The sequence below is a fragment of the Lytechinus variegatus genome, chromosome 8, assembly GCF_018143015.1.
Source record: "Lytechinus variegatus isolate NC3 chromosome 8, Lvar_3.0, whole genome shotgun sequence".
NCBI classification, from domain to species: Eukaryota; Metazoa; Echinodermata; class Echinoidea; order Temnopleuroida; family Toxopneustidae; genus Lytechinus; species Lytechinus variegatus.
The window spans coordinates 19,480,658-19,544,525 of NC_054747.1; the positions used below are offsets into that span (position 1 = coordinate 19,480,658).

Below are 63,868 nucleotides of genomic sequence, written 5' to 3' on the forward strand. Positions count from 1 at the left end.
ATCTCGTGATTCGAGCAAGTACTCATATTCACCACCACAAGTGGTGTGCTACAAGGACCAAATATTCGAAGCTAACAAGCTTTTATTTGTACTGGGTGTGACATCTTGTGCTGATCACTTGGCAATCAAGGAGAATGCTAGCGTGGACTATACTCGCAAGAAATGCAAAGACTCTACCAAGTCAAGGAGAGAGCAAGACTTGGATGAAGCATTCAAGCATTCAAACAGTGGGACCCATGTAGAACTGACTCATCATTGCACAACATGAGTGGGGTATCTGCTCCGGTGGTAACTGCTCATGAAAAAAGTCAATATCAACCAAGCAAGGTCATCAAGGTTACACATAATCTACGTGGAATTTTAGAGGAAAATATCACAAGTTTCCTTTATTATTTATAACATGCCGGATGCTTATTTGCATAACATGTACATTCCACTTCAGATATAGATCCACAGAGGGGAGACCTTAGAAGGACCTTTCAAAGACCAAAAATTGGCAAGGTCTTAATTTATACAGCAGTCTCCAATATCACTGAAATTTGTCATCTCTGTTGTGGAATGACTCAGAAAGACCCCTCAAAGAACTCTGAAAGACACTTGTCCTATAGAGATCTTTCAATGGTCTTTCAGAGATGTTTATGCTTTAAGTGATCTTTCAAAATTCTTTCCATAGACTTTGCCTGATCTTTCACTGATCTTTCATTTATCTTTCGATGATATTTCAATGATCTCTCATGAGACAGTAATCTCCGTAAAAAGCTTGAGAGACTGCCGAAAGATCATAGAAAGACTAATAAGAACTTTGAAAGTTCATTGAAAGACCATTGGAAAATCATCAAAAAAATAATTTTACTGAAAGACCACTGAAAGACTGTTTTGGCGTTTCAAAAGTTTTGGGACTCACGAGGAACATAAAGACCATTGAAAGATCTATCATGAAACGTGAAAGACATCGGAGATCTTTGAAAGTTCATTGAAAGACCCTTGAAAGATCAAGCAAGTTTTATCGTCTTATAGCAGTCTTTCAGAGGTCTTGTTCTCTGTTGAATGGGGGTTTAACTGTTTGTGTGAGAAAAATCAAAATTTCTGGGGGTTTTTTCATACAGGGATGCTCATAATTATATATGCAAATGATGTAGATTTATTTACAATTTTTTTATTTGAAGAATTATTGAATTTGTAAAGATTACCATGAGCTTCCGTTCAATTTATATTGTTTTCCGCACTTGATTTCCAAATTTGTGATTATTTTCCTCATTTGCAAATTATTATGGCTAATTTGCATAAAATGCAAATTTTGTGAATTTCATATGATTGTCTATTTAATGACTTTTAATATGGTATTAGTTTCCTGTAAGGCATTTCCATATTCCAATTTCAAAAGATAATCTACTTGCAATGTTTGAGGAATATGTCACCAGTGTGTTTTCTTGAATATTTATTACATGTTAGATACTTATTTGCATAATACGCAAATGACACTACATACACTGAGCTTAATATTAATGTTTTCAACGTCCTTAGTGATAGCAGCATAGTAATTTCAACATTATTCAAATTTTCAAGCAGTCAATGAGAGAAAAATCACAATATCTTGACATTTTTTTTCCATATATGGATGCTTATTTGCATATTATGCAAATGAGGTAGATTTGTTTGCATTTTTGATTAAAAACATTGATTAAAGTTATTTATCATAAATTTCCGCTCAAATAAATTTGTTTTGTAATTTTTGGACTATTTTCCTTATTTTTCTAACTTTTTATGGCTACTTTGCATAATATGCAAATTTCATAAATTTCCACACCTTGGATTTTTGGGGACTTTTAATATGTTGTTCAGGGGACCTTCCTGGAAAGCACTGCAGTGGAATTTCAAGTGTTGCAATTAGTGGTGGGTCAAACCCTATATTGACTGGACTATGATCAGGTACTGAGGATTAATGCCTTACCAAATCATAATATGGAAGCAGGAGACCGTCAAAAACACGGATATACGTCGTGTCGTAATTCAATTTACTACACGACGTAAATAATTACGTAGTGTAGTAATTCGAATTACTACACGACGTAAATAATTACGTAGTGTAGTAATTCGAATTACTACACGACGCAATTCCGAATTACTGCCCAACGATTTAATGTCATGACGTTAAATGAATTAGTGTCGCTACATCAAATAATTAAGGTCGTGTAGTAATTCGAATTACTACACGACGTAAATAATTACGTAGTGTAGTAATTCCAATTACTACACTACCTAAAGAATTACGTCGTGTAGCAAATAATTACTACACGACGTAATTCCGAATTACTGCTCAACGATTTAACGTCATGACGTTAAATCAACCAATGAGACCGTTCGTTATATGAGCGCAATGCGAAGAGCTGAGACTACAGAGTATTGTACAGGAACGTACCGGCAGGAAGTTAGTTGGATGTCCTGACTAATCTCTTGGTGCCGCCAGTGGATAGAGTAAAAAAAAACAAGGAGAGAGAGATTACATAATAGGAGAGAGAGAAGCGAAAGGGGGAGATTGGAAAGAAAAGAAGGGGGAACGGGAGAGAAAGAGAAGGGAAGTTAGTTGGATGTTCGATATTCAAACTGTGAAGTTGGTTTGATATTCAGGTTCGATATGCAAACGCCTGTGAAGCTGGACCATTTTTTTGGGTGTGAAATCGCCATTTTGTTTCCGCTCAAGCGCGATCGCATCAATTGTATAGGTGTATACCCATCGTGTTCATGATTACAAAAAGTGCTTAGAACGTCCAGATATCATCCCCGGATATCAAAGCTCTTCGGCTCGTGAGATATCATTTTCATGGACCAATTAATTATGCAAACTGCTAGTCCTTAACAGGTCCCTTTTCAAGTCACTGATTAGAGACTACATTTAAAATAAAATTTAGCTTGCGCCCCACGCTCTGTTTTTTAAAAAAATGTGTGTCACCCTCCCCCTGGCCCCAAAATGTTACTTTGTCTCCTCCTAGGTTAAAAACCTTGGTGCCGTCACATGCCACGGACCCGATCCGCATAGCACTGCCCCCCAAAAAAAGTTCTACAACCGAGAATAGGAAATGATAATAGGAAAGAAAGATGAATGATACGTCATTTTATGCATACCATGTCAAAATCAATCTCAAAGTTAAAGTTTTTTTCTCTCGCTGGCTCGAGACTTATTATTAAGCAAATTTTTGCTGCATGCGCCATTGTGTGCCCCCTCTTTTTGTTCTTATAACGCACTGAGCTTGGGGCTTCGCCCTATTGCTCGGGGCACAATCATAAAACATCCTGTTCATACATTGATATGACCCCTCCGTTCTCCCTTCTCTTTCTCTCCCGTTCCCCCTCCTTTTCTTTCCAATCTCCCCCTTTCGCTTCTCTCTCTCCTATTATATATTCTCTCTTTCCTTGTTTTTTTTTACTCTATCCACTGGCGGCACCAAGAGATTAGTCAGGACATCCAACTAACTTCCTGCCGGTACGTTCCTGTACAATACTCTGTAGTCTCAGCTCTTCGCATTGCGCTCATATAACAAACGGTCTCATTGGTTGATTTAACGTCATGACGTTAAATCGTTGAGCAGTAATTCGGAATTACGTCGTGTAGTAATTATTTGCTACACGACGTAATTCTTTAGGTAGTGTAGTAATTGGAATTACTACACTACGTAATTATTTACGTCGTGTAGTAATTCGAATTACTACACGACCTTAATTATTTGATGTAGCGACACTAATTCATTTTACGTCATGACATTAAATCGTTGGGCAGTAATTCGGAATTGCGTCGTGTAGTAATTCGAATTACTACACTACGTAATTATTTACGTCGCGTAGTAATTCGAATTACTACACTACGTATTTATTTACGTCGTGTAGTAAATTGAATTACGACACGACGTATATACGTGTTTTTGACGGTCTCCTGCTTCCATAACCAAAGGGCACTAGCGCACCAAGTGGGAATCGAACCCGGGTCACCGGAATACGAATCCACCGCTCCACCGAATGAGCTGTCACGCCTCCTTGGTTGGTTTTCCTGCAACAAGAAATTTGCCCCCATCATGCTGCCATAAATCCAAATTAGGTGAATTGGTACCCGGCACCTGTAGGGTGAATTCCTTATGTACAAAGCAGGTTTAAAAGCTGGAACTAGTCGGTGTGACATATAGACATGTAAAAATAATATAATAGTGCCATTTCTATAGTAGCTCTAGCTGTTATTAATTTTATCATACTTATTATTGCTCTTTCTATTTAATCATTCTTATTTTCCTTCATTGGTATAAACATATATCAATATTGACCTGCAGTACCGACTGAGGTGGTCAGTGTAACAAAAGATCATGAATAATACTTTATCATAGCATCTTAAAAAAATAAGAGTAGTGTATCAAAACTTAAGTCTACTTTGAAGACAGATCTCATGACATAGATAGTAGGAAAAGAGTGATAAGCATTCAGGGGAAGACAGAGAGAGAAAGAGAGAGAGAGAGTTGTGTGTGCATTGGAGGGGGGGGGAGAGGGGAGATGTGTGAGGGTACACATAAAAAACTGCGGTGTTAACCGGTGTACATAGCGGACCGCATCAGTTATTTTACACCGGTGTTAAATTGGTGGTGTTAGTTTTACACCTATAGTTGTTACTACAAACCCTTTTGTTATTACATTTACACTCTTTGGTGTGATGTTTAATCTCTAGGGTGTCATTTTAACACCTCAGGGTGTGGTCCTCTATTAACACCAATTGGTGTCAGTTTTAACACCACAGTTTTTACAGTATAAGTTTGTGTTTTTGTGAGAGAGAGAAATCCGGGTGGTATGGCAAAATAGAATTAATAATTGACCTGGTTTTTTAGAGAAAAAAAGTCGCGAAAGACGTAAAGGAGAGTGAAACAAACGAAATCTAGATATTATCAGTCATGAAATAAAAAGTATACAGGGAAATTACTTTCTTCAAGACACAAACATCTATGACTACATTGCACATGAAAATCATTTAAATACATATTTTGATAGGACAATAATTGCAACAATTTCAAAGTTCCATTCATATATATATATATTCAAATATACAATCATATATGCAGTATATATATTTATAATATATTACGTACATAAAAAATTGAAGATTTAATAAAAAAATGTAAGGACGGAGAGAGAGAGGAGAGCGAGGGAGTAACAACTACATTTGCGGTTTTTCATTTTTCGATCGAACTTTTTAGCATGCTCCTGACCCCTGTAAAAGAATCTGAATCAGAATATTCTTGAGCCATTTTCTAAAGCATCACGATTACGCAAGGGCATGGGTCGTCGCCACGTGGAACATGTTTTTTACGATATCAATATCATAATCTAGTTTTCAAATATATTTTTAATTTCTGGTATGATTTATCTTTTTTAAACAAACACTAAACCTGCATTATCATGCGAATCGACAGATGTCATGGAATAAAGGTTCATCGTTCATTCTACGACAAATTTAGTCCAATAGACGTGATAATTAGATGCGTCTCTGCTGGATATGAAATATAATTTTGAAAACAAAGGCTATGTTCAAATGAAGAGTTTAGTTGCAAAAGGGGTTAGGTCCACTTTGGACCATTCCGAGAAAATACATGTTTTTTATTCCAGTTATAGCAATATTATGAGAAACTAAGTTGCCATGATGTACTACCCTATCATATGAACATAAAATTGGGTATAAAAGAAATATACCTGTCTTCATGTTTTTCTATATATTTTTGAAAAAAATATCATTGTGGACCTAACGGGCCCTTTTGCAAACAAACTGAAATAGATCTCTTTTTATCAAAAAAATGATTTTCTTTGCCACTTTCATTTACATTTTCATTTGAATTTCATTTTTTTCTGGTATCATGAGTGACTAAAAAATTAGAGGTTTAGAGACAGGAAACAATAAAATTTATGAAATATGGACCTAACCCCTTTTGACAAATGAGTTTTTATTAGAAGAGTTTAGTTGCAAAAGGGGTTAAGTCCACTCCAATTTTTTTTTATTCTCTCATATTGCAATATCCTTATGCAAAACTGAATTTTCATGATACCCTACCATGAGAGCATAAAATTTGGTATAAAAAATCTACCTGTCTTCATATTTTTAAAGATATTATTTTCCAAAACAATCTGTGTGGTCCTAAACCGTTTGCAACTAAACTGAAATAGACCTAACCCCTTTTGAAAAAAAGTGGTTTTTCTTTGCCATTTTAGTTCACTTTTTAATAGGAATATCAACTTTTCTTTGGTATCATCTTATAGAGCTACTAAAAATCTTTACATTGAGACATAAAAATCAAATTTGATGAAAAATGGACCTAACCCCTTTTGCAAGTGAGCTCTCCAAATATAGAGTATATTACAAATGAATTCAATCAAGAAATATTTGGTTGAAATAAATAAACAAGAAAGTTCTGAAATTTAGTTTCCTTTTCAACCAACCCAAACGACTCTCCGCAATATCTTGGCCGAAAGTATCGAGACCTTTGAATAACCTTTTAATAATTTAAACTCAAATGAAACTAGATTACATAATCTCCAACTATTGTGGAGGAAGGATGATTAGAACACGAAACATATGTAACATAACGAATATGTACTACTCCTTTTATGGTTTCATCTGTATAATGAGAAAAGTGCCATGACTGACGATGCAGATATCAATATACATGATATAGAAAGTTTAACGTAGATCTGACAGTTATATGACAAAAGCACACTATTTCTCTGGTTGAAAATTCTGAGCAGTCACTCCACACAGTGTATGGTATTGAGCTGCCACAGCGGTTGTGATCCCATTCAACTTCTCGTTCGCCGTCTTCGGCCGATTTGAGCGCTCGTGTTTTACGAGAAATTGACGGGATTGTGCAGGGGTCAAGAAACTTACAGCTTGCAGCTTCGTGTTATTTTAAGTGTTGCAGCACGTAAGCATATTGTAAGAGCTCTCTGTTTACCAGTATGCACAATTACTTTATTATTCACTGGGGGCGTTGTGGTCTCGTGGTTTAGACTCTCGTCTTGCAATCAGATGGACGTAGGTTCGAATCCCAGCCTTGATGTTTTCTCCTATACCAATATTGTGCTTCCCTAAACCAAGGCTAGGTGAATGGGTAGGCCTATTCGGCACGATTAATTCCTTGAGAGTACCAAGCGCCTGTAGGAACTAGAGCTAAAGGCGGGGGTAATATACAGTGCGTCCCAGAAAAAACGAAACCGAGAGTAAGCGATGATTTATCATAACTTAATTACAAATACAATAGACAAATGACCTACCAATGGAAAGCTTATAATCCCGGGGGGGGGGGCACTCGACCAAAAAAGTGGTGGGGGTGTGCCGCGGGCGAGACAAAAAACGGGGGCCTCGGAGCGGGCTAATTGTAAAAAGGAGGGTCCTCGGAACGGGCTTCGGAACTACAAATGTTTGTGAAAACGGGGGTCCTTGGAACGAGTCGCCTGCATGTGAGTGCGCATATGCATCCCCATGGAACGGGCATACGTGCATACAGCTAGCCCGGCGGCACGGGCGCCGGGTGCGCTAGCACATAGGCAATGGTCGGACATCGCTCAGCGGCCGCTTTTCACCAAAATTGCGGCTCATTGTAGCAGATCAATGCGACCGGAACGGCGTAACGGAAAATATGCGAAGCTTTGGAGCGGATTTCTTTCTTCGCTTTTCACGATAAGAAGAAAATGCTATGCCTTGGAGCGGCTTTCTCTGTTCTTTTTCTCAATAAGACAAAAATGCTATGCCTTGGAACGGAAATTTGAGTGTAAAAATGGGGGTCCCCTCCGCGGCACATACCCACTATGCATTATATACTGAGTGCCCCCCCCCCCGGGCTTATAATCTCCTCTTTCATCTAATATTACTTTTTGGTATCCCTTTTTCAAATTGTTTTTGTTCACTCATGCGTGAATGAGAAATAATCTAAGAAAATTTAGATGAAAAATGAGATTCTAAGCTTTACATTGGTTGGTTATTTTGTCTATTGCATTTGTAATTAAGTTATGATAATTAATCGATAAATCTCGGTTCCGTTTTCTGTGGGACGCACTGTAGTGCGTCATTGCATAGGGTACTCTTGATAATTGGGGCCTCAAAAATGCTATATACAATCAGGAGTTTCTTGTTTAGACCCTGTGCTTTGCATTTTGAATGGTCGGATGTGCCCTAGGAGTGAGTCGCAAGCGACACGTCGCTCACCGGGGGGGGGGGGGGGGAGGGGGGTATATTCTTCAATGCCGCATAGGCTTACGAACGATAACCATCTTGTTTTTTTTTAATAATTTTCTTATGTTTGCGTTTCTTAAATAGAGCAATTCCTTTAAGAAATTGCTAAAGAGAGATGGTCTGAGATACAAAAATCAAATTTTAGATAGAAAAACTTCTTCATGTTAATGTTTCTATTAACGACATATCTTTTTTTTATTTACCCCTCACCGTAAACAAGCGCATGGGGTTTGCCAAGTTTTTTTAACCACTTCTTTGAATCATTGTCAATCCATTGTTGTTTTAGTATTCTTTTTTATTCACGTTTATGATGTGAAATACATGTAAGAAGAGAACACACAGTGTAAGCTGATGAGCTGCAAATTCTCGATCGCCGTCTTCTGTGGATTCGAGCTCTCGTGCTTCACGGAGTGAGACAGGATTTAGCGGTCGAGAAATTTAAAGTTTGCAGCTTCGTGTTATCTTTCTTCAGTGAGAAACATGTAAGCATATTGCAAGAGCTCTGTATTAATATCAAATAATTACTTTATGATTTGCTGTAGGCGTTGTGGTCTCATGGTTGCGACTCTCGTCTTCCATTCAGGAAAACGTGGGATCGAATCTCAGCCATGGTAGTGATTTTTTTATCATTATTTTAACTGATTGCTAAAAAAGCATGAATGCTTGTAAGCAAGCAAGTAACCAGAGGACCGACGGCTTAAGGTCCTCTCCGAAGCCCCTGGTACTGAGGATTAATGCCTTACCAAAGGGCACTAGCTCACCAAGTGGGAATCGAACCCGGGTCACCGGAATACGAATCCACCGCTCCACCGAATGAGCTATCACGCCTCCTTGGTTGGTTTTCCTACAACAATAAATGTATCCCCATCATGCTGCCATAAATCCACATTAGGTGAATGGGTACCCGGCACCTCTAGGGTGAATTCCTTATGCACAAAGCAGGTTTAAAAGCTGGAACTAGTCGGTGTGACATATAGACATGTAAAAATAATATAATAGTTACATTTCTATAGTAGCTCTAGCTGTTATTATTATTATTATTATCATACTTATTATTGATATTTCTATTTAATCATTCTTATTTTCCTTCATTGGTATAAACATATATCAATATTGACCTGCAGTACCGGCTGAGGTGGTAAGTGTAAAAAAAATCATGAATAATACTTTATCATAGCATCTAAAAATAAGAGTAGTGTATCAAAACTTAAGTCTACTTTCAAGATACATCTCATGACATAGATAGTAGGAAAAGAGTGATAAGCATTCAGGGGAAGACAGAGAGAGAGAAAGAGAGGGAGAGAGGGAGAGTTGTGTGTGCATTGGAGGGGGAGAGAGGGGAGATGTGTGAGGGTATACAGCAAAAACTGTGGTGTTAACCGGTGTACATAGAGGACCGCACCAGTTATTTTACACCGATGTTAAATTGGTGGTGTTAGTTTTACACCTATAGGTGTTATTACAACACCTTTTCTTATTACATTTACACTATTTGGTGTCATGTTCAATCTCTTGGGTGTCATTTTAACACCTCAGGATGTGATCCTCTATTAACACCAATTGGTGTCAGTTTTAACACCACAGTTTTAACAGTGTACGTTTGTGTTTTTGTGAGAGAGAGAGGTAGAGAAATCTGGGTGGTATGGCAAAATAGAATTAAAAATTGACCTGGGTCTTTAGAGAAAAAAAAGTGGCGAAGGACGTAAAGGAGAGTGAAACAAACGAAATCTAGATATTATCAGTCATGAAATAAAAAGTATACAGGGAAATTACTATCTTCAAGACACAAACATCTATGACTACATTCAACATGAAAATCATTTAAATGCATATTTTGATCGGACAATAATTGCAACAATTTCAAAGTTCCATTCATATATATATATTTATATATACAATCATATATACAGTATATATATTTATAATATATTACATAATAATAAAGATTGAAGATTGAATAAAAAATATAAAGACGGAGAGAGAGAGAGGAGAACGAGGGATTAATTTCATTTGTCGCTGCTAAACAACTACATTTGCGGTTTTTCATTTTTCAATCGAACTTTTTAGCATGCTCCTGACCCCTGTAAAAGAATCTGAATCAGAATATTCTTGAGCCATTTTCTAAAGCATCACGATTACGCAAGGGCATGGGTCGTTGCCACGTGGAACATGTTTTTAACGATATCAATATCATAATCTAGTTTTCAAATATATTTTTAATTTCTGGTATGATTTATCTTTTTTAAACAAACACTAAACCTGCATTATCATGCGAATCGACAGATGTCATGGAATAAAGGTTCATCGTTCATTCTACGACAAATTTAGTCCAATAGACGTGATAATTAGATGCGTCTCTGCTGGATATGAAATATAATTTTGAAAACAAAGGCTATGTTCAAATGAAGAGTTTAGTTGCAAAAGGGGTTAGGTCCCCTTTAGACCATTCCGAGAAAAAACATGATTTTTATTCCACTTATTGCAATATTCTTATGAGAAACTAAGTTGCCATGATGTATTACCCTACCATATGAACATAAAATTTGGTATAAAATAAATATACCTGTCTTCATTTTTTCTATATATTTTTGAAAAAAATATCATTGTGGACCTAACGGGCCCTTTTGCAAACAAACTGAAATAGATCCTAACTCTTTTGATCAAAAAATTGATTTTTCTTTGCCACTTTCATTCACATTTTCATTTGAATTTCATTTTTTTTCTGTTATCATCAGAGTGACTAAAATTTGTTATTCTCTCATATTGCAATATTCTTATGCGAAACTGAATACCTTACCATGAGAACATAAAATTTGGTATAAAAAATCTACCTGTCTTCATTTTTTTAAAAGATATTCTTTTCCAAAAACAATCTGTGTGAACCTAAACCCTTTTGCAACTAAACTGAAATAGACCTACATGTAACCCCTTTTGAAAAAAAGTGATTTTTCTTTGCCATTTTAGTTCACTTTTTAATAGGAATTTCAACTTTCTTTGGTATCATGTTATAGAGCTACTGAAAATATATACATTGAGACATAAAAATCAAATTTGATAAAAAATGGACCTAACCCCTTTTGCAAGTGAGCTCTTCAAATATAGAGTATATTACAAATGAATTCAAGCAAGAAATATTTGGTCGAAATAAATAAACAAGAAAGTTCTGAAATTTAGTTTCCTTTTCAACCAACCCAAACGACTCTCCGCAATATCTTGGCCGAAAGTATCGAGACCTTTGAATAACCTTTTAGTAATTTAAACTCAAATGAAACTAGATTACATAATCTCCAACTATTGTGGAGAAAGGGTGATTAGAACAGAAAAAATAGGTGTGCAGTGAGAACATTAGAATGTGTACTATTCATATTATGGTTTCATCTGCATATGAGAATAGTGCCATGACTGACGATGCAGATATATAGATGATATAGAAAGTTTAACATAGATCTGACAGTTATACGATAGAAGCACACTCTTTCTCTGGTTGAAAATTCTGAGCAGTCACTGCACACAGTGTATGGTATTGAGCTGCCACAGCGGTTGTGATCCCATTCAACTTCTCGTTCGCCGTCTTCGACGGATTTGAGCTCTCGTGTTTTACGAGAAATTGACGGGATTGTGCAGGGGTCAAGAAACTTACAGCTTGCAGCTTCGTGTTATTTTAAGTGTTGCAGCACGTAAGCATATTGCAAGAGCTCTCTGTTTACCAGTATGCACAATTACTTTATTATTCACTGGGGGCGTTGTGGTCTCGTGGTTTAGACTCTCGTCTTGCAATCAGATGGACGTAGGTTCGAATCCCAGCCTTGATGTTTTCTCCTATACCAATATTGTGCTTCCCTAAACCAAGGCTAGGTGAATGGGTAGGCCTACTCGGCACGATTAATTCCTTGAGAGCACCAAGCGCCTGTAGGAACTAGAGCTAAAGGCGGGGGTAATATACAGTGCGTCCCAGAAAAAACAAAACCTAGATTAAGCGATGATTTATCATAATTTAATCACAAATACAATAATCAAATGACCTACCGATGGAAAGCTTAGAATCTCCTCTTTCATCTAATATTACTTAGATTATTCCTCATTCACACATGAATGAGCAAAAACAATTTGAAGGAAGGATACCAAAAACTCATTTGGAGGGGGTATCTGAATTTCAAAAAGAATATCACACTTTTAAAAAGTTCAATATCTGCTCTTTTATGTGATATCTTAATCACAGAAATGGTCAAAAAATGAAAAAGTTATGTTCCTTTGAAACAATGCTTGTATTTCCATAATTTCATTAAATAAACGTGCTTTCACCGGTTTCCCACAGAAGCTATCTCATGGTTAACAAATAATGCATGGCTGATCGTCAACAGAACGGAGTGTCGAGTGAGTTTGAACGCTAGCCTGTAAAACCTCTTCATTTTATGAAACTATTGAAATTCAAGCCTTATTTCAAATAACCATAACTTTGCAACTTCTTGACCATTTTCTGTAATTGGGGTGTCAAATTAAAGAGCAGATATTTGACTTTTTAAAAGTGTGGTTTTCTTTTTGAAACCAAGATACAGCCCGCCAAATGACTTTTTGGTATCCCCTTTTCAAATTGTTTTTGCTCACTCATGCATGAATGAGAAATAATCTAAGTAAATGCAGATGAAAAGGGAGTTTCTAAGCTTTACATTGGTTGGTCATTTGTCTATTGTATTTGTGGTTGAGTTTTGATAAATCATCGATAAATCTCGGTTTCGTTTTTTAAATGGGACGCAATGTAGTGCGTCATTGCATAGGGTACTCTTGATAATTGGGGCCTCAAAATTGCTATATACAGATATAAGATAAATCATGACTTTCTTGTTTAGGCCCTATGCTTTGCATTTTGAATGGTCGGGTGTGCCCTAGGAGTGAGTCGCAAGCGCCACGTCGCTCACCTGGGGGGGGGGGGATATATTCTTAAATGCTGCATAGGCCTACGAACGATGACCATCATCTTTTTTCTCGGAATTTTCTTACGTTTGCGTTTCTTGAATAAAGCCATTCCTTCAAGACATTCCAAAAAAAAGATGATTTAAGAAACAAAAATCAAATTTTAGATAGAAAAACTTCTTCATGTTAATGTTTCTATTAACGACATATCTTTTTATTTTTTTTATTAACCCCTCACCGTAAACAAGCGCATGTGGTTTGCCGGGTTTATTTAAGTACTTCTTTGAGTCATGGTCAATCCATTGTTGTTTAAGTATTTTTATTAACGTTTATGATGTGAAATACATGTAAGAAGAGAACACACAGTGTATGCTAATGAGCTGCGAATTCTCGATCGCCGCCTTCTGCGAATAGACCAGTTCGTAATTACTTCATGGGCAATTTTGGTCAAATGACGTTTCATTTCTTTCATCATGTTCATCATGATAGGCAGATTTCAAAGCAAGATATTACGTAGGCTTGCCTTACATAGCAGGATGAAGAAATTGAATAGACCAGGGGCTCGTTGCATAAAACTTTTTACCTGAGAAAACTCAGGTTGTTTTTACCGGAGTTTTTGCCCTGTGTTAAAGTCAATTGCAGAAATCAGACTAACCTTAGTTTCCAGTTTTTAGCAGAGTTTTCTAAGGTAAAAAGTTTTATGCAACAGGCCCCAGGTGACTAGAATAGCACACCAATGAACACTTAATGGAGGTATTTGTTGCATTCCTACTTTGAATGCATATCTTACATGTAGCATGTTGCACAATGTACTTCACAAACTGTGAAATACCAGCCGTTCGTGGAAATGAAAATGAAAACGACAATTCAAAAGAATGTATGAATAATCAAGACATCAAAGTTGGTGCTTATCTCATTAGATTTTAAAGCACCTTGTCACTTTAATACAAATGACCTTCTTCTGATCATGCGTAGAATATTTTGATCATGCGCAGAAAGGAACTACGAACTGGCTTATTCGAGCTCTCGTGCTTCACGGGGTGAGACAGGATTTAGGGGTCAAGAAATTTAAAGTTTGCAGCTTCGTGTTATCTTTATTCAGTGAGAAACATGTAAGCATATTGCAAGAGCTCTCTATTAATATCAAATAATTACTCTATGATTTGCTGGAGGCGTTATGGTCTCATGGTTGCGATTCTCGTCTTCCATTCAGGGAAACGTGGGATCGAATCTCAGCCATGGTGGTGATTTTTTTATTATTTATTTTTACGTGATTGCTAAGAAAGCATGAATGCTTGTAAGCTAGCAAGTAATCAGAGGACCGACTGCTTAAGGTCCTCTCCAAAGGACTTGGTACTGAGGATTAATGCCTTACCAAAGGGCACTAGCGCACCGACTGGTAATCGAACCCGGGTCGCCGGAATACGAATCCATTGCTCCACCGAATGAGCTATCACGCCTCCTTGGTTGGCTTTCCTACAACAAGAAATTTACCCCCATTATGCTGCCCATTATGAAAGATTTCTGCCTAAATGAGACAGAAAATCGTGTACAACTCTTGAACGCACACACAGGTCACGGAGTGACCCTGAGTGCAAACAGCTGACTGTGTTACAACTTAGGGGTGATACATTTTCACAATAGGGGTGATCAAACTCACTGGAGGGACTTTAATTCACTTATAACAAAGAAATGTGTACTACAGTACTCCTGTTGAAAGCTCTGATGAAAATTATATGAGTTTTACATCAATTTCAACGGGAGGACAAGATTATTGTATATATCAAGTGCATTATGCATAAATCATACTACCATTGCGACCCCTGCCCGGCCGATGGTTCAGGCATGATGATCCTGAGTGACGTCATCGATAGAAACCTCAAATGCCAGGAGAGCCTATTCGATAACTAACTTCATCTAAAAAACACGTATTGAAGATAACATCCAATATAAAAATGGCTTTCATTTTCATGAAATATACACTCCATTCTTCAATAAATCTTTCACCCCGTCGTTAACTGCCCATTTATTCTCGAGCAATTAGGGAATGATTACAGAGTGTCTCAAAGTTTGTGTGAAAAAATGTGCATTTTCCATAGAATTTCTGCCAAAAAGCAATGCATAAGGGAAAGATTAGCCTTAAAACATGAATAGATGAGTTAATCAAATGAAATTAATCATAAAAATCAGTGAAATATAGTTTCTCCTGTACTCATTACTGAATACCCCGACTTGATACGATTAATTTTTCCCCCTCTCCATCAACTTTTAAGAAAAAGGGTGCATATTTTCATAAAAATATCATCTGTTATATCGACAGACGCCCGTGCGTACGAGCAGGAGGAAGCCAAACAAGCCAAATGTCTCGTATTTTTCATGATGGAAATCCAAATTAGGTGAATGGGTACCCGGCACCTGTAGGGTGAATTCTTTATGTACAAAGCACGTTTAAAAGCTGGAACTAATCGGTGTGACATATAGAAATGTAAAAATACATATAATAGTGACATTTCTATAGTAGCTCTGGCTGTTATTATTATTATCATACTTATTATTGCTATTTCTATTTAATCATTCTTATTTTCCTTCATTGACCTGCAGTTCCGACTGAGGTGGTCAGTGTAACAAAAGATCATGAATCATACTTTATCATAGCATCTAAAAGAATAAGAGTAGTGTATCAAAACTTAAGTCTACTTTCAAGATACATCTCATGACATAGATAGTATGAAAAGAGTGATAAGCATTCAGGGAAAGACACAGAGAGAGAAAGAGAGAGAAAGTTGTGTGTGCATTGGAGGGGGAGAGAGGGGAGATGTGTGAGGGTACACATCAAAAACTGTGGTGATAACCGGTGTACATAGAGGACCGCATCAGTTATATTACACCGGTGTTAAATTTGTGGTGTTAGTTTTACACCTATAGGTGTTATTACAAACCCTTTTGTTATTACATTTACACTCTTTGGTGTTATGTTTGATCTCTAGGGTGTCATTTTCACACCTCAGGGTGTGGTCCTCTACACTCTAAAAAATGAAGTGCTAATTCAGCTCTTAAAGAGCGTGTATAGTGCCTGCACTTCGGAGTGCTGATTTGTCTAGTTCAAAATTGAACAAGGGAAATTAGCACTCCGAAGTGCAGTCACTATACATGCTCTTTAAGAGCTGAATTAGCACTTCATTTCTTAGAGTGTATTAACACCAATTGGTGTCAGTTTTAACACCACAGTTTTTACAGTGTACGTTTGTGTTTTTGTGAGAGAGGGAGAGAGAGAGAAATCCGGGTGGTATGGCAAAATAGAATTAAAAATTGACCTGGTTTTTTAGAGAAAAAAAGTGGCGAAGGACGTAAAGGAGAGTGAAAAAAACAAAATCTAGATATTGTCAGTCATGAAATAAAAAGTATATAGGGAAATTACTATCTTCAAGACACAAACATCTATGACTACATTCCACACGAAAATCATTTAAATACATATTTTGATAGGACAATAATTGCAACAATTTCAAAGTTCCATTCATATATATAAATTCAAATATACAATCATATATACAGTATATATTTATAATATATTAAGTACATGAAAGAAATTGAAGATTTAATAAGAAAGTATAAAGACGGAGAGAGAGAGGAGAGCGAGGGAGTAACAACTACATTTGCGGTTTTCCCCCGGGGGGGGGGCACTTCCATTCACGAGTGGATACCATGCGCGACCATGGGGTCTCGAAAAGCACCCTAAACACGTAATTTCCATTTTCTGAAAATGCACCCCTTAACAAGTATTGGCGTGTGAAAACCTACCCTTAACAAGTATTGGAAACAAAACGATACTCTTGGCAAATATTCCCTGAAATGAACCCCTAAACAAGTACAGGAATGTTTTATTGTTACGGGTCCTTCGCCGTCGTCGGCTTTACCTTATTTGGTTTAGTACGACCCCAACTTCTACACCTCGCTCAAATCGGACTCTAAACACGAAGTTTTTGGGCAAAAAGGACATCCTTTATAAAACATTTTAATTTTGTTTTTTCATCCCCACATATTCGACCCTAAACACGTAATTTTCCTAGCAATATAGATACCCTTTTTTCATTATTTATGTGTTTTTGACACCCTTATCACGTTACGTACGTAACGTGCCCTATCGTGAAAAAGACATCCTTTTTACGTGTTTTTTTGGTCGCGCATGGTATCCACTCTCCAATGTAAGTGCCCCCCCCGGGTTTTCCATTTTTCGATCGAACTTTTTAGCATGCTCCTGACCCCTGTAAAAGAATCTGAATCAGAATATTCTTGAGCCATTTTCTAAAGCATCACGATTACGCAAGGGCATGGGTCGTCGCCACGTGGAACATGTTTTTTACCATATCAATATCATAATCTAGTTTTCAAATATATTTTCAATTTCTGGTATGATTTATCTTTTTTAAACAAACACTAAACCTGCAATATCATGCGAATCGACAGATGTCATGGAATAAAGGTTCATCGTTCATTCTACAACAAATTTAGTCCAATAGACGTGATAATTAGATGCGTCTCTGCTGGATATGAAATATAATTTTGAAAACAAAGGCTATGTTCAAATGAAGAGTTTAGTTGCAAAATGAGTTAGGTCCCCTTTGGACCATTCGGAGAAAAACCGTGCTTTTTAATCCACTTATTGCAATATTCTTATGAGAAACTAAGTTGCCATGATGTACTCCCCTATCATATGAACATAAAATTGGGTATACAAGAAATCTACCTGTCTTCAATCTATATATTTTTGAAACAAATTATATCTGTGGACCTAACCCCTTTTGCAAACAAACTGAAATAAATTGCAGCTTCGTGTTATCTTTCTTCAGTGAGAAACATGTAAGCATATTGCAGGAGCTCTCTATTAATATAAAATAATTACTTTATGATTTGCTGGAGGCGTTGTGGTCTCATGATTGCGACTCTCGTCTTCCATTCAGGAAACGTGGGATCGAATCTCAGCCATGGTGGTGATATTTCTATTGTTTTTTTTTACCTGAGAGAGAGAGAGAGTTGTGTGTGTATTGGAGGGGGAGGGGAGATGTGTGCGGGTACACAGCAAAAATTGTGGTGTTAACCGATGAACTTAGAGGACCGCACCAGTTATTTTACACCGGTGTTAAATTTGTGGTGTTAGTTTTACACCTATAGGTGTTATTACACCTTTTGCTATTACATTTACACTCTTCGGTGTTATGTTTAATCTCTAGGGTGTCATTTTAACACCTCAGGGTGTGGTCCTCTATCAACACCAATTGGTGTCAGTTTTAACACCACAGTTTTTACAGTGTACGTTTGTGTTTCTGTGTGTGAGAGAGAGAGAGAAATCCGGGTGGTATGGCAAAATAGAATTAAAAATTGACTTGGGCTTTTAGAGAAAAAAATGTGGCGAAGGACGTTGAGGAAAGTGAAATAAACGGAATCTAAATATTATCGGTCATGAATTAAAAAGTATACAGGGAATTCACTATCTTCAAGACACAAAAACATCTATGACTACATTTCACATGAAAATCATTTCAATACATATTTTGATAGGACAATAATTGCAACAATTTCAAAGTTCCATTCATATATACATTTATATATACAATCATATATACAGTACATATATTTATTATATATTACATACATAAAAAGATTGAAGATTGAATAAAAAATTTAAAGACGGAGAGAGAGAGGGGAGAGCGAGGGAGTAATTTCATTTGTCGCTGCCAAGCAACTACATTTCCGGTTTTTCATTTTTCGATCGAACTTTTTAGCACGCTCCTGACCCATGTAAAAGAATCTGAATCAGAATATTCTTGAGCCATTTTCTAAAGCATCACGATTACGCAAGGGCATGGATCGTTACCACGTGGAACATGTTTTTAACGATATCAATATCATAATCTAATTTTCAAATATATTTTTCATTTCTGATATGATTTATCTTTTTTTAAACAAACACTAAACCTGCATTATCATGGGAATCGACATATGTCATGGAATAGAGGTTCATCGTTTATTCTACGACAAATTTAGTCCAATAGACGTGATAACTAGATGCCTCCTTGCTTGAGATGAATTATAATTTTCAAAATAAAGGCTACATACAGATATACAGTATGTATATTACAAATGAAATTCATTTTCCTTTTCAACCACCCCAAAACGCCTGTCCAACAATTCTTGACCGAAAGTATTAAGACCTCCAAATCATTTGATTTCAAATTGGAACCAGATAATTGTACTTCAACGAATTTGGAGAAGGGGGTAATTGTGTAGTAAGAATACTTTTTTTGTACGACTCCTATTATGATTTGATTTGTTGGTATATGTGAAAAGTGTCATGACTGATAATGCAGAGATTAATGAGAAACTTAAACGTAGATCTGACAGTTATATGACAAAAACTCACTATTTCTGTGGTTGAAAAGAAAATGACTATAGAAATAAAGGGAGTTGTTTTGTATTTTCAACATAATTATGATATAAATATGAATGAATAATAACATCAAAAGATATTGTGTTTTAATTTAAGCTTTCATTAGATTGAGATATTATATAATATAAAAGGTCGTGCTTTTGATAAGGGCATAAAGGGTAAATAAAAAAGACTTGCGTGTGTTATATAACAATATAACACGTCGTAAAATGCACAAGTATCTGTAATAGAATTAATACACCTTTTTGAATTGCAGAGGTTACGTGGTATTGCAATAAAAGTTATCGTTTTTGTATGCACTTAACAAGTTAGGAGAAATGCAAAAAATATAATAAAAGGTTATTGGTCTTGCTGCACTTCAGGGGCTTTTAGGGTTAAGAAACCTTGACTGTATTTAAGAAAATCATGCTTGTCCTGCATGTTGGCCGTACCTGGTATAAAAACAAAGGAAATTACTTTTATTTGCTTTAACTTAGTTGTGAAATATTAACTGTTAAAAAGGATAAAAAGTTCTATGCACTTTTCAGTTTGTGACGCAAAGACCATAGATAATAAACCTTGCCTGGGGTGCAGTTTGGATATTTACATAACCAAAAGAAATAATGATCGAAATAAAAGTTCTTGCTTACGAGTATAATTTCCATCACGAGGCTTCTCAAACTTTGACCCCACTGACGCGTCACGCGATTCTTGAGAAAGTAACATCTGTTGCTCCTGGAAGACTTAAATACAGTTCATCCAGCCTAGCTCATCACCAGATCTGATCAGTGCTCAACTAGATCATCACTCTGAAGACCTCCAGAAGCTCTCTTCCAGATCAACTCTGCTTTGAAGCCAAGAACCTTGTGAGTATGAAGCTTTCTATCATTCAGAATAAGGGTATCTTTATTTTTTGGGGCTGTTTAAAGAATATCAATAATGTTTTTTTTCGTGTCCGTCATCTAGATGCACCGACAATGTGGCACGATATTTACTCCTACGACAATTGCTCCGGGTGTAGTCTCTTCTAGGATTTAGGGTTAGGGTTGCAATAGGGTTTTGTGTAAGGGTTTAATAGGCTTGGGGTATGGTATGATGTTAAGCCCAGGGTTGAAGTTGGTCATTCGATTAGTGAGTGGAATTTACAGCAGAGCAATATTGTCGCCGGAGCAAACGTCATGGGACAGCGGATGAATGTAGAGGTGCTGTGGCTCATTGGATAAGTCACAGCACTAATGTCCTTTGGCAAGGCGTTTATCTACGTTTGCCACTCTCAACCCAGGTGTAGCAAATGGAAGGAATTCCTTGAATGCTCATTGCACCCGATCAGGGTAGCCGTGCTAAAGCAGGGGTAATAGTATGCAGCGCTTAGAAACATTTGTATTAAGCGCTGCATACTATTACCCCTGCTTTAGCACGGCTACCCTGATCGGGTGCAATGAGCAGGGTAGCCGTGCTAAAGCAGGGGTAATAGTATGCAGCGCTTAATACAAATGTTTCTAAGCGCTGCATACTATTACCCCTGCTTTAGCACGGCTACCCTGATTGGGTAGCCGTGCTAAAGTAGGGGTAATAGTATGCAGCGCTTAGAAACATTTGTATTAAGCGCTATAAGAATGTTGCATATTGAAAAAGAAAAACGATACCAATGAATGTTAAAACTAAGGAAGATTATTATCATTATTATTTTGCTAGATTTTGGCATATTGCATGGCCTTCACGGTATTGATTTTGGGCTACTCCTGAAGTTTTGGGCATTAGAAAATATGACACATGGCTTGTGGAATGCCACGATCGTAATTGATGCTAACATCGCATACCCCCTCTTACATCCACAACTATATTAGAATGTCCTCTATAACATCAGTTTTACGTTTTCTCCACTGGTCGCCTGCTAACAAAAGAGTTGAATATAATCTCATGTTACTCCTCCATAGAGCCTTTCATGAAATGTCGCTTCAATATATTTAAGATACCCTACATTGTACATCCCTACAATCTAACTGGTACCTCAAGATCCGGAAGTGACAATTTGCTTCTAATTCCTCTAACCCGACTTTGTTTTGGGGAATAGATCCCTTTGACATGCTGCGGCCAAGATGTGGAATCAACTTCCTCAGTCAAAATTCATCTTAAAACATATGTGTTCATCGTTTAAGGCATTCGACAACTACATCCATTTTATTAGAAATACAATTTGTCTATATACATGGAAAACACAATCTTAATCTTGTTTTGACATCACTCACTGGTCTGACTAGTTTCCTATGGCTGTATGGGGGCTGGTACTCCTGTGAGTACTGAGCTGGCCAGGCTTGCCCCTTAAATTGTGGCTGAACGGAGCAGCAAGCCCGATTAGGATGTAGGTAGAAATTCCAGTGGGTGATGCTCAATTGTACTTCTTCCTTTTTTTGTAAATAATGTCGTCTTTTGTATTTGTGGTAACTTTATGATCTCTTTATTGCCTTCGTTTAAATTTACATTTGTAGTATATGTGTATATAATATATCCAAATGAACTGTCGCTCTGCAAGCGCCAAGAGCGTATTTAGACGAAATGTGCGCTCAACAAGACATCTTCATTATTATGTTGTTTTCATGTTTTATTTCCGTCTGCCTCTTTATGTGTGAAGTCTTTTGGGGGACTACCAATGGAAGAGTTCTGTACTGCAGCGGGCTTTATGTGCAGTCCTATCAGCATATTTTCCATGTAATGATTTGTATAAAACAGAAATGGAAGAATTGGGAAAGCTGTTGTATAATCCTGTGGCAACGACTTTTTTTAAGGTTTAAGTAAACCTCAATTTGGACCCATATGCCCATATTTGATTACATTTTTAAAAAAAATTGTTGAACGAAAATAAATAAATCTAAATCTAATAAATCTATTCTAAGTTAGACCACGGTCTAATTCTACTAAAATTATGGGGAGTCAACAATTCCAAAGTTCTGTCTCTATTGCATATATTTTTCTCTGCTCACTTTGGCTTCCTTTGGCTTTCATGATGAAGAAAAATAATTCAGTTATCATTCCCAAACAATTATGAACGATTCGGGTGTCATGGGAGTTAATATATTGAATGTGTACTGTGCTAGAGAGATTTGTATCCCAATTGGCTCTCCACGGTTAAACCACAACTTTAAACCATGGTTTGATTGTTCAGAATATGGGCAACAGACATCTTGGATTTCAATAGATTAATTCATTATGAATTATACAAGGTTGGATGTCCACACATAGATAAACCGCGTTCTTTTTTTTTTAATTATCTAAAAAAGAAACTTTCTGCAGCAACGAGCATAGAATAAATGGAAGTCAATTGCATTTTTCGGTGATCTTGATTATATTACTTTGGGATCTAAAGAACAATTGTTTGCAATGTGCCTTTGTTATTGTTCTGTGGTGCATCAGTATGATTATCTATCCGATTGTAACTTTTAACGGTGTATATAATAATGTAGATATTATTTTGACTGTAATCCTTTATGTTTGGATTTAAAATTAATAAAATATACTTGAAAATTGGTTCACTACTCGTTTTATGAGTAGGCACTATTTTTTGTTATTGTTCAACCTGGTAGAATGCATGGAAAAAACCCGAAGAACTTAACATTTAAAAAAATATTTTATTTCATATACAATTCATCTAACGTGTGAATATGTTTTTGATCCAGAACACTTCATTATTTTAGGAAACTTATTTCAAAACAAAATCATACAAATCCTAAGCTACGGGCTTATTGCACTTCTTCTAATGCCAATTCGTCTAATTGCCAGCTCTTCTATCATTTTGGTCTACCACCAGTTCGTCCACTCATCACATGGTCTACTTTCATTTAGTCTAATGTCATTCCGTCTAATGACCAGTTGGTCCAATAACCACTTATTCCATATACCGTTTGGTCTAATTGGACTTAAGTGTTAACTGTGCAAAATGAATGCAAATACAAATTGTACAGTTATAATTATACCAGATGGTGGGTTGTACTCGCAGGGGAAGTAGAAGAAAAGGAAAGAAAAAAAAGCCCCCACACATCCAAGAAGTTGAAAAAGAACACTTTCCCAGTAAAATTATGAGCTTCAAATCTGGTTCCAAAAGTCCGCGTATTGGGATGTCCTTTTAAATGGTATCTTTAGGACTATTCATGGCTCATTATATAGCCAGAAAGTCCATTTCCCTTTAAGAAGAATGTCATTGGTCATGTGATTGGATTAGTTTTCTGAGAATCATTCGAATTACCATCTCATCTATGATTAAAAAAATATGAATTAGCGATTCTCTGTTCACTGGATAAAATATACTCAAATTAGTTTTTGCTTCAGCCACGTTGCATGTTTTCTTAGCTTCCATTGTTATTACCAATTTCACATATCATTCAGAAACTATTATTTCATCCATTCTCTATAATTTTATGTTAATGTCTAATTTTTATATTTTTATTTCCTTCAGCTACGATGCATATTTTCGTTGCCCTCATGTTTGTGGCTGCTGCCACGGCAGAACTCGCCCCACTTCTCGAGAACTCTGAACCTATCCCGGGAAAGTACATCATCAAACTCCGCGTAAGTATAATATTTCCGCGGCCAATCGATTGCAACTCTAAAAATCATGCACAACTTCATTTTCAACCAATCAACAGCGCGCATTTGGGAGTTGCGATTGATTTTTTGACTTGTGTTTAAACGCAACTCTTTCTGCGACGGACCCCTGGGCCCTGTCTTACAAAGAGTTACGAATGGTCCGATCAATCATAACTCTATGGAAATCCATCAGTGTCATAATTTTTTTCTACGAAAAATATGCACAATGTCCTTTGTATGCAAAGAGAAGCACAGTGAATTTTCAAGAAAACAATGAATGCACGGATATACTTCATAGCTAGAAAATACTTTGAACAAACATGCATTATAAATATTTACATCGCTGGCCGTCCATAGTTGCGGTTGATCGGATCAATCGTAACACCTTGTAAGACGGGACCCAGAATCAGTACCATACATAAGCCCGAAAACGCTTTACAAGAAGTCCTACGATTAAACGCATTTGTGGCCAACGTTATGATTTTATAGTTTGCCTTTAATCAAACGTAAACTTTTCTCCTACCATTTTGTTCCCCTTAAGAAAAAAAAATCATTCCACTTTGACAAGTCGTCGGTTATCATAAAAAAAAATCATGCATAGCGTAACCTTAATTCACCAATACCTTGTTATAACATATTTTGTTTATCGAAATGAATGACTTAATGACAGGATGACACCAATCTTGATGAAATCGCTTCTACCGTTCGTCTCTCTGGTGGGAAAATAGGCCAACTTTTCCGACGCGTCCTGAATGGCTTTGCTGCTGATCTTTCAGATGATGTCCTCGATATCGTAAGTACCTTCTCCTTTTCCGTATCCATTCCTTTTCAATTCCTCCTAATTTACCCAGAAATAAAATTCTTCTGGAGATGACTGTATCCCCCAGATAATTTTCTCCCATGCAGTGGAATAGCAGTGGGAGTTGTAGAAGGTAAATCGCCAATTGGTCTTCAGCCAACTCGTCCACTCACCACACGGTCTACTTTAATTTAGTTTAATACCATTCCGTCCATCAAAATTTCGTCTATGGTCACTTGTTATCATAACCGGTTGGTCTAATATCCATTTAAGTTTCATTCATTTTGCACAATAGTCTAATTAGGCCAAACGTTATACGGACTAAAACTGGTTATTAGACAAATTAGCAGTTAGACCATGTGGATAGTGGACGAATTGATGTTAGCCGGAATGATAGTAGACGAGTTGGCAATTGGACTAACTGGCATTAGACGAATTGGAGGTAAATATTTTAGGGTAGGGCGACCAGTTGGCGCTACTTCGGGTAATGCGCCTAATTTTTGACCATTACTTATCGCTTTTGAAGATTAAACTAAACACTGTATAAGAATGTAGGACCTCAAATCAAGAATGGCAACATATCAGCTTTTATTTAGGACAAGGGAATGGGGAATGAAAGGAAGAATGCTACTCTCCAGTTGGGATGGACAGTCTACTGAAGTTTTATGAGAAGGGGGGGGGGGGGGGTTAAATGCTGCCAGTAGAACAGACTTGGAACTGACGCATGGTAGTTTTGAAGCTGCATAGCGAGAGCCAATTTTATGACACGACCCATGCGAAAAGAGAATGTGTATAGTATCGTAAATAAATCCGATCACCTCATTTCTTGAGGTAGATTGAGTTATTGAATATTTAATCTTAGTTTCCGTCGCTGTTTTTGAACGAAATCTCTTGAACTACACAACATTTACCCCGTCTTTCCTACAGGTCCGTAGACTTCCCGCCATTGAGTACATTGAACAGGATGGCGTCTACCGTAGTCAGGTTACATGGGGTCTAGACCGTATCGACCAAAGGAGTCTCCCTCTTGACAATAGCTATAGTCCACGTGGTAAGAATTTTCTTTCTCTTATTCTGAACATCTTGTTGTTAATTTTCTTTACAAAGTTTTGATATTACGTCTGTCTGTGCTATTATAATAGTGCAACACCCCTTTCCTCTGCCCATTTGTCTACCTTTAGTGTTGATTAAGATGAATGTCTCACATCCTGTTGCATATCATGTTGTGTTATCTATGTATATTTTGTATGTGAATTTCGTATATCCCGATTGCAAAATACCGATTGATAATGCCGATAACAATAAAGACCCTCTCCTTAGGACTGCACAAATATTAACAACACAAATAGAAAAAATAAAAATGATTCACAATATAGTCACTTTTTACTCTTTGCTTGTTTCCCTCTAGTCTTGAAAAAAAAAAACAAGTAGAAATATAGTTCACCTGTTTCTAACAAAAACATAATTTGGTAGTAAACCAGTTCAGAGTTACATGTACATAATTGACAAGTTTGTTCATTATCATTAAGGGTATCGATACACTTCAAAGCAAGACAATGAACCGATTGTTATCTATTCACATTATATACAAATATGTGTTTTAAGTAAAGTAGCAAATATGATACTGAAGATACCTCTTAGAAAATAGAGAAAACGGGAGAATATAAAAAACCCTGGAAAAAAGGGGAAAGGATTATAAAGAAAAGCAAAATACATCTTATCGACACATCGCCTTCCTCCCCGCACATCAGGTTACCCTTATACCAATTTTGGTCATGATCACGACAACGAAGGCTGTGATTACATTGACGCCGACGATGAATGTATTAAATACGATTTCTCTCTTAATCACAGGCACTGGAAGTGGATATACTGTGTGGGTAATCGATACCGGCGTTCACGATTCACACAGTAACTTTGGTGGTCGTGCACAGCAATTAGTCAACTACGCAAATGGTGGAAACGTAAGTACCACAGCCGTATAATAATAGGGAATTTCAGCTAAGAGACCGACGGAGGTTTCAAGAACAGACTCAATGTATTGAAAATGCCAAATAACAAAGAACAGCTGTGAGGTCTTTGTCGAAATTAGGTGAATCGATAAGAAATATCACAAACACAGTGAGTGAACTGCAAGCTGGCAACATAATTTCGAACCCCAAAATTGCGTACGTAAACTTAGACGGACGCTTGGTACGGAATATATCAGGAGCCGCAGAAGCGGGGGAGGGGGCTTCAGCCCCTCTTCTTTCCCAAACCATGTACAAAAACGTAAAAATTACTATATTATTGTGATTTTTTGCATGGTCAGCCCCCCACTTTTGCCTCACTCCTCTTTGAGAACCATTCCGCGGTCCCTGATATTCGTGCACAAGTTTTGAGTTCGAAATCGAATCACAATGAAATCGTGCACAAGTTTTGAGTTCGAAAGCAGAATGATTTTCTGCATTAATTGTACGCTGGAAATAAACATTGTTTTTCAATTCTGCACAACTTTTGAGTTCGGTTGTGCTCGATATCCGAATTGATTCTTGCAATGATTTGTGCTCGAAATAAATCACTTAACAATTCTTGACATCAAGAAATTAATGTTTGATACCAAGAAAATCAAGAAATCGAATTGTTGATCTCAGAAATTCTATTTCTTGATATCAAGATTTCGATCTCGTGATATCAAGATTATAAAATGGAACCCTTGAAATAAGATAGCTTGTGCGAAAACAGAAAAATCAAAGAAACAGATAAGCGAAAATTTGAGAAAAAATGAGTGAATAATAAAAAAGTTATGAGCATTTAAAGTTTAGATCTTTATTGTAATGTAAATCAAATCTCCCATTGGCAATGCGACAAAGATGTGTAATGTCACATGTGAACAACTTTCCCATTACTTTTCTAAAAATTTCTCTTAAAAAGCCTCTTTTTATCACATCTATCAGTAGATCACATGTTCTTTCAATAGAACATGATAGGATGGCTCGTGATACACATTTTCAAAGAATACATTATGCTTAAAGAGTTTCAGTGGCGTACCGTGGGTACGAATTAGGGGGGGGGGGGCACCAGCAAAAATTTTGAGTCACTTAGTAAGCGCTCAGTTGCCAGGTAAACTGACCTAATAATGAGTTTGCAATAAGCGGACCCAAGATGTCATTCCCATACAATCCTTTTCCTTATTATATTGAAAAATATATTTCGTATTTTCATGCATGGTGTGTAACAAATGATTCTTTGTTTTCTTATTTTACAGGAAGATTGTAACGGGCATGGAACCCACTGCGCTGGAACAGTTGGTTCCAATACCTATGGTGTAGCGACGGGGGTACAAATCAAGGGAGTCAAAGTCCTTGGCTGTTGGGGATCGGGCAGCACTTCCGGTATTGTCTCAGGTAAAGTATCCTAAATTACATGCAACATATTGATGTGAGAGTAATAAATTACTACAATACACTAAAACTTTCCTTGAAGGACAAGTCCACCCCAATAAAAAGTTGATTTGAAAAAAGGAGAAAAATCGAACAAGCAAACAATGAAAATTCATCAAAATCGGATGTGAAACAAGAAAATTATGACATTTTAATGTTTCGCTTAATTTCACAAAACAGTTATATGCACATACTGGTTTGTTTGCAAATTGGCAGACTGATGACGTCACTCACTCACTATGGAGTCATTCCATGCCAATTCACGCAATGAATGTGCAGTTTTGCACCCGACCATCTCAGAATTCGTTGTAATTTGGTATACATAAAATTCACCATGATCCAAGCACAAAACAAAAAAAAAATAGTCCAATCGGTCCGTCGATTCTCGCGCTACGGCCCGCCCTTTTCTTCTTGTTTTGACAAAAATGGGCGTGACCTTCAACTTTTAATGGCCACTGCCTTGTTACGTGTTGACCAATTTTCATGAAACTGGTATCATTTGATAGGAATTTCAGAGAGGAATCCAAAACATGCATCGAATAATGTATTGGAGCAATTTATAAGGTCATGACCTTTGACCTTAACTTTGACCTTGAGTTTGACCCCCGGACAAACAATTTTTTAACTTGATTTTCGTGTATGTTAATTATTGGTATGATATTGTTAAAATATGTTAAAATCAATGATGATATTTTATTTCTTCACCTTTAAAAACTCTTCCAAAGATACCATGAAATTTAACTCTAGTCCCACACACTGATATTCATGTTAGTAAAGTGTTTACCAGTTACATGATTTCTTCCAATCTTAAGTTACAGTATGCAAGCACATGAAAAGAAATTAAGCTTAATCAGTTCACAAATAAAAGATTAAACCTTTATGCTCATGAATAGGTATCTGTTTAGGCATTTTATGATTCAGCAATATATATCATATACATATACATGTATATATTTTGATGATAAAAGTGTAGACTTTACTACCATGAATATAAATGATATATATTGCCGAACATCAAAATGAATATATATTGATGAACATCAAAATGTCTAAACAGATACCTATTCATGAGCGTAAAGGTTTATTCTTTTGTTTGTGAACTGATTAAGCTTAATTTCTTTTCATGTGCTTGCATACTGTAATTCCTAATACAACATATTTCCTACGATCAACCTAGGTTTGGAATATGTTGCTGCCAACAAACAGGGAGACAAAAACGTTGCCTCAATGTCACTTGGAGGAGGAATCTCTTTAACTCTTGACAATGCTGTCAAGAGTCTTATTTCTGATGGGGTTCCAACCGCCGTGGCTGCTGGTAATTCTAATGAGGATGCCTGCAGCACTTCCCCTGCTCGTGCTTCTACGGTAAGTTCAACAAGTCCAAGATCCAAGAGCGAACAGGGGATACAAGCGTACACAGTAAAATCGCTTCTTAACTTCATAAAAACGCTATTTATATCAACCTTGCAGTAGTGAACAATTTGAACACCCATTCATTATTGTGAAATAAGTTTTGAAAATTTAACATTATTGTTTGTTTTCTGTATTCTGTTTATATAATTATTGTAAGGTAAAGGTTGATACAGTAAACAGTGTTGTATAAACAGTTTAAACAGCCTTTTTACCGTGTATCCTCTATATCCTTGCGTGAAATCCACACTGATCGTATTTTATGCACAGCAATACATGGTATGAAATCGTTCGGAAGGCGTTCATAAAGGTATTTGTGACTATAGCTTTACGTGTATCCTCGCGTGGAAGTCAGAACCCCTTTTTTGCGCGTTGGAACGGTCATGGTAGCAAACAAATAAAAAAAACAACAATCGAACAGATAACAACACCCACAACAAGGCCATTGCAACTATTACTGTGATCTTATCAATATGTATGCGTTTAAAAAAAGGGTCTGCATTGCTAATGGACCACTCTTGTTTTGAAAAGTTTGAAAGATGACACTCCACCACTCTTACCATTGTGGATCAAGCAAGCTAATCCAGACTGCAGTACAGAGCCCTATGCAAAATTAACAAATGAGTCAGATTTATTCTAACAATCTCGTGTCAGAATTCACCTCCCTTTTAAATCTCGTGAATTGTGAGACCTTTTTACTCAAGGAATTTACCCACTCTATCCTCTAAAGAAATAAAATATAATTGCACTCATTGGGAAGAAAAAAATGTTACTCCTTTATATGGTCACTTATTTTGAATGAAATATTTTGATAAATAAGTGAATTTTAGGCCAAAAAAGATGCATAAAAATGGAATTAACTCGATCTGTTTTCTCCTGCAAGTTGTGCAAAAACTTTCATTTTGAGCCCAAATGATATCTACCGTGTGAGTAAAAAAAAAAATTGATACTTCATGAATGCGCAATCAGAGGGGTCGATCCTGGGGCAGGGGGGCGATCGATGAAAATATCGGTTGGGGGGCAAACATATCATTTTGCCCCCCAATAATTCCGCATGCATGAGCAAAAACAAAATAAGATTGTAATGTTACACATAAATCAACAAGCGAGATTTAGGTACACAACTCGTTCTTTATTTAAAATCGTGCTCAAAATGTCCACTTTTCAGATTGGAATATAAAAAATTTCAGCTCGCGCTTCGCGCTCGCATCATTTCTATAGTAAAAACCCAGACTTTTCATGATCAAATAGGTGAATAGAATGTCCTGTTTTCAGTTCATAACCTCAAAAGAACTCCCGCTTCGATTTGCAATAATCTTTTGTTGGATATATATATTGTCCTTTATTAAAAACGATTAAACTGTCACTTTTTCAGATCGAAATATCAAAATTGTCAGCTCGCGCTTTGCGCTTGCATCTATTGTTGTTTTTAGATACCTATCTTAATCATTGGTAACAAAAATGCTTATAATGTCAAGCTTTCAGATCAGAATAAAAAGAAATTTCAGCTCTCTCTAGGGACTCGCATTATTTGTGTATGTATCCTCCTCATGAGTTACTACAAACAGTCCTAAACAGGTACCTTTTCCGGTTTTCAGGCCAGTATACAAAAAAATTATCAGCTCGCGTTTTGCGCTTGCATTAATTTGTTGATTAATTTGTTGGTGAGATATGTGTCCCTTTCTCATGATTCATATACATATATATATATATACAGGCCTATGTGTGTGGGTTTGTTTATTTTATGTGATCAAACACATGGCCTGAAAGAATAATTCGTCATATAATGATACCAAAATTATTAAATGTGATACGTATATATTTACATGTAGAACGGCAATGACCGCATTAAAAGAGGTGTTTGGCCCGCACCAAGCTCAATAAATATGCGAAACATTTCTAGTCATATTATCTCTGGTATTAATGAAGCTACCTTTTGAGGACCAGCCGACTGGCTGTGCTTCTAAATGTGATAATTTGCAAAAATTATTGATCTGCATACGAATACATATATTTTTTTTGTGAATTCCAAATTTCAGGCAATTACAGTTGGAGCTACAGACAACTCCGACACACGATCCTCATTTTCCAACTACGGTAGCTGCTTAGACATTTTTGCTCCAGGTACTGATATCACCTCTACATGGATTGACTCTAATTATGCTACCAATACCATCAGTGGAACTTCGATGGCCTGCCCACATGTTGCCGGTAAGTCTCACGCATTTGCGGCGGAAGCATATATTTTTTTTTTTGGGGGGGGGGCGGAAAAAATATTGCCACCCGCTGCTGAAAGCTGATTTTCAAATTTTTGTTGAGGGGTAGTTCCCAATAAAGTCTGAAACTTTCAGTACATGTTTTTTTTTTTCTTACAAACAAGATTAAATATCTAATAAGGCCTAAATGAATGAGGCGAGCGCGAATTTTGGGATATTTTTTACCTGAAAACTGGACAGTTTAGCACGCTTTTGAGCGAAGTATACGAGTGCAAATTGCGAGATAACATTTTATGTGAAGATTTAAACCTTCAAGCGGGACAATTCTTATCAATTTTGGTATTAAAATATATAATTAAAGCGAGCGCAGAGTGCAAGCTGTTTTTTTCAGTTTAGGACCTAAAACGGAACATTCCATACACTTTTTGTTATCATGAAAACGATGAGTATCTTCCTTAATTCTTTTAATATGTTCAATCTGTAACACGTTTTCAAGTTAAGAACAGTCTGCGTTACCATGGACCTATCCCCATGGCGTTACCTAACCAATTAACATGAGCTCGGAGTTAGCGCTGAAATATCTGATATACTTATCCGATTGAGCACATTTTAAGCACCTTTTCACAATTTAGACCATGAAACACAACATTCTGTTTACTTTTGGTAATCATAAACATGATATCTTTATGAAATCGTGGTGGTTTAGAATCACCACCGATATTTAAAAAAAAAAATTAGATTCGAATAATACAATGTATATATTTGACCTAAACCTCCTTCATTTTGATGCGAAAAAATTGCCTATCAATTCTTTCTCTGAACAAAATCGCATAGCAAGCGAGTGTAAAATGTTTATATTAAAACCTTTCATATTTCCCCATTCTAAATAGGTTTTAATATTTCTAATTTCATTTTATTTGTTATTCTTTTTATCTTTATTATTTTTCCTTTTCTCTTTTTTTCTTCGTACCCTTCTTCCTTTTTTTCTTTTTTTATCTATTTTTTTCTTTCTTTCTTCCTTCCTTCCTTTCTTTTTCCTTTCTTTCTATCTTTCCATTTAAGGGGGGGGGGCCACCGTCCCCTCCACCTGATATCTAGGGGGAGGACAAGTCCCCCATCCCCTCCGCTTCCGCCGCCTACACAGCAAAAACGCTGTTTAAGAATTTATACAACGCAGTTTACTGCATGAATTTTGTTTAACCGTTTAAACAATCATGTTTAATTCATTGAATATTAGATATTGAAAATTAAACTTTATTGCTTAAGATTTAAACACTTGTTTAAACTGTTTAAACAACTACTGTAAGGTTCATGTAGTAAACAGCGTTGTATAATTTTGTTTTCACTGTGTGTGATCTCACGTATTTACCTTACGCGCTGACGTCCACGCGCCACCATCTTGGCATTAATCAGCTGGTTTGTCTCTGACAACTCACTTTACGCGTATTCCTATTATGCTCTATCAAATTATGACGTCACGTTCAGAAAGTATTTTTCCAATACGAAGGATAATGTCCACCTACGCTCTAATGATCGTGTGAATAATTAATGCCGTTTTCAGTAACTCATGATTTTTTGGTCCGTACCCCATTCTAAATAGGTTTAATGATAAGCGTGTCTCAAACTTGGTATTCACTCCATAGTGATTAATTCTGGACGCCACTCCCGTAACTGCCGAGGGGAGTCAAAAGCAAAATAAAGACATTTTTTAATAGATTTATTTGACTGATAATCATGGGCGGCGGAGCAGAGGATTATCTTTTGTGTGTGTGTGGGATGGGCGCAACAAAAGATATCCCCCCATGAACAAAGAAAAATCATCTGCTCCGCCGCCCGTGCTGAAAAAATTGAAGCCTCCTTAATAATATAAAACGACAGAGCCCCTGATGTGGTCGTGATCGGTCCTCTGCTTAAAATTCTTTAAAAAATAGCAAAATGTCTATAATGATGATGAAATAACACTAAATGATCATTTTCTTAATTCATTTCGTTTTATTTTATTTCGACACGGTACGCGTACTGATATCAGCCAAAGGCTGTTCTCCAGAACGTGCGTGTATAATAAAACACATTACATGTATATACAATTAAGAAATAATACAAAAGAAAAGCAATTCAATGTACAAGTAAAACATCGATATTACATAATAAAGAGAAAGTATTGAATAAAAAAATGATAATAACGATGATGATGATGAAAAGAATAATGATAATAATAGTTATAAATATAACATTGATAAAAATAATGTAAGTGTGAGCAGTAATCTCTTTGTCGGTACATACAATATATAGCCTTCTATGTTCGCTCAGTAAGAAAACATAGTTCTATCTGGATGACCCCTCGTGAATTCTTATATTGTTTGTCACTGAAAATCTAAAGGTGCCATTGCCCTTTTTGGATCGGATACTTCTTCCATGATAAGTGATGCTTCTTCTTCTAAGATCAGTGATGTAGGAAGTGGTAGTCCAAACAAACTTCTCTACGTCGGTTAGATGACAGGTGAGTGAGTATAACTAATTTTACATATGTCCTAATAAATAATCTTAACAGGTAATTGGTCTGAAGGCCGCCGCACACCTTACGAGTGTTCGCGATCCGATTTTGGAACATACCGCATTTTGCTCATTTTCCGAAGATGTGAATGAAACAAATCATTTTATTTGAGGTTAAAATTAATTGAAAGAATACTAATATAACCATTTTGAAAGTTTACAAGCCTTTATTTTGGAGGAAAGGCCAAATCAGTTTCAAATCGTAGCCAGTCGTACGACTGCTATGACGTCATTACGACTAGATCTTAAATTCGCTTTTATTCTAAAAAGGATGATTTGAATATAGGTATTCGTATGATGATTTAGAACATTACACAGTAAGATATTCCATGTCTCAATATTAGCATCAAATTCTACTACATTTTATCCGGAAATCGGGTCGCAGACCAGTCGTAAGGTGTGCGGTGGCTTTAAACCCCGTCACCCCTTTATTCAATTCAAATAAACTTTTGTTTTCTTCCAATTCACAAATTTCTACATTTTTTCGTGAGCACAAATTAAGACGAATATCATTTTGTTATGAAAAATATAAATATGTACATGTTAGGTTTCAGGCGCATACACTAAAACCATGGAGCTATATAGCTCTATGCTAAAAGCTAAAGCTTGCGGCGGGATACGCCTGTAGATTGAGGCGAGTGCGCAAACCACGCCCTGATAGGCGGGACTTAAATGAAACGCATTGGTATGGGAATGGAGTTTGTATTTGATAACAATACACGTATGCCCAATGATCAATCGCCTCTATCAAATTTTTAAAGGACAAGTCCATCCCAACAAAAACTTGATTTGAATAAAAAGAGAAAAATTCAACAAGCATGACACTGAAAATTTCATCTAAATCGGATGAAAAATAAGGAAGTTATGGCATTTTAAAATTTCACTTATTTTCAACAAAATAGTTATATGAACGAGCCAGTTACATCCAAATGAGAGAGTTGATGACATCACCCACTCACTATTTCTTTTGTATTTTATTATATAAAATATGAATTATTTTTATTTCTCGTCATTGTCATGAGAAATGAAGTTTCATTCCTCCCTGAACACGTGGAATTCCATTATTTTAAAATTTTCCGCTTCAGAGGTCCTAATCATCAAATTCGTAAAAATTGAAATATTGTATAATTCAAACAATAAAAAACAAAAGAAATAGTGAGTGAGTGACGTCATTAAGCTTGTCGCATCCAATGTCACTCGCGAATCATAGTTCATAGTTCCAATCACCCCCTCTGGCGGCCCTACACGTTTGTTCACCGTTCCTTTCAGATCCATGGGGACTATTCATGCAAAGGATACTAAGAAGAAATCAAATTACTAGGCAAAGGACTTCTTTCTGGCTACTCACGGGCCCATAGCACCTGATAGGATAGTGGCAAAATACACTGTCAAGGGACTGGGCGGGGGTGGGAATTTCTTTGCTGAAATTGGTTAACTGCAATGGTTTTCACATTAAAATTGGTTAGGACTTCCCATTTTAAACCTGGGGGGGGGGGGGGTGGGTTCAAAAAGATTTTAAGTATTACGAAAGTCGCACTTAAACGCCGACGCGTACATGATATACAACGTGCAATCTCATTGATAAATACGCAGTAGTGCATGGCCTCACGACACGGTCTGACCACTGCAGTGAAGCAATTCATGCCATGCGCAGCTCGGTATTTAAGTGCTACTCTAGTCATACTTAAATCTTTGTGAAACATCCCTGGGTGGAGAGTTGCCAATTAAAATTGATTTCATCAATAATGTTGTTATTTTCCCTTGTAAATTTCGAACCAGGAATCCTCTTATTATTCTTATTTTGATTCACGTTTTAGCCGACACGTATAAGTAGGCCTATGAAAAAATGCTTGTCTTACTACAGTTCTCACTTAAGAGATTTAGGCCTTTTTACAAGCAATCTCCTTCTTAAAGAGTTATTAACTATATGTAATACTTTTTTTATTTTCAGAGTACGGCCGGTTCCAAGCGGAATGAAGATTTGTGGAACATGAAATTTAACAAAATAGTTAGATTTGTTTTAAAATAACCATCTGAATGTTTGATTATTTCAGAAGTTAATCAATTACACGACACATATAACATAAATGACTTCACAAAATGCTCTTTCCCGCAATAGGTAAAACTTTATCTAGATATCAAATGTAAACGTTGGGGAAACTGGTGTGTGTTGTTTAACATATTTTAAGATTCTTTTTTTCTTTCTTGACGTGCAATATGTCCTAGTCAGTCATTGTTTTCTTTTTAAAAGATATCCTAACACTGCACCGAAAATATGAGATTGGCCATGATGAAAATATTAAAATTATGCCATCTCGAAAATCCGAATTTCCATATTGTCTGTTTGCATCAATAGAACGAGAATTGTAAAAATATTTTCTCCGTGGTATAGTAATAACATCATCTTCATTAGACAGTCAATTAGTTTGTATTCATTTATCATCAACAGCACATATGGTCTCCTCTAAGAAGAGACATTCAATGAACTAAATGACTTTTTGGAGAATATTCACGACTCATTACGCCTTTCACATGTTCTCCTCATCAACCACACCAAGTTAGCCCCCAATAATTGCCGAGAATTAGATTGTCAATACTATCACCTGAAAAATGTTATCGAATTATTAACAATTAAAACCTAAATCGTTCTGCATTATTTCTTGTAGCGTCTGTTTTTTTTTGAGAGAGAGTAAGTAGCAAGCGTTATTATGTAATGGATTTATGGGTATGGGTGACACCACGTTAAAGGTCAAGTCCACCTAAAAAATGTTGATTTGAATCAATAGAGAAAAATCAGACATGCATAATGCTGACAATTTCATCATAATTGGATGTAAAATAAGAAAGTTATGACATTTTAAAATTTCGCTTATTTTTCACAAAAAAATTATATGCGCTATTTAGTCATATGCAAATGAGACAATCGATGATGTCTGTCACTCACTATTCCTTTTTTTTAATTCAATTTGTACAGATTTGAGATAAGGACTAACTTGACTGATCCGTAAAATGTTCAACAATAGTAATTCCATATGCGTACAGATAAATGAAACTTTTTTTCACGGGGCAATGGGAAGAAAATTGAAATATTTAATATTTCATAAAATAAAATACACAAGAAATAGTGAGTGAGTGATGTCAACAGTTCCCTCATTTGCATACCAACCAAGATGTGAAGAAATGAATGATGGCTCATAATGAGGAAGAGATGAATGGGAAGTGGGGGAGGGGAGGGGGAGGTTAGACTGATATTGAAAGCGAGTCTGACGATGGTAGAAAAGGAGTGGTGATGAAGAGAAATATTGATAACGGACAATTTACATATATATATATATATATATATATATATATATATATATATATACAAAATATATTACTCGATTCTATTCTTGACCATCATCTACTCTTCACACACACATCCACTCACACACATATAAATATATCATATATATACATTTATGAGAGGGTGAGTGTGTGTGTGTGTGTGTGTGAAGAGTAGATGAAGGTCAAAAATAGAACAGAGTAATACACTGTGTTGCGAAAGCCCTGGCCCTCTTCAGTTATATTTGCTAAATAAAAGGAATAAAGCAAACTATAGAATAAGCAAAAGAACTAATATAATGGAAAATAACAACAAATATGACCCTAATCAGTTTTAAAAGGCATCAACAAAGGCATACCTATACTTTTGAATATCATCAATGATCCCCAACATGGACCTAACGACCCCTGAAAATCCCCAGCTCAAAGGTACAGTGCACGCAAATGTTGCATCTGCCCATTCATTGGGGAAACTGATCATTTTACAAGCATTATCACGGGGTAAAGATTTTCTATTGCTTAACTCAATCACTGTCTAACTTTGTGATATTGCTGATAACTTAAAAGAAATTCAAAGTGCAATATGTTGGAAAAACCACAGCCACCTACATGTATGCACAAGGATGAGCAACACCAAATCTGATATAGAAAGTTCAACGCCAACGGAAGAAAGGAAATCCCCATTGCATCCCACTTAAATAAGGAGGCCACTCCCTCGAACATTATGCAAGTCATTGGCATTAAATTAATCCAAATTAACGATGCTATAGCCTATAGTTGTGCTAAGAAGGGAATCATTCTGGATTCTTAAGATGAAAACCCTAAGCCCAACGGTATTAAAGTAGACGAATAAAGAACGACAGATGCTTTTTTTCCTTCACTTCTATTTTTTTCTCTCTCTATCCTTCTTACACAGTAAAATATACAACGCCGTTTACTATCTGAACCTTACAGTAATTGTTTAAACAGTTTAAACAAGTGTTTAAATCTTAAGCAACAAAGTTTAATTTTCAATGTCTAATTTTCAATAAATTAAGCATGATTTTTTAAACGTTTAAACAAATATTGTAATGTTCAGATAGTAAATATCGTTGTATAAAATCTTAAACAACGTTTTTTACTGTGTACTTCTTCCCTTTCTTCCTTCTTCTTTTTCTTTTATTTTTGAGCCTTCTTTCCATCGATGTCTGTCTCAATTTTTCTGGTCTGGACCTTTATTTTTTTAATATACATATTTCATTTCTTCTTAATGTTCTCCTCTTATCTTCTTCGTCCTCTTCTTATTATTTTTCATCCCTTTTTTTCCAACGATATCTGTTTTTCATTTTTTCTTGTCTTGACCTTTATTTCGTGTATACTTGAATATACATGTACATACTACTTTTTGCTTTTTGCCGTCTTTGAAGCTCACAAATGTTACTTCAAATTTGCAGAGAGTTAGACCGTAGTACGTCTCCGTTAAACCTGACTTCAGAATACGGGCCAAAATGTACTACGTCAAGCCTTTCTCTTCTACCTTGCATTGTTCATCAATTCTGCTCAAATGCATTTTTTTTACTTCGATTTTCTTATACGCCCTCTTTCCTCGCTTTATTAGGTGATCTGTCAATCGACAGATCAACTATTAATTTCGTAAGAATTTTCTTTATTTATTTATTGCTTATTTTTTATTTTTCCACCCTTTTCTTGTTACCATAAAATCTCGAAATCTACATCATCAATTATCTTCAAAATATAATCAGATATGGGGACTCATCATGTGATGTGTATAAAGCAAGTTCAAGGTCAAAAGGTCATCATGACGTCATCTAGACGCCATTTTGTAAAATCACATTATCAATCATATCTTCATTATCAATTATCAAAAATTAACAATATTTACATCACATTAACTTCAGGTCAAGGGTCAACTGTCCATGTCATCAAAGGTCATGTAAAGGTCACGACGTGTGCGTATGCGTGCGTCAAAATTTTAAAAAGCTCAAAATCACTTTTTGACCAAAGTAGAGTATGAATCAGGTCATTTTAAGCATTTCAAAAATTTGCCCGCGCGCACGGTTCCGCGCGCGTTTCCGCGCGTAACAGCACTATACAACATAGGATCACCATTTTTTTCATATTAATGCATCCGTAATATAATTCTGAGTAATTTGATACCTTGATCAACTTTCTACGACAAGTAATAACGTAATTAGCCTCCATCAAAGTTTACAGCACGCGCGCACTAACTATAGGCAATATATGTGCAAAATCATGCCTATACAAAATTCATTATAGCTCTTCAGGTAGTCCGTTGACCCCCAATTTTTTTTTCATATTCGAATTGAGTATGGATGGGGAATATGATTTCATGTCACATTTGACCCGAAATTATATCATAACGTCATGAAAATGACGTCTGAACTCAAAATTTCCATTTTGCTTATTATGATCATCATAATCATGCCAATTTGACTCTAACTCTGTAAATATTGGTCAATTTTCGCTCAGTTTTCAATATGTTGTAGCTGAGGACATACTTTTTCTATTGTGATGGCTATATTAACATTTAAAGGAATGGATCATCCTAAAAAAACTCCAAGTTAAAGAGTTATGTCATTCTCGCTCATTTTGTGTGCAATCTCTATGGGAAATGACTTTTTCTCAAAACTGGATTTTACATTCCTCTATTTCGCGAGCCATGTCTCATTTTTTTCTGGTCGGTTTTCTTTGAGCTTTGAGTATGTTATAGGTGTGATTGTACGCTATCGCTAGTATGGTCTCCGTTCTCCGATCAGATGCCGGGATCATGCCCGTATTTCACTTGCAAAGTTGGATTTCAGATCCTCTTGTTTTGCTTATGTATAAAGTCTATGGGAAGTGTGTAGCTCAATGGGTAAGGCATCAGACTTGCGTCCTTAGGGTCCAGGGTTCGAACCCAAAAGTGGACAGATTTTTTTTTCTTTTCAACATTTCACAAATGTTCCTTAATCACACTTACAATATAAGTTCAAATATCGCACAATAAAGTAGATTAAAATTGTTTTTAATAAGCCTATAACATGTACAATGTGTATCGCCTACACCTACCGGTACATATATTTCACATATTCTCATTTCCCTCTTTTTAAGAGTATTCCGCATGTTCTTTTCGTAATAAAAGTTTAGTTTTCAATATGAGCATCGTATTGATCTTAATAAACATGGTGATTGTATTCGTGATCATAATAATCAGAGACAGATCACCTAATTTGTCCTCATGACGAATTAAAATTCTAGTATTCATTTTACTTTGCAAATGTGGGAAATTGAATTTTATTGCAAAATCATTTTTCTTAGCGGAGACACCTTACGAGAAATTAAAGCGAAAGTGTATTTCTTTTTGTTCGATATGTTCCGTTGTTTACTCACCTGTTACGTAACGTCAATGATGTTGTTACTCAAAGAAGTAAAAGTAGTTCCTCAGACTTATAGCTGATTATTCTCATAAATTCATGATGTGAATGATATTTACGTTAAATCCATAGTTGTTTTCATTATACTTTTCATTTATACTAAATCTAGTAATATGTCATAAATATTTGTGATTTTGTGGAAGGATACTTACATCAGATAGCGTTCAAGTGTAGCTGGCGCGAAAGAATAAGCGTTTATGTTGTTACGGGGGTATAGGATAAATCAGAAAGGAATTTGTGACGACAGTACACGTTAGGGGTACATGTTCGTTCTTCCAAGTCAAGCTCGACAAGGAGGCATGTAAGTTTGATTCTAAGTTATATCGTTTGTCAATTTAGCAGCTAAGATTTTGACTACGTTGATATTATTCTTATGAAAACAATTATCACAGAGAGTAGGGTTGGATGTCAATTCAATTTTGTATATCTGGTACACGATCGTTATATTTGCTTCATGTTATTGTTATTGTCAATTTCACATTACAAGGTGAATATTTCGTATGATCAATTTACAAAATGAAATTATAATATGTTTCCTTTCTATGATGAGATAAGCATATTGGACGAAGTTGATTTTCTTGTCAGTATTTTGTCATGATCAGTTTTGTTTACCCCCCCCCCCGTTCGCTGTACGTAGAAAGTGAATGAACTTTATTTATTTTGATTTATATTTGGCGAGTGGTAATAGTAGCTTTAGAAATTCAGTCTCGATTAAATTACATGTAGATGAGTCTTAGGAGAAACTTTTTTGTCACAAAAGCAAAACTTGAAAACGGACAGGCCTGAAAATTAGCCTAAATAATTATATCTACTGTCATAAAACGTGCAAGTGCATGAAGGGACTGGGAGCAGAGGGGGGGGGGGGATAAAGGGAGATGCTTAGTCCTTGGATGAAATTTCAGAAAATAATACATTTTGTTACTTATTTTTTTTATACATGAGTGTTCTAGATAAAATGAATTTCTCATTAAAATAATAATGATAGTAATATATATATATATATTAATTTGTTTGGTATTGGTTTTATTTTTTTATCAATTGACGGTTGAAATATCAAGTCCATGATGTCTTTGTGCTTTATGTGCAAACAGTGTCCTAGATTATTTGATTATTTAAGCGAATATTGTTGCACGTTCTTGTTGGACATGAGTGTAAGTTTCCATTATGAAAAGAAATCAGTGAATACTGGAGGAAGCATGTCATATTTATATATATGCATAAATAGTGCCATTTTTAATGTATTCATATAATTTATCTTATATATTTTCAGAGGATAAAAAAGAGGGATTGTATGTGAAAGATATGCAGACTTGGAACATATTTTAACCGCATTATTTTCCAATAAAAGTATATGATCAAGCCTTGTCTTGCAGCTATTCCCCAGAATGAAGTTACAGTAGTGAATATGTGTTAGAATCAATGTATTATATATCATAACATAAGTTTTCTCTGGTAAGATTTTTTATTTTTTTATATAGTTTTCCAATTCATTTAGCTCGAGAGGTAGACACATTGCTTATGTGCGGAGTCCATGATAAATGCTTGTCTATTGTGATACCAAGGAATTTTACGTATTTTATTATTTTTTCATCGAATGGCACATTATCAATTGTAATATCTTGTGTAAAACCATCGACCTACTAGCATGGTAAAACAAAAGGGCCTGGTGGTCATGGTGGTAGGGGCGAATGTCTGCAATTTTGTGTGTGTGTTAGTATGTGCGTGTATGTATGAGCATGGCCCATGGTATGGAACCACGTGTGTTGGTTGGTATACGTATACATATAAAATGTATATTAATTGAGTGCATGTGTTTCATGTTTATTTCCAGCCCACGATTTACACATTATTTTTTTAAGTTGCGTGGTCGATAGATAAAGCGTCTGACTACAAAAATTCATACATGGGGTATTTCAGCCGAAGAGCAGTAGCATTTTATGTGCTTGGTCAATTTTATCTTAACTCAAACTAACGAAAATACTATATTGGTACCACCGTTTGCACATTCTTTTGTTACCAAGAAATAAGTATGAAATTCGAAAATCATATTAACAGCGCCAAAACCTATAGGGCACGCCTGTACAATTATATTTTCTCTCTACAAATTTTCATCCTTGTTGCTGTTCAATGCCCTAAACCTCCTCACCAGCTTGCGATATGATCATGATGCGATCGATACATTCGCAATCAATTCGGCGTTGAGCCAGATATAGTTGTGTTTCCCTCCCATCGAAAAGCACCAACTAGTACGCCAACCGTGTGCAAAGCATTAATTGTTATTTTATTCTTATATTACTCCTTTTGTGACAGAAGACCTCCCTTTTGAGTATTTTGCACGCTTCACTTAGGTGACGTGTGGAGATTCAGATCGAGCTCTTGTACGGAAGTTTTAACGTGCCATCGACTTGTTGAGATGGCGACATAATTTATCTCGCCAAGTCGACATGATAATGTTATTATATGTCTACTTGGCAAGTATGTCGCAAATTTGACCTACATCTATCGTATATTGTTCGAAATTAACATGAAATGATATACTCCGAAAATTTGCTTTTCTCAATCGATCGCGGGCCAGCCGCTGTGCAGCGCGAGATCGACGAGGCTTTATCCCTTTAATCGTTGAACGCCAAACAGGGTAGCAGCAACTCCTATTTATAAACGTCTGTTGGTCTGACTTGGCTGGGGTTTGAACCCCGACCTCCCGGTCGTGAGACGGACGCTGTACCAACTGTGCCAACACACCGGTCAATATATCTCTCTATACAGAAATAACAATATAATTGTGTCGACTTGAAATAAAACTTTTTGTTTCGCCAGCGAAAAGATGTTTGAATTTATATAATATCAATATTGAAAGCGTTTAATTATTTGAATTTATTTCCCTTCATTTATTTAGGACACCGCATAGAAAGACATACGATATTTTTGTTATGCAAATTATGTCCACTTAGTGGAGTTCGGTGCATAGGTACGTTGACGTGTCACTCCATTTTTGAAAGGTTCAGGAGTCAGACGCCAGTATCGGCCTCCGCAGTTTGGGGGAAACTTTCTGTTGTTTAATGTGATTTAAACGTGGTTTTATGTCCCGCCAGAAAAGAGTAAGTAATTTTGAATTCATTAGATCCTTTATGTTTTCCATATATGTCAGATAAATTAAATAAAGTCAATTTGTAGTGTCTCGATTTGCCCTGTTTAGGAATGAGAGCAGGGCGTGTAGGTTTTTGACCCGGTTTTCGGCCCGGTTCCCGGTTCTGGTTTCGGATTTCCGGTTTTCAGTTTTTTGTCTAGATTCATTATAAATTATGCTAATTGAAAGAGTTGATCCACGAAAGTGAAAATTGTATGTTTGTATTAAGAACTTATTTGCGAAATTAATGAAAAGGAAAATAATGATATTATGATTTTGATATAACAGAGATTATTATTCACATAAACAGATAAACATAATGGACACTAAATCAAAACAAGTTTTGATCTGAAATCAAATCATTTCAGAATCAAGTGAATGTTTAACTTCATTGATGTATACTAAGAAAGTATTTGGCTATTACTCTAAAAGTACATGTCGTATTTTAATTGCTGGCAAAAGAATTATTTAATGTAGTATAGCCACTTGTTACTGTTTGTGAAAAGAATTAGAAACAAATGCATATAAGCCTTGACTAGTTATGATTTAAGTTGAATTATATACTAGTATAATTATGCAAGATAAGTAAAGTTATTTTAAATCAACGTGTGCATAGCTAAAAGAAATTGACTAAGTTAAAGAAAGTTGTGATTATTCAAAGCTACAAGAATTTTACAGATATTGCTTCTGTTCTTTCGACATGTTTGATCAAACAGACAGTAAATTATAATGATAATTTCGATAACAATTCGGTTTGATAATCATGATTATACTGTTTTAAGGGACAATAGACAAAGAGTGTTCGTGTGTAAAAACAATGAAATAATTACACGTGAAACAAGATGCAGTGTGATAAAACAATCTTATTTATTAACATGCTATTAACTGAACATCAGTTATGTAAACAAAGACTTATTATTGTTTTATATATTTTGTTCAAACAGATCGAATAAAATATACGTTTAACGACGTTATATATCGGTACGGCGGGATGTGACGGTTTGTGTTCCTTCTTTCGACTATCCATCGCATTCGATTCTTTTTCCTGATCTGGGTTAGAAGATAGAGGGAATTCCGGAAACAATGGCAACCGAGCAAGCATCTAGGGATCTCAAGATCAAGCGGAGAACGGCAAAGGCAAAACTAACTCGGCTGTCGAATGGTTTGCAACATTTACTGGATGATGACAGGGATCTTGATGAGGTAACTGATATGTTTAAGGATTTGAATGTTGCTTATCAGGAATTGGAGGACAGGCACGAAAGGTATTGTGAGACAATCGTAGATGATGAGGTATTCATTACAGAGGATGCCTGGCTATCTGAGTGTCAGACATCATTCCTTGACATGCAGAGAAAGGTTAAAGACTATAGCAAGACTAAGCTTAAGTCTGACGGGTCAACGGAGGATTCAGTTGTAAACAATGCTACTCCCGAAGTAACAACCAGTAAATCGGTAGAGGTTTCGTCATGCAAGGTTCAGGTAGAGCGACCAAAGCTGCCTCGATTTACTGGAGACGTACGAGACTACATGACATTTAAATCGGATTTTAAGCATCTAATCGAATCGAGGTATAGCAAGAGAGATGCTATCACAATTCTGAGATCCTCTCTATTGGGAAAACCTCTTGATCTCATACGTGGTTTGGGGAACGATTACGACTCGGCATGGTCTCATCTTGACAACATTTACGGAGACCCGAGATTGGTAGCTGATGCTATCGTATATGACTTGGGGAAGTTCCGACCTCTCAAGGATGGAGAGGATGGCCGATTCTGTGACCTTGTTCATCTTATCAGGAGAAGTTACAACTCACTGCAAGAAGTAGGTAGGGCGAATGATATGGATACAACAATCATATGATTTCTTTGATAGAGAGAAAATTAAGCAGTGATGATAGAAAGCTATGGCTGAGATTCATTGACCGTGAGCGAACAGATGCATCACTCCATGCATTACTTTATTGGATGGAACTGGAATTGAACACTAGAATAAGTGCATCTGCTCCACTTCGTGACAGTAGAAGTTCTACGATTGGCCATATCTCTCAGGATGACGGAAGCAATGAAAGAAAGCCCGATTTTAAATGCTGGTTATGTGAGACGTCTGATCATTGGATCGATCAGTGCAAGAAAGTGCTTTCGAAAACCCAAGAAGAGCGATTTCAACTGATGAAAGACAACAGGGCGTGCTTCAGCTGTCTCAAGAGAGCTGGTAAGGATCACAACATGGGGACATGCAAGCGCAGGAAAAGATGTAATGAGGTGATCAATACTGGTGAGCAGTGTTCATCATACCACCACCCTTTACTCCATAAGCAGATTGAGACAGGGAGTGCGGGTGTTGCCAGTATTACAGGAACACCTGTGCTTCTGCCTGTACTTAAGATAAAGATGGCGGGCCCGAATCGAAATTGCGAAGGAAATTGTCTCCTAGACTCGGGATCTCAGATGAGTCTCGTAAGGAACGCAGTAGCAGAAGAGTTAGGACTGAAAGGGAATCCTATTGTCGCGAATGTTACCAAGGTCGGAAATGAAACAGAGGAATACAACACTATGCTGTACAAGGTGAAAGTTCAAGGGATTAATGGTCATCAGAGTTACACTATTTCTGCGGTAGGACTTGATGTAATTAATAACGGCATTACCCGAGTTAGTGTTGAAGAACTGGGACGGATGTTCAACCTGAGGAAAGATGAAATTCACAGAGGAAGTGGGCCAATTGATATCCTCATAGGAATGGACCATTCCAAAATGCATGTAGGGTACACGAAAATACAAGGGAATCTCATGGCCCGTCGCTCGCCGTTAGGTTGGGTCATTTTCGGAAGTACTACAGAAGGATACCCAGAAGGAGCAGTTCTCCATGTCACGGTAAACAGCCCTTTAGATCTCCGAAAATCCTTGACAACAGAAGGAATGAAAGTATGTAATGATCCACAGAGATGTCAGCACAGTAGAATGATTGAACAAGAAGATGAGGAGTTTCGAGTCATCAGTTCTTCAAGTTCTTCATGTGAGAAGATGGAAAAGCAATGGCTCGACCAATACCCTCGGCGGAAAGACCAGTCGCGGCATATTCCCCAGAACCTGAATGTCGCAGATGAAGTCAGCAGATGCGTTAGCCTGGACAAGCTGAATGACAGGGAGATGGAAGGTCTTGACTTTCTTTGTAAAACAGTGACAGAACGGCCCGCAGAAGCAAAGCTAGAGGAAAAGCTTCCTGAGGTAGACAGGGAATTGCGAATGGAGAGACCAGTTTTGACTGTACAAGAATCAAAATCCCAACATAGAATTGACTGTCAGCAATTTATTAACTGGAGGAAACTTGTGAGGGTGACTTCATACGTCCTGAAGTTCATTGGAAAGTTGAAGTTAAAGTCCAAGAGAATGGTAGATGAGGACGTCGAAGTCGCCAATGGTAACCTGACACCAACTGACATACAGAAAGGAGAGGACCATTTGATAAAGCGTGCTCAGGTATCTTTGAAGCCCAGAGTAGACAAAGGAGAGCTAAAGGCACTCAATCCGTATAGGAATGAAGCGGGAATTATCCGAGTTCGAGGGAAAGTAGATAGTGCTGACAAGCCATTAGCCATGAAGCATCCGGCTTTACTCCCTTGCGAACACTGGATCTCAACCTCGATTATTAGGCATGTTCATGAGGATGGTCATGACGATGTTGGTACGACTACAGCAAAGGCCAGGAGAAAGTACTGGATCTTGAGAGCACATGATCTGGTCAAGAAGGTAAAGTTCGGATGTGCAGCTTGCAGAACTTTTGAACACAAACTAGAATCACAGGGGATGGCGGAGCTGCAGAGAGGAAGGCTGCAGTTGCATCCACTGCCATTCCAATACTCATCTTGCAATTACCAGAGGCCAATTTGCAGAATACCCATAGAGCCTGATGAGGGGATCTACTTAAGTCCTAATGACATGCTGTTAGGACGAGCTTCAATTGATGTAGCTAAACGAGAAAGACATTGCGTCGAACTAGTACAACGGATTGTTGACTCATTCTGGCGTCAATGGACCATAGTGATTCTGCCACTACTAACTTCCGGACGGAAATGGAACAGGGATCGTCAGAACATTCGCGTGGATGACGACGTTATATATCGGTACGGCGGGATGTGACGGTTTGTGTTCCTTCTTTCGACTATCCATCGCATTCGATTCTTGTCTGACATGCACTTTTTATTTTTTTTTCTTTCGACTATCCACTTTTCATATGTCGACTTGGCGATGTAATATTTCTGGCCAAATTGACATACATTTTCGTGGGTCTTTGTCGACTTGGTGATAAAAACTGCATGTCAGACAAAAAAATTTGCTCAAAACGTGTTTTTGTGTACAAAGTCAATGTAAATTGTGTTTTCAACCAAAGATCATAAAATGTATCATTATTTTTAGTTTTGCTGGTCTAAATGTATGTATCTTATGCTGTTTATGATCTTAGAAGAGTCCACAACGAATTTCATTGAAAACACAATGAAAAACAAAGGGTCCAAAACAAAGAAATACATGAGAAATTGAAAAAAACAATATAATACATAAGAAATTGATCTGATATCACAATTTTTTCATGTAAACTTTCGAAAAACACCACAAAGAAATTCGATGCCAAAAAATAAAACATTTGGAGCGTTATTTATGGAGTTCGAGGAAAAAGTATGATTTTGCATACTAATTACGCATAAATTAGCATAATTACTTAATAACAGTTCGCATGAAATAAACTACTATACAATTTTGTAGATTATATCCCAGACAACCTGCGTGCCAATTTTCAGCGCGATTGCACGGTCGACGGCCGAGATCTCAAGGGGGGGGGGGCTGTGAGGCCCCCCGGCCATATGATCACCCAAAATACCCCGGCCTAAAATTTTTGTGTTATTTAGTAGTACTTCCCAAAATCTACCTGGAGATTTCCTTTTAGACAATACACTTCAACCAAATTCTTAGGGCTCATGTTCGACGATTTGAAATTTTGAAAAATTTGAAATTCACATGAAAACGTAAATAAAAGTGGCAAATAAAAATCATTTTATTAATCAAAATAGATTGGATTCATTTCGGTTTAGTTGCAAAAGGGGTTAAGTCCACGATGATAATTTTTGAGAAGAAAACAAGTGTACAAATAATTTGCCATTGCTTGCCATTTAATTCCATATGAGGCATCAAAACACATAGGCAATATGCCTAAATAACATAAAAGGTAATGAACATCAACACAATCTGAATAATGTCGTGAGACATAACAAAAGACTACATATGCATTAGAATTGTGGCATACTGAAAGCTATGGTCACGTGAACACCAGGAGGGTAGTAACTCCTCCCTGGGGCTGTTGATCACGTGACCCACAAGCAGGGTAGTAGTTCCCACGGGTATTTCCCCTAAATCTTGGTAATCAACATTTTTGGAGCATATACTTTGATAACAATATTGGTGATCTGTCAGGTTTCAAACAATTTGTTTCTGAACACAAACCTTTCACACCCAAATTGTGTAAGGCTATCCTATGATGCTCCTTACCATTTACGTGCAACAACCAAAATCAGCCACATTACGTAATATGCTTCCTTAAGTCTGAAAATACATGTATATGTATATATCCATACTATGGTTGTATCCGCAACCATGTTGTATCTGTGCACGCTTTCTTGATCAACGCTGTAATTGCCCGCCCAACCTTCCAACCTTATGCAGGCCAAAGATTTAGCTTCAGATTTCCTGAGCCCCTAATTTCCAACATAATATCTCTCCCAACCTCCCAACCAATGCTGACACAATTCTTCCCAACCTCCCAACCATAATTTCCTGTCTCACAGGAGTATCATAATCGTGATACACAAAATTTCCTAAACATTTTCCATGCTCCTAATTTGCATTATAAATCTCACGGACTCAATGTTTCTCACAACCATGCTGACATGGTTCTGCCCAGCCTCCCAACCATAGAGTAGTGTCCCACAGGACCATCATAAATCTTGAACACAAAATTTCCTAAACATTTTCCATGTACCTAATTCGCATCACAGGGCTCAAGGATGCAATGTCTCTCCCAACCTCCCAACCATGCTGACATAATTCATCCCAACCTCCCAACCATAAAGGAAAGCCTCACAGGAGCATCATAAATCGTGATACACAAAATTTCCAAACATCTTCCATGATCCTAATTTCCATCATAGAGCTCAAGGACTCAAAGTCTCTCCCAACCTCATAACCATGATGACACAATCATGGCCAGTCTCCCAACCATAATGCAGAGCTGCCAACCTGAACAAGAATATTTCAGTACTGTATTATCAAGGCTAAAAATCATTATTTTGGCAAGGAATAAAGTATTAACACAGGAATACCATAGGACAACACATAAACTGAAACCTAAGAAATCAGTATTTCGCATGAAACCATCAGTATTCTTGTCTATTTCCAGTACTAAATACGGAAATTCAGTACTACTTGGCAGCATGTAACGTACCACAGGAACATTATAAATCTTGATACACAAAATTTCCTAAACATTTTGTGCTCCTTATTCGCATCGTAGAGCTCAAGGACTCAATGATTCATCCAACCTCCCAACCATGCTTACATAATTCTGCCCAACCTCCCAACCATACAGTAAATCTCACAAGAATATCATAAATCCTAATACATAAAATTTCCTTAACATTTTCCATGCTCCTAATTTGCATCATAGAGCTCAAGGACTCAATGTCCCATCCAACCTCCCAACCATGCCGACATAATTCTGCCCAACCTCCCAACCATACAGTAAATCTCACAAGAATATAAGTCGTGAAACACAAAATTTCATAATTATTTTCCATGCTCTTAATTCCATCTAACATGTCTACGAGACTCAAAACTCAATGTTGCTCCAAACCTCCCAACCATGCTGACCTCTATTAAATGAATATCGTAAAACACGAAATTCCTAGATATGGTATACTCAACAGTAACTCAGCTCTACGTGTAAAGTCAGTTGGTGTGGTAACACAACAATCATTTATTGTTACACTGCAATGCTCACAATCATGTAGCCCCTACACACTTACACCTCGTGTGTCAAAATTTTGTATTGATGTTAGGTCCTCCCTCTCGATATTATAAAATAAAACCCTGATATAAAAAAATACATAGGGTGGGAGGGGAGGGAAGTTTGTTGCCTCGATGGAATTTCGAATTGCAATGGCTTTATACGCACATGTCTATAAGGTCTCACGGGCCTAATCACTAGTGGCAGGCCCTAGATATTCATTCGAGCCAACCCATTGCTATTTTTTTTATTTTGATATGGCTGATTGACAAAGTGTATGCATGTGATTGTCCATCTAAAACTGATTCTATTTTTGGTAATTACTGAACTTCCTTTTCCCGAATTGGGAAGAAATATCACCAATTTTGGACTATATTTTGACTGGCGGAAGGATTAGGGCTATTTTGCTGTTTGAGGTGATGAATCTGCTCCACCCGACGGTGTCTTCAAACACGCCAATTTATTTTTAAAATGAGCCGGTCGAGGGACCCTTTTCTGGTCAGATATGGATTGCCAGATATAAATCCTATCCACTGGTAGTAACCATTCGACCACCGAATTTCATCTTTATTTTTTATGAATTTTTGAAAGTGCCAATTTAACACATGAGTCTATGGGGAATGAATTAGGCTGTGAGACCATAAGAGCCGGGGTGATAGTATGGAGCGCTTAGAATCATTTGTATTAAGCGCGATATGAACATGATGAATGCTTCATATTATAATGCAAGTTCCCCGCTGTGATTTATTCACATGATATGCAACTAGTGATGAAATGCACGTTCTAAGGAAATTCCTTCCGTACAGGATTACCCGGCACCAACACATTTCCTTAGCAATTATTTCATGCCAACATAAAGGGAATATCAAACGTCAGCTGACTAAATTCTCATAGGCACAGGTCTATTGTATCATCAGATCATCATGACGCACGTCTATATTTTTGCACACGGCGACGTTTGCCACGCCCACTATTGCATTTCGTACGGCTCCGTATACTGTAGAAGGTGCATTTTGGTCCTCGAGTTCTCGCTGACAGGTCGTTGTCAGTGTTGGCTACTCTGATCTATACGTTGATTTTGCGGAGTATAAGATATTAGTTTTAACGAGTAAATGAACGCATTCCAGGGCAATAGACTTCGGTCCGACGAATCTACAGAAGTAATTTATCCGTTAACGGAGCGTGCACAAAGTTTCAGTACTCTTGGAGAGCCTATGGAAATAGACTCTCTATTAACAGAATGTTCACTAGCGGACACTCGGTATTTCAATTCTGTTGATGAGCCTATGGAAATAGACTCTCTATTAACAGAATGTTCAATAAAGGACACTTGCTATTTCAGTTCTGTTGATGAGCCTATGGAAATTGAATCTCCGTTAACAGAGTGTCCACAAACGGACACTTGGTATTTCAGTACTGTCGAAGAGCCCATGGAAGTAGAGGATAACGAAAAAAGTGACGAAAGTACTCACATTGAATTACAGTTACAGCTTAACGTCAAGTTTCCGTTGTCAGCTTGTAGATCAGAGTAGTCATCCAGAGCAATGATCGTTCAGCGTCGACTCCCATTTTTTTTTGTATCTTGAAAAAATAAAAGATCTTGAGAAATTATGATACTTAATGAAGATCAAAATTGTTTCTTGAAAATGAAAAGATATTGACAAAATATGATACTTGATCTTAATAATGACAAAGATTTTGATTTTGTTTATTATGAAGATGATTTTAATGATTACAAAGATTTTGATTTTGTTTATGATGGAGATGATTTTAATTATGAATATGAGCTTGATTATAAAGATTTTTATCTTTTTATGGATACCTTTTTAAAATGGAAAAAAGGACCTATTATTTTCATGTACATGAAGACTCATATCATACACACACATCTACTCACGCAACTCATGTATTTATTTCCCTCCTCGATTCAAGGACATCCACCCCCTAGGACAAGTACCCCCTAGAACACCTACCCCCGGGCATCTACCCCCCTCGGACATCTACCCCGTACATCTACCCTCTAGGACATCCACCCCTAGGACAATTAGTACCCCCTAGGACACCTATCCCCGGGAATCTACCCTCCGCGTACATCTACCCCCGGACTTCTAACACCTGGACCTCTGCCCCCGGACATCCACCGTCAGACACCCACCCCCTAGGAACCTACCCCCGGGCATCTACCCCCGCGGACATCTACCCCATGGACCTCTACCCCCGTACCTCTACCCCGGATATCTACCCCCTGGACATCTACCCCCTGGACATCCATCCCCGGACATCCACTCTCTAGGACACCCACCCCCTAGGAGAAGAACCCCCTAAAACACCTACCCCCTGGACATCTACCCCCTGGACCTCTACCCCCCGACATCTATCCTCGGACATCTACCCCCTGGACATCTACCCCGGACATCCACCCTCTAGGACATCCATCCCCTAGGGCAAGTACCCCCTAGGACAACTACCCCGGGCATCTATCCCCCCCCTTGACATCGATCCTAGGACATTTACCCCCTGGGCAACTACCCCCGCGGACATCTACCCTCGGACATCTACCTCCTGTACCTCTACCCCAGACCTCTACCCCTGGACATCTACTCACTGGACATCTACTTCCGGACATCGTTCCCCGGACATCTACCTCCTGGACATCTACCCCCTGGACATCTACCCCCCTGGACATCTATCCCCGGACATTTACTCCCCGGACATCTACCCCCGCTCCCCGTAATGTACCCTCAGCTAATAAAATCATGCGAGCATGAACATGGTGCGTATCTCTTTAAACAAAATAATGGAGAAATCTAATCGCGAGCAGAGCAATTTGTGCATATTGACTTTATAACGGGATCTTTATATGTTATAATATTGAGTAGATAAACATCTCACTCAATTGAAATTTGTGAGAGCGAGGCGCGAACTTGTCATTTTGATATAATCACACGTATTTTCCCCAATAATTCTCCTCCCCTTATTTTGTTCACTTTCTTCATCTGCTTACTTCTCTTCTTTTATGTTCTCTTCTCTCTTCATCTTTTCCCCTTTTCGTTCCTTTTTTTCTCGTAGACTTATTATGAGGTTGAACGCTTCATTTTTTGGTAAAAATGCCCCACTTGATAGAAATGTATCCCGGGTCAAAAGAAAAAGATTGATCAAATGAGACACCTCTGTATTAGGCCTACGGAAAGAAGCAAGTTATTTGCATATTTATTATATATGAGATCTTTTATATACATATGCATATGATGAACCCAAACACCTCTAAAATTTGACACAAAGACTCTGAAGAATCAAAATTGCGAATAAATAATTTGGGGGTATCCCTGTATAAAAATACTTATTTTACATAACTTATTAGAGTATTTTTCACGTATCCAGGACTATTTATATGGTATTATATCAAATTAAACGTATCTTAAAGGTATTGTTTAACTTTGTGAGCAGCCGATTTAAAAAAGTCTCAAACCAAGATGAAACATGTGTACAAGTGCATGTATTAGAACTAATAAACCCTGAAAACAACCATTATTGAGAATGAAAAGCTAAAACTACAAGCCAAACCCCGATTTTGTAAATAGACGCATAAATAGTACACATAAGTGTATGGGATGAAATTAAGATGGTGACCTGTCACTTTATGTTTCAATTTTCGAAGCTCTAAATAATTATTTTCGACCACAACTTTTTCTGGGCTTCATTTTTGTAACATATCACAGACACAGGTGACAAGTGTGACCTCCTAGCATAGATTTTTTAAAAGTCAAACCAATGTTAACCAATCACTTTAAAAGAGAGCATTCATATAATTAAACTCACTATGTCAATGCAAATAACTCCAGAATTAGCTTAAATGCATTTGATATATAAAGGTACATGATCTATAAATTGCTGATGTGGTTTACGGTACACCATGTGGAATGTTATAGAAACAGTGGATAGAAGAAGAGAAGAAGTGGATAGGCGAGAAAGTGGAGATTTGAGAATAGAGTATTCTTTCTTGAAATTGAGTATGCTTTCACTCCTGAAGACGGACAGTCAACCTGTCCGAAACGTCGAGTCTCTCTACTTCTCATCATCTCTAATCGCCGACTCAAGCCAGCATCTCCTCATCAGCTCTACTACTCAAGCTGTTCTCACTCAACATTCCTTCTGGTTTACAGTCCTTTTCAGGACTATTTTCAAGAAAGAATACTCTATTCTCAAATCTCCACTTTCTCGCCTATCCACTTCTTCTCTTCTTCTATCCACTGTTTCTATAACACTCCACATGCTGTACCGTAAACCACATCAGCAATTGTACATGCCACCATGCAAACCTTCAAACAACATATGATCTATAAAATACAATTAATTCCATTTACTTTATCCATAAAACACAAATGCATTACTTGGTTCAACCCTAAGATGCAGGGGGATCCAGCCTTCGTCAATGGGTGGGGGGGGGCCGAATTTTTTTCAGCCATATTTTTCCCAATTGGCCGCTCGAAGTTGATTTTTGTTTGTTTATTCGGGGTGGTCCTAATAGTTACTTCGCTTTATTCTTGTAAATCAACATGAATATAAAATAGTCTTTTTATCCTTATTTAGATAGTGCGAGCGAGAAGCGCGTCCTGTTTTTTTTACTTTATGCATTTTGTCCTAGAATTTGTTCATTTTGGGCAATGTTTGTGATCCTAAGATAGATGTGTATGCAATTAAATAATTACTGCGAGCGCGAAGCGCGAGTAGAAATTGTTAATATACGTTTTAACTGATCGAAAAGGTACCTGTGAACATGGTTAAGGGTTGCTTGCAGTTAGCCATGAAGACGCTACATATTTCACAATTGAACAATGCGAGTGCGAAGGGCGAGCTGAATATTTTTGACATTACTACTTAAAGAATGTTAATTCTAAGCACATTTTGTAATCGTGAACGGGTTAGGTATATAACTAAACAATTGTTGCAAGCGCGAAGCGCGAGCGGAAAAAAATCGAGATCTAGACCTAAAAACGGGACACTCTATTCATGTTTTGTAAATCGTGGAAAGGATGAGTAATTTGGGATCTTCCAACATTGGTAATGTTACGATCCAGCAACAGGTAACAATGAAAATTTAGTTTTAAAGTCGATTTCCTTTTTTTTATTACAGGAATAGATCAATCATACACTGAACAAAAACAAATAATGTTACATCTCTTGAAGTGACAGTTCTGATTAGTCCATAAATGTATATTCCAAATGATATATATATCCAAGTTGGCTGGCAAAGGATACTTGAATTTCTGTCCACAATGCTGGCGATGATGAAATTTGTGTTGAAACACGATGAAGGGGTCAATGTAACGAGTTCAAATGTCTGTGAAAACGATGTTCATGAAGAGTAACAGTCAATTTTAGTAATCCATGGGTTGAAAAGCGTTCATTGGAACAGGTTGATGATCTCGATGAGAACTGAGAATTCCTCTCTCAAAGTAATTTCAAACAGTTCATTGATGGCGTGCAAATAATTCTGTTTCAAAGTCAGAAGACTAATTCCTTGGGCCACAACGCTCCACATTGCCTGTGCAATTAAAAATGTATATAAAGTAACTAATCCTATTGTGACTTTCCTCTGCAGGCAGGCTCTAGTGTTCAGCAGTCTTTTTATTGTCTATCTTTGTACATTCCAGAAATAACATAAATACTCATTAAATAGACATGCTAATAAAGCTTCACCGAGACATTCTGGACTATTCTTAATCCTATGAACATCCTTAAAGAGGAAATTACAAGGAATGTAATTGTTTTTACATTTTTTATATATTTAACAGTAATGCGACCGCAAAGAACGAGCAGAAAATTTTATTCTGATCTGAAACTGGATAATCACTCAAGAAAGAAAACAAGCTGCGTATCTGAAAAAACATGAGCTCGCATGTTTAAGATTCAGACCTAGAATCTGCGCATTCTAAATACATTTCTATACACAACAAAAAAAGCAAGTCCCCCCTTAAACAAACATCAATAATTTCCGAACCAATGCGAGTTTTTGATATATTTTTACATGAGCTTGTAGGTAATTTTATAAGCTCCCCCCTGAGTAAATGTTGTGGACGTATTTTACGTCAGAAGGCAAAAATGTCACTTTTCAAAAGTCACAGGCCAAATATCGTGACTTTGATTCCATTTTATTGGAAATAATTTCAAAAATAGTCAGAAGGCTTGTAAAATGTACTTTCTAAAAGACGATGCAACTTTTTTTTGCTAAATTTCACGGTTGAATAAACACAAGTCCAAATTTACTATCATTGTATTTTTTAAACACATTTCTATCAATAAAAATGAAAGAATATGATAACAGCTATTTGGGGGAAGAGTTTCTTCAACAGTATTCATCGTTTCACGGTTCAATGAACATTTATTAAAGCAAAAAATATGATTTTCAAACATCATAGGCAAGTATTGTTTAATTTTGGTAACTGAAAATGGTCTTTTCTCAACTCTTTCGTTGTGTTCATGACCAATTTGCATGCTTCAATGATTCAAAGGCATTTAATTAAACACTCACGTTTGAATGAACATGTGGAATGTGATTAGCAATTTGTAACTATGGATATCTGTCACAAACCTCCTTGCTTAGTTCATTTGATTTCATTTTTATGAAAATCCCGATGTTTAATGCATCAGTGAGCACACAATACTCGAAAATTATGCAAATGAGAAGAAAGTTCAAGGCCTAGGCCCTACTCTGTGCCGTATCAAAGGGTTATTTTGGTGTGCGCGCCTTTTGGATAGTGTTACTATGAAGCCATGTGCGAAGTTTCATGAAATGACTGTTGGCAGAAGTAACAAAAACCGTACATGAAACAAACCCTCATTTCATATTTGTTAAAATTTTGACTTCCTCTCCCATAGACTTGTGTATAGTAAGGGTGCATATGTTTAAGAATAAGTAACCCCTTATTCAATATGGTGGAACTTTTTTCAAGGCTGTCTTTAGCAATGTCGCTTGGCAGTAATGTTTATCAACCTATCGGCAAAATTCTGTGCAAAAATGAAATCGATTCGTTTATTTATGGATGAGTGTGCACGCATCATAGTGGGAAAATTGGTATTTTCAGTGTCACAGACTCATTATAAAGGGTAATAAAGTGAATATTGGGGGCAAATTCAGTTTCAAATGTGACTTTAATTGCTGTTAATTTTATCATCCATAATTTTGTATCGCCACACACTTTCCGAACTTTAAACATTTTCATGGTTGAGCGAGCACATTCGAAAACTTAGGAATGAATACTCTTTATACTGCATAAATGTATTTTTCCTAACAATTTCTCAGGATCAGTTGAATGTATGGACAAATCAGTGGTGGATCCAGAATTTTAAAGATGGGGAGGGGCCTATAATCGGGGGAGTGACCACAATTTTCAAATTTTAACATGATCTAACAAGTTGTAGAGGATACTACCGTAAACCCCTATGAAGATACGTCACAATACAGGGGCCACAGAACGGTTTTCAAAGGAGGGGGGGGGGGGGGGCTGAGCCAAAAGTGAGGGGGGGGCTGACCATGCAAAAAAATCACAATTATATGGTCATTTTTTACATTTTTGTACATGCTTTTCGAAAAAGTGGGGGTTGAAGCCCGCCCCCCCCCCCCCGCTTCCGCAGCCCCTGCAATACATTGTGCTCACTCAACCATGAACATACGATCTCAAAATCTGATCTGAAGTTGAATGATGGATAGTAAAACAGCATAACACCATAAAATTCACCTAAAAACAACTTTTGCCGAACTTTGTATTTGAAAAAAACTGAAAAACGACTCTTGTGACTTTTTAAAATGGTCATTTTTAATTTAATATTTAATTACTCATGCATAATCAACCGATAGATCTCATTTTCCCCCAGGAGTTGCTTTATGAGTGTAGAAAACCACCTATGAAATATTACATCTCAAAATAATTCGGTTCAAAAAGTTACAGCAATTTGATTTCGGGGGGACTTATTTTTTTGTTGTGTATATTATGGATATCAATAAAGCGAGAGCGACGCGCGAGCTTTATTAAGTAACTTTTTAACCATTTTTATAATATACCCCTAAAACAATATGATGAAAAATTATCAATCAAAATATTATGCTCTATACAATCGAAAGCTTTCGATAAATCTAAAAATATTTTCATATTCCTTAGCTATTTTTTCAGTTAGATCAATCAAGGATATTAGAACTTGGTCATTTAAAGAATAACGTTTTTTTAAATGATTCTAAGATTGAACTTGTTCACTTTCGTTCTAAGTATTGCTCTGATGTTCCGCAAATTAGTGTAAGGATCGGGCAGTCTGTAATTATCCTTTCAAAAATACAGGGCCCTGGGAACGATCTTTTAGCTGGGGGTGCTGAACAAGGGCATCGATCCATTTTTCAGATTGGGAGAGGGGCAAAATTATGAATCAACTATCTAAAGGCGCTCGATCACATAAAACAAACAAACTCTCACACATATAATACATTCAGGGGCGGATCCAGCTTTCGCAAATAGAGGTCCTCGAAAAAGAATTCACCCATATTTTCCCCGATCGGCGGCTCAAAGTTTTTGTTTCTTTCTTTGAAGGGGTATTGTCCTAACGCTCGCTTTTTAGCTTTATTCTTATAAAACAACATATGTATATGTAAAAAATCTCATGGGCCCTATTTAAACAATGCGAGCGCGAAGCGCGAGCTCATTTCTTTTATCAACTTTGTGCATTTTGTCCTGAAAATTGAACATTCAGGACAATGTTTGCAATCCTGAGCAAGATGCGTATGTAACTAAATAATTACTGCGAGCGCGAAGAGCGAGCAGAAATCTTTAATATTACGTTCTCGCCTGATCTTAAAGGGAACTATTAAGGATTGTGTGCAGTTAGCCTTAATTGCAAGCGCGAAGCGCGAGCTAAAACTTCATGGCATTCCGACCTTAAAAACAATTGACATTCTAAGCAATTTTTGTAATCATGTACAGGATTGGTATATAACTAAAAAAAGATTTCAGATCTAAAATCGGGACGCTCTATTTATGTTTTGTGAATCATGAAGAGAATATGTAATTGGGTGTCTTCCTTCATTAATAATGCGAGTGTGAAGCGCGAGTAGAACATTTTTTTATATTCTGATCTTAAACTTCATAACTTAAGCACATTTTAAATAAGAACAAGTTGCGTATCTCAATCAACATGTGTGCGCATCTTTTATATTTAGACCTATAGGCCCTCATTTTAAAGTCAGGTTTAACTTAGACCACGGTTTAACTCTGTGCTAAATCTATGGGGAGCCAAAAGTTCCGTTTACATTGTATATATTTTATGTGTACTATCTTGGTGCTGTCAAGGATTCATCCCCTTCCATGTCTCAAAATGTTGATGTTATAGATAAGTCTGCCTTTGTAGCTTTACGAAAAATAAGTAAAATCCGTAGTTTTCTTGACCAAAATGCAGCCCTTCGTCTTATTCATGCTTTTGTCACATCTCGCGTAAATAATTTAATTCCCTTCTCTTTGGTCTTTCCACAAAATTGATCTCAAAGCTACAGCGCATCCAAAACACCGTGGCTTCCTATTACTACTCGTATCACCTACCAAATTCTTCTTCTTGCTTTCAAGTCATGTCATGGTCTAGCTCCTTCATACCTTTCTGAACTCCTTCCTCGATATCAGCCAGTTCGAGTTCTACGTTCTTCTTCTCAATCTCTTCTTTCTCGATCTGATAATTCTTACAAACAATACGGTCAGCGTTCTTTCTCTTATGCAACTTTACTTCTTTGGAACAATCTCCCCCTGCAAATTTGCAATGCTAGCTGTGTTAATACATTTAAAATTATGCTTTAAACTCATCTTTTTAAATCTTAAATTGATCATAATTATTGGCCAATTTTATAGTATTTCTTTTTTCATGATCTGGTAAGAATTAGTTGTAAATTGTAATATTAGTTTTAATACATTTGGTTGTGCAAAGTATTTCTATTTTTTATTTCCTTTCTCTTAACCGCTTAGAGGTAATTTGCGAATTTGCGGTTTAGTTCAAGTTCAATGTCTTTATTTCCATATCAGTAAAAATCAAATTCATACTTACAACACATAACATTATAAATGCATTTCTAGTCATTAAATATTTACATACATAAAGAGAGCAGAAAAAAATGCATTTCATAATTCATGTACAATAATATAGATGAGGAAAAAGGGGGGAACTAAAAAGCGAAGCTTGTGGGTTAAATGTACCCTCCAGGAACAAAAAATTAGTAGACTGTGTACACGAAGAAGATGATAAAAAAAAGAGTTTAAACAGAGTAACTAAGCAAAAACAAAAACAAACACATCAACGCCACACAGTCAATCCCACAGGCAAGGGGGGGGGGTATTTGTACCTAGACAATTGCGCGTGGAACAAGTCACACAAAAATTTGTAAATGAAAAAAATAAAAATAAAAATAAAAAGTTTCAAGTGGACGAGCCAAAAATAGAGAGAGAAAAAAATATATATGTACAGATTTAGTGACTATAAGTGGATAGCAAGCTTGATTTACATTTTTGTTTAAAAGAGTTTAAATAGCTGCATGATGTAACATTCACATTCAGAGTATTCCATATCCGAGGACCTTGATGACGGATTAATCTCAGTGAGCGATCATTTTCTACTTTTGAATAGTGTAATTTTGAACTTTGTCGGGTATTGTAAGAGTGAATATGCTTATTTTGTTGAAAAAATGAAGAGATATTGATAGGTAATATTGTTTTTTTTTAGTTTGAACATTAGAATAGCAGTTTGGTAAGTATGAATATCAAATATATTCAACGTTTTATGTCTAAAGTGGTTGAGAATGGTCAAGGAAATGAGAAGATGTACAAATTCGTAAAGCCTTTTTCTGACGTTTGTGCAAGGGTTCAAGTTTTGTTGAATCTGTCCCTCCCCATGCTATATTACAGTATTGTAAATAAGGAAGGATTAAAAAATTGTATAGCATTATCAGATGTTTTTCAGGAAGAATAGATTGGAGTTTAAATAAAATGCCCATACTTTTTGATACTTTCCTACATATTTCCAATCTATGCTCACGGAAATTAATCTTATCATCAAGGGTGACTCCAAGAAATTTAACATTTCTGGTCATTGTAAGATTGACATTATTCATAATTAAGGAAATATTCAACTGATTATGAACAACATTTTTTGTTTGAGAAATATAAAAACATGTTTTTTTTCATACTTGACAATTAGTTTTAATCAGTTCACTATTTGTTTTGTTTATTAAATGAAGAAGATCATGATCTGATGCAATAATTGTGGTGTTATCAGCAAATAAGATAAACTCAAAATAGTCTGATAATTTACTTAAATCATTAATATATAGTAGAAAAATCAAAGGACCGAGAATTGAACCTTGAGGAATACCTGAAGTAATATTTGTAAAAGAAGAGGAGCAATTTTTGAATAAAGTGTACTGAGTTCTATTTGTTAAGTAATTATGAAACCATTGTAATGGAATACCTCGGATACCAAAACTCTTCAGTTTGTACAACAATATATCATAGTTTGTAAGATCAAATGCTTTAGTAAGATCAAGAAAAATTCCTAAGGAATGAAGACCATTATTCATCTTTGTCACTAGTCGATCCTGTAAATCAACAACTGCAAGGTCACATGAAAGATGGGGTCTAAAGCCATATTGACAATTACTTAGTAATGCATATTTTTCAAGATGACTAAATAATCTTACATAAACAATTTCTCCCAATATTTTGAAAGACACGGTAACATAGATATAGGACGATAATTTGAAAACATATGAGGATCGCATTTTTATATGAAGGAATTATCTTACTAATCTTCATATTCTCTGGAACATCACCTGAACAGAGTGACAAATTGAATATATATGACAATGGCATTGCAATGAAATGGATAACCTTTTTAATGATCTTACAACTTATTTCATCAATACCAGAACTGGCTGTGTTTTTCATATTTTTTACAATATCTATTAATTCATTTTCATTGGTTGGATGAAAATAAATAGACTGGCTACACTCTTCAGGTAAATGAAAGGAAAAATCTTTTGAGCCTGAATCAAACCTAATTTCTCTTTGAAGATTCATAGAGATATTAGTGAAGTATGAATTAAATTCTTCTGCAATATATTCATTATTTTCAATTTTGGTTCCATTTTTAATGAAATATGAAGGATAATTGTTTTTATTTTTGTTTTGTTTATGTAGTAGGTCATTTATTATTTGCCATACCCTTGTCATACTTTTCCTGTTAATTTCGAGTAAATGAGCATAGCACTCCTTCCTTGCTTTTCTTAAAATTGCAGTTAGAATATTTCTATACCTCTTATATCTCGCTTCTATGTGAATATTG

General features: G+C 36.5%; 2 protein-coding genes and 1 long non-coding RNA gene across 3 annotated transcripts; all 3 read left to right on the plus strand.

Moving 5' to 3' along the window:
- The first annotated feature begins 20,348 nt into the window (after positions 1-20,348).
- On the plus strand, positions 20,349-37,223 carry LOC121420116 (aqualysin-1-like). Its single transcript, XM_041614651.1, has 10 exons — positions 20,349-20,455; positions 24,040-24,152; positions 24,841-24,963; positions 25,897-26,020; positions 26,824-26,933; positions 28,217-28,355; positions 29,569-29,756; positions 31,841-32,012; positions 34,398-34,517; positions 36,522-37,223. Exons 2-9 carry the CDS (start codon positions 24,045-24,047, stop codon positions 34,508-34,510), a joined length of 1,077 nt encoding a protein of 358 aa, XP_041470585.1. The 5' UTR covers positions 20,349-20,455; positions 24,040-24,044; the 3' UTR covers positions 34,511-34,517; positions 36,522-37,223.
- Positions 37,224-44,238: 7,015 nt separating this feature from the next.
- On the plus strand, positions 44,239-45,436 carry LOC121420747. Its single transcript, XR_005970819.1, has 2 exons — positions 44,239-44,423; positions 45,397-45,436. It is a non-coding gene; the product is annotated as an uncharacterized LOC121420747 (long non-coding RNA).
- Positions 45,437-46,419: 983 nt separating this feature from the next.
- On the plus strand, positions 46,420-48,591 carry LOC121419541. Its single transcript, XM_041613996.1, has one exon. It carries the CDS (start codon positions 46,420-46,422, stop codon positions 48,589-48,591), a length of 2,172 nt encoding a protein of 723 aa, XP_041469930.1.
- Positions 48,592-63,868: the final 15,277 nt, after the last annotated feature.

Excerpts from the sequence above, each read along its gene's own strand:
- LOC121419541 (XM_041613996.1), top strand. The coding sequence starts at position 46,420 with ATGGAACTGGAATTGAACACTAGAATAAGTGCATCTGCTCCACTTCGT.
- LOC121420116 (XM_041614651.1), top strand. The coding sequence starts at position 24,045 with ATGCATATTTTCGTTGCCCTCATGTTTGTGGCTGCTGCCACGGCAGAA. Across the intron at positions 26,021-26,823 it reads CAATAGCTATAGTCCACGTG|GCACTGGAAGTGGATATACT; the intron begins GTAAGAATTTTC and ends TCTTAATCACAG. Across the intron at positions 26,934-28,216 it reads ACTACGCAAATGGTGGAAAC|GAAGATTGTAACGGGCATGG; the intron begins GTAAGTACCACA and ends CTTATTTTACAG.